The sequence below is a fragment of the Heptranchias perlo genome, chromosome 14 (genome assembly GCF_035084215.1).
Source record: "Heptranchias perlo isolate sHepPer1 chromosome 14, sHepPer1.hap1, whole genome shotgun sequence".
NCBI lineage: Eukaryota > Metazoa > Chordata > Chondrichthyes > Hexanchiformes > Hexanchidae > Heptranchias > Heptranchias perlo.
The window spans coordinates 39,719,221-39,791,309 of record NC_090338.1 but is presented as its reverse complement, the minus strand read 5'-3'; the positions used below and the strand labels follow the sequence as shown (position 1 = coordinate 39,791,309).

At 41.8% G+C, this 72,089-nt stretch overlaps 1 protein-coding gene across 7 annotated transcripts; it reads left to right on the top strand.

Annotated features, from left to right (window-relative positions):
* Window positions 1-43,655: 43,655 nt before the first annotated feature.
* On the top strand, window positions 43,656-65,024 carry LOC137332460 (CXXC-type zinc finger protein 5-like). Of its 7 annotated transcripts, none has more exons than XM_067996318.1 (5): window positions 43,656-43,720; window positions 43,829-43,890; window positions 44,284-44,346; window positions 53,399-54,374; window positions 62,191-65,024. In XM_067996318.1, exons 4-5 carry the CDS (start codon window positions 53,580-53,582, stop codon window positions 62,233-62,235), a joined length of 840 nt encoding a protein of 279 aa, XP_067852419.1. In that variant the 5' UTR covers window positions 43,656-43,720; window positions 43,829-43,890; window positions 44,284-44,346; window positions 53,399-53,579; the 3' UTR covers window positions 62,236-65,024. The 7 variants fall into 7 exon arrangements, with proteins under 7 accessions (XP_067852419.1, XP_067852418.1, XP_067852424.1 ...); XM_067996317.1 differs by having other exon boundaries at window positions 43,658-43,691; XM_067996323.1 differs by lacking the exon at window positions 44,284-44,346 and having other exon boundaries at window positions 43,658-43,691.
* The last annotated feature ends 7,065 nt before the right edge of the window (window positions 65,025-72,089 follow it).

The window sequence follows — 72,089 nt, the reverse complement described above, 5'->3', positions numbered from 1 at the left end:
TTTAGCACCCGCTACCGGGTGCGTTCTCGGCGGGGGGGCCCCCGAAAATCCCGAAATCCCGGAGCGGGACCGGATCGCGCCTCGATCCCGCCCACTTCCGGGTTACGCGCTGACGTGCGGGGGTGCGTGCGCAGCCCCCGCTGGTGGGAATCCCGCAGGCAATTAAAGCCAGCGGGATGCCACTTGAGTGTATTTACTTTGGTTGTTCAGGTCATTAACTGACCTGATTAAGGGACTGTGTGTGATTTTGGATAAACATGGGACTGTTTCACACACTGGGGGAAACAGTCCCAGTTGAAATGGACGTGTTGCAGCCGTCAGCCTGTGGCAGCTGCAAAGGTCCATTTGACAGGTGGGCGGGGGGGGGGGGGGGGAGGCCGCTCTGTCACTTGGGACAAAGTTTGGCCTCCACCACCCTCCTCCTGATGGTCGAAGTCACCATCCTGCACACTTACCCCGGGGTCCGGAGACATTGCGGACCCCCTCAGATGTACATCTTGCGGATGGGGCCGCCGTAGCTGCAGTCATGACCTCCTCGGAGGGCGAACAGCCTCACCAGCCTCGCCATCCACGCCGTCCACCTCTGACACGTGGAGCTCCACAACAGAGTGCTGTGACACATCCACCTGTACAGCAGGAGGGAGGGCTACCGCAGAGAGAGATGCGTCGCAGAGGGCACTACCCTCGCCACACGTTCCACAGACCGAGGCTCAGCCTCCTGGACCTCTCTGAGCAGCAGTGCACACGGAGGCTCAGAGTCACTCGACATGTAGCCGTGGACATCTGCAGCCTCTTTCATGCCGAGCTGCACCTGGCTGGCCCTTGCACCATCTTCCTACCTGTCGCTGTCAAAGTCACCACTGCCCTCCCGAACTTCTGCTCCACAGCCTTCCAGGCTGCAACCGGGGACATCCCCGATGTCTCTCAGTCGTCTGCGCAGAAGAGCCCTGCAAATACACCTACACCCACTCTGCAGTGACACACTGGGTGGCATCAGTGGTGGGTCCTCATAGGGATACCCAGGAGCGGGCATTATTGCACAAACCGGACAGGATTCGTGAAGACATGGCAGTAGTGGTGCCAATATAATGTGTGATGTGTGTTGTTCTTTAATTCAATAGAAGTAAGAACCATGACAATCCCTCAAACACCCTTGTGCATCCCCTTCATGCTCACGACACGTTTGCCTTACGCTGCCTACTGCACATATGTGATGCATGCCCTGTGGCTGCAGCACAGGTGGTGGCAGGTTGAGTGAGGCTGGCCGTGAGAGAGATGCACGAGAGGGTGAGTATGGGATAGAGCCATGAGATTGTATGAGGATTGGGTTGCGTGGTAGTGGCGGGGTGAGTACTCGCGAGGTGAGTAAGTGCAGGTAAGATGAGGATGAGGTTTGAGTGGGTATGAGGGGTCATGTGACAGAGTAGTGTTGGCAGAGCCGATGGAGATGTGGGGTGGGGGCAGTATTGTGGCAGGCGGAGTGTAGGGGAAAGACTACGTGTTCTCACTGTGGCTGACCTACTGAGGTCATTGGAGCGCCTCCTGCACTGTATGCAGGTGGGCAATATGTTGGTGGCGCAGGTGACCCCCTCTGCCACCTCGAGCCAGGCTTTCTTGGTGGCAGAGGTGGGCCGCTTCCTCCCGCCCGCCGGGGGGAAGATCTCTGTCCTCCCCCTCCTCCTCGCCCCATCTAATGATACCTGGGGTGAGGCATTATTAAACTGGGAGCAGCCTTCCCCCTGGGCTGCTCCATGCTGTAATTTTTGCTGTTTGTGGCAGCATCTGTCAGTGGAGGACTGCCCCTTTAAATAGAGCGCCTCCAGCTGACAGATCCTACTGCGCATGCGCAGCCTGCCCGAGTCGCAGATCAGCATCGGGGAACCCGGAGGAGCAGGTAAGTGGCTCCAATTAGTGTGTTGCCTGCTACGATCGCGCGGGCAACCCACGAATTTCAAAACGCGCCCGCTGGCCTACTCGCCAAGAACCCGCACCCCTGGTAAAATCGGGCCCATTGTATCATCACTTTTTGTTTATTTTCAGAGTTTCATGTACCTGAGAATTTTATTTTGCTTCTTCATTGGCACATTACATAGTGACAATGCTTTCAAAGACCCTTCAGTTATTACTGCCAAATCAAGTGTATTTAATACATGTTTCCTGGGAATGTTGATATTTCAATTATTAGTCACCCTTCCAGATCATAAACAAAGATTACTGTGCCCATCAAAATTTCATTTAGTTACAAAAAAACATTAACTTTTACAGCTTTTTCTCATTCTTTAATATTTATTGAATTGTAAGGAGCTAACTTGGCATTGGTAGAAATATAAACATTAACCCAGAAGTGCTTCGGGCCACCCTCTGTTCAGTTACTTAGCTCTTTTACGTTGCTGGGATAAGTAACTTCTTGAAGCACCTTTTATGCTGTTGTCGGCACCCACTATTTAAATAAAAATAATTTAAAAAACAACATTAATCCAGAAACAAACAAAAGGATGCGAATTCTTTGTAATAGTTTGATTTTTGAATATAGATACTGGTGGCGACAGTAGCTAATTACAGGGCCCTATCTTCATTAAAAAGAAAGTAAGGGGAGAATTTTAACTTCCCCACGACGGGCGGGAGAGGGTCGGGGGCAGGGAGGCGATGGGTAGGGAGTGTTAAATTGGCGAATATGTGAAACCCGACCCCAACCCGCCTTCGAACGTGCCTACTTCCGGTTTAACCACGGCAGGTTTGGGGGCGGCCGAGTAACCCGCTCAGGAGAGGTGGGTCCGTGATTATAATATGTTAATGAGGCTCTGTTCCTCAGATGTTGGCAGCCATTTGAATTTCACGTTGGCCGGCCAGGTTTCCCAGGGCTCGGGAAACCCGGCAGCCAGAGGTGAGGCAGAAGCAGTCAGATCAAGCAGGTAAGTTCTTTTTGGAGCACTGCTTGTGGGCCAGGAGGAGCAGGAGTGCTTCCCCCGGGCCCCTCAAGCAAATCTTCACATGTGATCTGCCAACCACCTCCCTACGATCTGCCCAACTCCCCACCTCTGCCCCCCCCCCATCCAAACCCATGATCCTGAACCTCCCTCCCCGCGATCTCACCCTCCCTCCCAATTACCGGTCTGAGCCCCCACTCACCCACTTTTGTCCCGCCACCCTCACCTTCCTCCCTGCGATCTGCCAACACCCCCCCCACTATGCCCCGATCTTTCCCTCCCTCCCTCCTTGCTGCTGCGCTCTGAACCCCCCCACTATACCCCAATCTTTTCTAATTGCCGGTGACAGTCCCCGGCTGCAGCCTTCTACAGTAAGCTTTCCCGCCTGGCAGCCGGCCAGCCTCTCAATGGCCAGCTGCTGGGCGGGAAACAGAGTAAAAAATGATAATGAGGTCTTGCCTGAATAGAGTCATTAAGTTAGCTAACTTATATCTGTGCTGACAGCTTCCAAACATTTTTTATGATTGACTGGCCATTCACAGAAAGCAAAGAAAGAACGAAAAACTAGTGTTTATATAGCGCCTTTCACAACCTCAGGACGCCCCAAAGCGCTTTATAGCCAATGAAGTACTTTTTGGAGTGTAGTCACTGTTCTAACAAAGTCCCACAAACAGCAATGAAATAAATGACCAGATCATCTGTTTTAGGTGTTGGTTGAGGGATAAATGTTGGCCAGGGCTCTGGGAGAACTCCTGCTCTTCTTTGAATAGTGTCATGGAATCTTTTACGTCCACCTGAGTTGGCAGACTCAGTTTGGTATCTCATCTGAAAGGCAGCACCTCCAATAGTGCAGCACTCCCTCAGTACTGCACTGAAGTGTCAGCCTGGATTATGTGCTCAGGTCTCTGGAGTGGGGCTTGAACCCACGATCTTCTGACTCAGAGGCGAGAACGCTACGACTAAGTCAAAGCTGACACTTAAAAAAAACACTGCATTTCTCTTTATAATACCAGTGCTCAAAGAATTTTTCCATGGCAAGAAAGATTGACAATGAATCCTGCATTGGTCTGCAGAAAAATGCCACACACAAACTGTTGAACTGCAAAACTAACAATGACTGTTTCTGTCAAGTAAGTAGTTATACCAGTGAATTGCTCATAAGTGCAATTCAGGAATAATGACTTGTACGCAGGCATATTAAAAGTGCTGAACTGTTACATACATGAGTTTATCAATTGACAATCTGTTAGCAATGAACCAATTCAGTTGTTAGAGGTAAACATGTATGCTTTCACTGTAGCTTGTAAATAATTCAAAACCAGATGGATGATTTATTTTTGTCAAAAGCCCTACAATAACTAATTATTCAGTTATCCCTGTATATCTTATTTTTATCAGTTGGCTTTGATTTTGATTTTGCTTCCTCTCCCCAGTCGTAACTTGCATTTACATATTGTCTTTAATGTAGCAAATGCCTCAAGGCGCTTCACAAATAGACACAATGAAAATAAACATTGAGCCAGCAAGGAAGAAATTAGGAGAAATGACTTAAAGTTTGGTCAAAGAGATGCACTTCGTGGAGGATAAAGGTGGAGAGAGAGGTTTAAGGAAGCAGTTCCATAGAGTCAAACCATGAGAGCTGAAGGCTCTGGAGTCAGAGGAACACAGCATTCAAGAGGGATATACTGCTGGAGGGGGTTGCAGAGATGTGAGTGTTCCATCTTCCTAGGCACTAACCCCTTACCTGGGTAGTTTGTTCTCTGATTCTTCTTTAAAAAGGACCTGAGAAAATAATTTCAGGACTTGACAGGTTTGACATCGTTCTTGTTCTGTCGGTTCACCAGGAACACCTTATATAGAATGGTTTGAAGCAGTACAAAGATGTACCAGGTTGAAGGTGGAAAGGATATTCAACGTGCTAAAATAAAGGAAATGATGCAAGAATCCTAACAAAGATATAAAATAGAACTGATCTAACAAATATATTGACTAATAGAATAACAAACTTACTGCAAAGGAGTAGAATTTTTTTTATTTCTCTTGATCACAGAGACTTAAGAAGGCACACGCTCTTTTTATTCCCTTGGGACAGCAAATCAGCTATTGCAATGTGAGCTTGGGCTCGAGTTCGCAGCTGCTGTGTTCCCTGATGCTTTTCTCACTGCTCATATCCGATGTCGTTGCTTTCAGAGTGGACTCTGTGCTGCAGGAGGGAATTTCTCACCTCACAACAGTTTTAACTGAATCAGGAATTCCTGCCTGCAGCATAGGGCACAGTATTTGCTGCAACAGAAAAACAACGGTTTTGGGTGCGAGCAGGAGCTGGGACCAACAGCGAGAAGTGCATCAGGGAGGGCGAGTGATCGTCTGTGAACTGGGGGCGATTTTAACACTACCAGCCTGGCGGAAACTGGGTGAGCAGTTAAAATGTCCCGGGCGACTTACCTGCTGATTTCCCGCCTGCTTCATGCTAATCATGATTATAACCAACGCTTTTGGTGCTGGCCGACTGCCTCCTGAACTTCTGCTCCTGCTCTGTGCTTTTGAGCAGGCGGCAAAGGCATTCGCCTGAAGCCGGCGGGGTCCGTCGTTAAATAGGCAGAGCAGGGTCTGATGATGTAATCCGGCCCCGACTGTAATTTTAACTCTGGCTTGAGTGGGGAAACCCCCACACCTTTCCGCCAGGTGAAGACAGTGGGAAGAGGATTCAGGACCAGAAAAGGCCATTTAAGATAAGTTTTTTTTACTTTCTTTGTGGAGGCAGGGGAAGTAGGAGTGCTCCTCTGGGCCCCACAAGGAATATTTAGGCCTCCCCGGCCCCAGGGTCACACCCACCTCCCTTCTGCGAGACCCTCCTGAAACCCCACTGCAGGACTTACCTTCTTGCTGGCAAGCTTTGCTTTGGTACTGGCCAACTGCCTCCTGAACTTCTACTCTTGCCCTCCAAGCAGCTGCTGCTTTCTGCCCGTTTTAGACGGATAACTGACCGATGGCATGCATAGAATTACATAGAATGTATAGCACAGAAACAGACCATTTGGTCCAACAGGTCCATGTTTATGCTCCACATGAGCTTCCTCCCTCTCTACTTCATCTAAACCTATCAGCATATCCTTCTACTCCTTTTTCCTTCATGTGTTTATCTAGCTTCCTCTTAAATGCATCTATGTTAGTCACCTCAACTATTCCTTGCGGTAGCGAGTTCCGCATTCTAATCACTCTCTGGGTAAAGAAGTTTCTCCTGAATTCCCTATTGGATTTATTAGTGACTATCTTATATTTGTGGCCCCAAGTTCTGGTCTCCCCTGCAAGTGGAAACATCTTCTCTATGTCTACCCTATCAATCAATTTCATAATTTTAAAGACCTCTATCAGGTCACTTCTTCAGAGAAAAGAGACCCAACCTGCTCAATCTTTTTTTAAAATTCATTCATGGGATGTGGACGTCACTGGAAAGGCCAGCATTTATTGCCCATCCCTAATTGCCCTTGAGTAGATGATGGTGAACTGCCTTCTTGAACCGCTGCAGTCCGTGTGGTGAAGGTACTTCCACAGTGCTGTTAGGTAGGGAGTTCCAGGATTTGACCCAGCAATGATAGAGGAACAGCGATATATTTCCAAGTAAGGATGTGTGTGACTTGGAGGGGAACGTGCAGGTGGTGTTGTTCCCATGTGTCTGCTGCCCTTGTCCTTCTAGGCGGTAGAGATCGCGGGTTTGGGAGGTGCTGTTGAAGAAGCCTTGGCGAGTTGCTGCAGTGCATCTTGTGGATGGTGCACACTGCAGCCACAGTGCGCTGGTGGTGGAGGGAGTGAATGTTTAAGGTGCTGGATGGGGTGCCGATCAAGCGGGCTGCTTTCTCCTGGATAGTGTCGATCTTCTTGAGTGTTGCACCTATCTTTAATCTCAGTTCTGGTGTCACCCTAGTAAATATTTTTTGCACCTTCTCCTGTGCCTCTATATCCTTTTTATAGTATGGAGACCAGAACTGTTCACAGTACTCCAAGTGTAGCCTAACCAAAGTTTATACAATGGGCAGATGAGGCCCAGCAGTTAGAATTGCCCATGTCTCACGCTACCAACATTGGAGGAGATGGTTCAGGTACAGTCCAGGCACATTCCCACGAGTCAGAAAGGTAGTGCAACTAAAGCCAGAGCTCCCTGGATGACAAGAGAGATAATGAGTAAAATGAAACGGAAAAAAGGGGCGTATGACAGGTGTTAGGTTGATAACGCAAGTGAGAATCAGGCAGAATATAGAAAGTTCAGAGGGGAAGTGAAAAAGGAAATAAGAGGGGCAAAGAGAGAGTATGAGAATAGACTGGCGGCCAACATAAAAAAGAATCCAAAAGTGTTCTACGGGCATGTAAACAGTAAAAGGGTAGTAGGAGGAGGGTTGGGGCCGATTAGGGACCATAAAGGAGATCTACTCATGGAGGCAGAGGGGATGGTGGAGGTACCAAATGAGTACTTTGCATCTGTCTTTACCAAGGAAGAAGATGATGCCACAGTCTCAGTAAAGGAAGATATAGTTGAGACACTGGATGGGCTAAAAATTGATAAAGAAGAGTTACTTGAAAGGCTAGCTGTACTTAAAGTAGATAAGTCACCCGGTCTGGATGGAATGCATCCTAAGTTGCTGAGGGAAGTAAGGCTGGAAATTGCGTAGGTACTGTCCAAAATCTTCCAAACATCTGTAGATACGGCGGTGGTGCCAGAGGACTGGAGAATTGCAAATGTTACACCCTTGTTCAAAAAAGGATGTAAGGATAAACCCAGCAATTATAGGTCAGTCAGTTTAACCTCAGTGGTAGGGAAACTTTTAGAAACGATAATCCAGGACAGAATTAACAGTCACTTGGATGAGGGTGGATTGATTAGGGAAAGCCAGCTCGGATTTGTTAAAGGCAAATCATGTTTAACTAACCTGATAGAGTTTTTTGATGAGGTAATAGAGAGGGTAGATGAGGGCAATTCGATTGATGTGGTGGATATGGACTTTCAAAAGGCGTTTGATAAAGTGCGGCATGGTATCAAGAGTGCGGCCCATGGAATAAGGGGGCAGTAGCAACATGGATACAGAATCGTCTAAGGGACAAGAAACAGAGAGTAATGGTGAATGGTTGTTTTTCAGACTGGTGGGAGGTGTACAGTGGTGTTCCCCAGGGGTCAGTGCTAGGACCACTGCTTTTCTTGGTATATATTAATGACTTGGACTTGGGTGTACAGGGCACAATTTTAAAATTTGCAGATGACATAAAACTTGGAAGGGTAGTAAACAGTGAGGAGGATAGTGATAGACTTCAAGAGGATATAGACAGGTTGGTGGCATGGGCAGACACGTGGCAGATGAAATTTAACGCGGAAAAATGCGAAGTGATACATTTCGGTAGGAAGAATGAGGAGAGACAATATAAACTAGAGAGCACAACTCTAAAAGTTGTACAGGAACAGAGAGATCTGGGCACAAATCATTGAAGGTGGCAGGACAGGTTGAGAAAGCGGTTAAAAAAGCATACAGGATCCTGGGCTTTATAAATAGAGGCATAGAGTACAAAAGTATGGAAGTCATGATGAACCTTTATAAAACACTGGTTTGGCCACAACTGGCCAGTTCTGGGCACCGCACTTCAGGAAAGATGTGAAGGCCTTATAAAGGGTGCAGAAGAGATTTACTAAAATGATTCCAGGGATGAGGGACTTCAGTTACATGGATAGACTGAAGAAGCTGGGGTTGTTCTCCTTGGGACAGAGAAGTTTGCTAGGAGATTTGATAGAGGTATTCAAAATCATGAAGGGTCTAGACAGAGTAGATAGAGAGAAACTGTTCCCATTGGTGGAAGGGTCAAGAACCAGAGGACATAGATTTAAGATGATTGGCAAAAGAACCAAAGGTGACATGAGGATAAACTTTTTTACACAGCGAGTGGTTAGGATCTGGAATGCACTGCCCAAGGGGGTGGTGGAGGCAGATTCAATCATGGCCTTCAAAAGGGAACTGGATAAGTACTTGAAAGGAAAAAATTTGCAGTGCTACGGGGAAAGGGCAGGGGAGTGGGACTAGCTGGGTTGCTCTTGTATAGAGCCGGCGCGGACTCGATGGGCCAAATGGCCTGCCTTCCGTGCTGTAACGTTTTTATGATTCTATGATCGGGTGGATTTGGCGCCCGATTTATGCCAAGAGTGTGCTGTTTGAGGTACAGATTTTTGGCCCTTAAAGCATTTTATGAGTAAGCATTCCCCCAGTACACCCTAGAAATGCATTCACCAATGGTCAACAGCATTTAGAGGGAGTATGTAAAGTTCAAAATTTGCTGCCTACACCACTGCAGAGTGTATATTTATCTAGATGGTATTGGAAACTAGAATGTTTTATTTGTATTGCCACTTATTACATTTGAAACACTCCCATGTCAGGTATGATACTGGTCATCAGCAATACTGAACATGGTGCCACAGCATCAATCTTAACATTAGAAGAACACAGTACCACATCAGTGTGATTTGGGAGTCCTGCACATTCACAGAGTAACACAATTGAATGAATTGCTGCTTTGGGTACTATAGTGCTGAAATTCATATCTGTTGGGAGCAAGATTAGTAACGCTGCCAGAACCTAATCTCTTGTGATGCATAACAGCTGCCAGAGATAGAAGAACCTTATCTATCTGCCTAGGTTGGATGTGAATTGTAACAAACTCTGACACAAACTCTCACACTGGAGTCTTAGAATGAAACTTGGCAGGTATTATTAAGTCACTGTTGTTCAAAAATAAAAGCTAATGATAAAGCACTAGCAACTGTTTTAAATGAATAATATCAGTGTCACTGATCAAAGCTGAATTTCGTGCAACAAATAATAAAGGCATGTCTAAGTACAAAGAATCAAGCTTAGTGCACATGGGTAGGAATTCAATTTGATCTTTCTTTCTACTTGTGAGGCTTACAACTATTTAATGCCACACTAAAATGCAGCTTCCATAAGCAGGCCTGTGTCTTTTATGAACCAAAATTTAACCTTATGCGTGTAGAGTCATCAGGGCTACTTGTATTGCTGGATTATACCAGAAATATACAGGATACCTACTCTAATTCTGATCACTGCAATAGGTGCTCCAGCACCATGCTAACAGACCAAATATTCCAAGCTAAACTACAAATTGTTTACTCCAAGGAAGAAATATACTCAACAGCCAGTTAAAGCAGGAAATGAATACTTACCCCCATGAAATGGCTTTCTAAGTCTAGCATAACAAACATTCTGGAGTACCTAGAGCAGAGGTGTCCAAGCTTTTGGGGCAAGAGGCCAAATCTACCTGTCAACCTGAGTTGGCCGTAAATGGTTAAAATGCTTTGAGGTCAGACAGAATCATCATTAAATATCATGTCCAACACAATCACTTTATTTTCTAATTACACACTTGCCCATTTATTGCACACACGTTTGCACACATGTTCACATTATAAGTTTTACAAGCATAATCTGGGCTTTATATCTGCAACAGGACATAATTACATTTATTGGGCAATCATTTCTTGCACAACAATATTAATCACTTTTTTAATACAAGATTTGGGTTTACTTCTGCTTAACCAGGTTATTCATTTGTGGTGCTAGTTTTGTTGTGAGGAGCATCCAGCAGATCAGTGAGCCTTGAGTGAAGTGGGACTTCTGCAAATGCATTTATGAAAATATTTCAACACATACATGCTGTTGCATAATGACAGCACGCACTGGGTGTGACACCCCAGGCCTTCAAATTCCTCTGACGGGTGTTTGTAAAATACAGACGCACCCACCAAATCTAACCTGCTCTTCAGCTGACCACTGCATTGCAGCTTGATTAATTCTGATTGAATCTCTGGTGGACACTCAACATTGAAAGTGAAACGGTTTCCAAACATCTCCAGTTCTGACAATATGTCCCAGAAGTCTTGGAAACACATATTTTCATCGATCATCCTTGACTCTATGCAGTATATTTTTGGTTTCAGTGTTAATCAAGTAAGCGGTGGGTGGCCTGTATTCTGTGCCTGCCATTTTAATGGTCAGGCCTCATTTGAATTAAATCAGCAAGATGTTGCTGTGAAACCACCTCCCTTCAGGAAACTCGTGGATTGAAAGGTTATTAAGCAGGTTATTGGTGAATAGTTGCTTGATGACATTATTGCTGACTCACTCCATCATTTTGCTGATGATTGGGAGGAGGCTGATAGAGTAGTAATTGGTTGAGTTAGATTTATCCTGCTTTTTATGGACAGGACATAGCTGGGCAATTTTCCACATTATCAGGTAAGTGCTAGTGTTGTAGCTGTACTGTGATAGCTTGGCTATGGAGGCAGCCAGTGCTGGTGCGTAGGTCTGCAGCACCACCACTGGGATGTTGTCAGGGCTTTTAGCCTTCGCTGTGTTCTAACACTTGATAGGCATTACAGATGCTTTGGCACTATGTGATCAGTATGCATCTACTGCCATAGTAGCAACCTTACATATATTAGCATTCACATGCCAGAAATATCTGTCTGAAATATAAAAAGTAACATGCCATCAAAAGAGCCATAATTTGAGTAACTTTTGCTAAAAACAAACATTATTGAACCCTTCAAAGTTTTTACCACCCGGAGAGAATTCCAATTCTTGGTCCAACTAAAATTTTATGGAAAAATTTTGAATGTTTAATTTTTTTGTAATTGAAGTATAATGGATCTCCATTTTATCACAAAAGTACCAAACCAAGGATCACGCTTTTGTTGAAAGGATACCTAATGATTATCAACAAGAAGCAGCCCAGGACATCAGTTAGACGTAATGGGATCACTATAGTTAAGACAAAAAGAGAATTTGAGTGGTGGATAGAGAAAAAACATTGCATTTATATAGCATCTTATAGCACATCGCTCAGAAATATTCTTCACATACAATGAATTACTCTGTTATGGGGGCAACGTGGTAGCCATTTTGCACACAGCAAATAGCAGTGAAATGAATGGCTAATATCACATTAATCTTCAATGAAATAATGGTCTCAGCAACTGTTATCTTCTCTAAAATTAACACTTTGGAAGTTATATTTATATTTTACATAACAATACTCTTTACACATTCACTACTGTCATTGCTTTACAAGTTGACTGAATTACTCTTTTTACATGTGGTGACTGATTCCATTATTTTGGTATATACTGTGCCACTTTTTTTTGAACCATACCATTATTTTCAGATGTGCAGAGTAACCATGAAACCATAATACTAAAATTAATCAAATTGAAAATCAAAATTTAATATATTATATTCAATTGAGGTGAAATGAAACACCACCTTTTGAGAATATCTTGATGTTTCAGTTGTAATTTTTGGGTCATTGATGGAGGATTTATCTTTCTCCACTCAGAAATACAGATTGATTAAATCTGCATTTTATATTCATGTTTCTTGCCCTTTTGTTACAGAAAATTGAAATCAGATTGCTTACAACACTATCATGTGGATCACAATTAATGTTTTAAATTGCAGTATTTCTAAATCACCATTAGGTGGTACTACTGTTCTAAAGTGCTATTATAGACGGTTAACTCTTTTCCATAGTATGGAGAATATCCAATGGTAGCGATTATGGGCTAGTTTGTTTAGCAGCTTCAGTGCAATTTCTACAAGCCATTCAACAAGCCATCAAAATAAATAGGAACATTTTTGAAGTTTTAATTTTCTGCCTTTTGTTGCAATGTGAAAAAGTTACCTCCAAAAGACTTGTAGAAATATTATGGCCAATTTTAACTCCCACCTTGGCAAAACACACTCACAGGCCTAACTTTGAGGCCCAGTATATTTTAACTCCCGGGTCTCATCTGTATGCCAGCACTGAGCTGCCTGCCCGAAATGGGCAGAAAGTGGCAGCTGGCCGGCGAGCGGGAGCGGAAGGTCATGGGGCAGGAGGCTCGCCACCAAGCAGGTAAGTCACCTGGGAGTTCTCGGCTAGGCCTTGTGGGAGATAAGAGGGGGAGTTGGTCAGGGGAGGGCCCGACTTTCCTTGTGGGGCCCAGAGGAGCATCCCTGTTCTTCTGGGTCAACGTCGTCAACAACAACAACAACAACAACTCGCATTTATATAGCACCTTTAACATAGTAAAATGTCCCAAGGTGCCTTTCACTTTTTTCACTTACCTTGGAGTGCCTCATCATCCTCCCAACAGCTGCCAACCTGCCTTCACCTGGCAAGAAAGTCGCAAAGTCTTCACCACTCAGGCCTGGGTTAAAATGCAATTGTGGTCCCTTTACTGTAATATGACCATGGTTTGCATAAAATTATGTCTCAGCCATCTATATGCAGTAAGCAGTTAAAATGCTGGTCAGCGGGATTCCAACAGTAACAGCATGAGAAAGCTGAACGCTACATTTTAAAGGCCTTCCTGCCTTGTTCCCACTGGGCGAGGTGGGTCAAAATCCCTCTCCATTAACAAATTTGCATTGTGGCAATGAACTAATCAGATGGCATATTGCAAACGCATGGACATGACACAAGAAAAGGATTGGGGCAGCTCTGGAGTCTAACAAATGGCTGGGGAAACTCCACGTAAATTCTTCTGGCTAATTTTATTGAGAAAAACAAATATTTTCATGTCAAAAAGCAGAACAAAAATTAGGAAAATACTTGAGTTACCTTCTGATACAAAAATCAAAATTTGAAGAGAAAGAATCATAAAGGCAAATTCAGTACTCTTCACCTGTCTTGGGAATTTGCAACATCCCAAAGAGAAGCTTCCCTTTTGTGCCATGTGAGGTGGTTTCTCCATTCAGGAATACCTGTTCAGGTAGAAGGAGAAAGTGACGCAGAGTCCATGCCTGATGGTGAAAATGGGATAATGCCCCGCCGAAGGCTCAGATGTGGACTCCTCAGTCCGATCAAGCAACCTCCATGTAGACACTAAAGCAGGCTCTAGGAATCTCTCTCCAAAACCTCACTATGGCCAGTTAATAACTGTGCAGGGATAATCATCCCCTGATCAGCAGAGTCTGTCAAATTGGCGAATCTTAAACATTAGCAAATGCTGTGAAGTTATCTCCCCAGAGGAAGTTTTTCTGAGCTAAGCTTCTGTTGCTTTTATTTCTGCATTCATCTTTCTCTTTTTGACTGCATTTTGTATGTACTTTTTTATTAGAAGAAATATTATTTTTTATATTCTTCTAGTTTTTCTCTTGGTGATTTGTCCAAGCAAACAATTGCAGTGAGCAAGCGGCCACCTGAGACTCTTTGCATCTAGTCATAACTATGTTTAAAAAGAGTGGAGTTTTCAGTATGCAGACAACTGGTGTATAAAATTGGAATAAGTTAAGGGTATATCTTACCTTTGGTGATAATGATACCAACAATGTAGATATGACCAAACTGGTGAGAAGAAGTTGAAATGCATTTTTCTTCTGATAGTACTGATATTCTCAGGTTTCCTCACAGCCTGAAATGTATGAGGAATAGTGAAAAATACCCCAAAAAACCTGACTTGTTGTGGGCTTGTGTCAGGTCTGTCTCCTTGTCAACAAGCCTCACATGATGACCTACATAAAATTGAAAAAGAATAAGCCTGTTAAGCATTGGACTTGGACATCGTGAACACCAAGGCAGCAGGCATGTTGCAAGTTGTTTGGCATAGCTCCTTACACCATGCTGAAGGCAGATACTTGTTGTATAGCTGATGAAGGAACTTTGAGACCTGGAAGAACAGTTTCAGCTGGTATGATGTGTGTCCAAGCTGTGGTCAGGGAGATGCAAGCGATATACTTACACATTTTATGATGAGATGTGTTTTTCCTTATGCCACTCATGAGTGCTTCTTGTACCTGCTGTTTGCCTGGCAATGGCTCAAACCTACATCTGTCAGAAGAGGAATAATGCATGTGGTTAAGGAATGTTACAAACAGTCATTCAGTGCTGCAATCCTAAAAGTATTATTTAACCATTCATGCATCTATGATGAGTGTATTTTTAAAAAACTTTTCACCCCAGAAGTTTCAAGAATTTCCATTATTTTCAATTGGAATTCATGACCAGAAATTCGGCCACACATATTTAAGGGTCTTAATGCCTGTTTTAGGCATCTGTAGTGGGACCAACGCCTGTGCAGATTAGCAACAGGTTGTCCCATGGCTAAATTGGTATGCTTTGCGTCCATTTTATGCCCGAGAAATGGGTGCACACATACCAATTTCAACCCATTTATTTACTGACCTACAATCGCTGACCTTCTTGCTGGAGGCAGTGACCATCACAAAAATTGTTGACATCTGAGGCATTTGAGAAGTTTTACAGCTTATGATGTTCTTTATTTATTGAATTTATTGAACACTCCTTTTTCAAGCCTGATTTCTGGACATTCAAATAAAAATGAATGCACCAAATTTTAGCAGCTCATACCAAAGAAATTGCAAAGTAGATAGTCAAAGTTCAGCCCTCAGGTGGTTCAAAGACATTGTCTAACTCCAACCCACTCAACTTTGTGGAGAAAGCAGTGGCAAACCAATAAAGAGCTGCAGCAAAGTGAGAGAGAGCTGTGGTGAGATGGAAAGCAGTGTTGGCAAGAAGGCATGCCTCAGCACTAGCAGTAACAAAATCAAAGATAAGCTTATCTGCAGTTCTGCAATAGTAATAGGCTTGTCTGGGGCCCATGACAGGACGGCTGCAGAACAAGGTGCAAAAAATCTTCATAATCGCATGTGAGCCAACAGCCAATAAAAAAGGCAAATTTGAAATTCTTGTGAGGCAATGAACAACTATTACTATATCTACCCAACAAGACAGGATCTGGGGCAGCATTCTGGCCCACTTTGACTCCTGGTTCTGCCTTGAGCAAATAATGATATCACTCAGGTTATGTGGCAGCCACAATAAATTGAAGATAGGTTGGATTTAAAATGGGAAAACCCTCTGAAAAGTAAATGGAAATTTAAAACTAATGGTCATACTAACAGATGAATTTTGTAAAGGCATTCAGCCCCAGGAGCCAAATTCCTTTTGGGTTTTTGTAGTTTTCAGTCTCCTTTTTCCTCTGTTCTGTAGAAATAAACCGATAATCCCTGAAAATTAAATGGGTGTGAAATGTATATTAAAAAAATCCATTACTGAAAATGTGGAGGTTACGTTAAATGAAAGTGAAATGATCTGGAAATTTCTTTCTTTGGTTTTCTGGAAGTCAGTCATAATTACAAAGGCTACCTGGAACTACAAATGGGAAATCTACAATGGAAGTACTTTCAAATGAAATTTCCCAAGATTGTTTGCATTATGGGGAGTAGGGAATTGTTTAGTTAATGGGAAGGTTACCGTGGGGGAGGAACAAAAATTCAGAAAGTTTTTGGAGAACCTTAAAAGGTATCTTAATCCATCAGCAGCCTTTGCTAAGGCTGAAGAGGCAGCAGATTAAGAAGTGACAGGTCAAAATGAAGGGAAAGGGATCCTCAAGTACAGGCATGAGTCTGCAGACAAGTGACAGAGCAGCTCAGCACCAGACCCCATGTTTGAGGACTACTGAAATCGAGGTGGTGCCGCATTAGCTGCTAGCTGCTTTCTATGTCACTCCACAGCACTATTCCATAGGTCAGCACAGCAACATGCCCAAAAGAAAGTGCAGCCAAGTTTTAGGCCACAGCTGACCGTCACTGTCCTGATTATGCCACCTCTATACACAAAAACTCCACAAAATAAAGAAAACGGAAATAAAAACACAAAAAGCTAGAAACATGCAGCAGGTCGAAAAACATCTGAAGAGAATATACAGTCTATCTTTTGGGTGCGCAGCCTTCTTCAGAAGTGAAAAAGAAGAGATGGACAGACATACGATCAGAAAAAAGGAGGAAATATACAACGAAAACAAGCAAACAGACAAACAACATCAATGGAATGGTCCGATGGGTCATCCCAGTCAAGTAATAGATGGAAAGATTGAAGAAATAAAAGATATTGAAGAAACAAACGTGAACTTTGTTGATGTAGCTAAGGAAGTGAGAGTTCTGAGGAAAATGCAAGGCAGTGAGAGAGATGGTAGAGCTTTGTATCTACCTCTCTGCTGACCCTGACATTGAGAAGACTGGTAACCACATCAAGTCCATGCAGAGTCAGCCATTGCCTGCAGAAATTGTTGGTGGCATCTTGGCAGGTACAGCCAAAAAAATAACATTGGCCCTTAATTACACTGGCATACCTTCTTCCATGCAGTACCATGTAAAGCATGACATGGTGTGATTGAGGTATTTCTGAAGAGCTTTCCAGCATAACAGTTAATCAGGCTTTTACATCTCATAATGATAGTAAGAGAAAGGAACTTCACAACATCTGCAAAAGCAAGGTAATGTCACCTCTCTCTCCCCATATGGGGTTACAGAAGCAAGCAGGTGGCCATGGAATACCTCTCAGGATTCCTAATCTGCCTGGCATTCTTCTGTATGTCAGCTCAAAAGATTTTCATTGTCAAACCTATCAGTGCCAGTAAAGGGAGCTAGAAGAGCAAAACAATTAATAACAACTGGCACAAGATCCATGAAAGCTTAAGTGCCAACAGAAAATAGAAGAAAAAAATTATAAGAAGTGCTTCCAAAAGGCCTAAAAATACTTACCGTCAACATCTGTGGACCTTTAAAGGGCCTTCCACCTGAAAATTCACCGTGAGGCCTCTTTCCCACCAGCTTCCCACCTGGCTATGCTGGAGACTTGACATTCAGCAGGCTTGTGGGTTAGGGAATGGAGCGGCCCTTCCCCCACCCCCTTTTGCATAGGGTAATGAAGCTCTCACCTGCTTTGGACAGGATCTTCAAATGCCACAAAAATCAACTTCCCCCGCCCCCCCAGAAAATTGGGAAGGCTGAAAAATGAATGCTACTTGGGTGGAGCTAATTTCTGTTGAATTTCCTTTTTGCCACCACTCCACCAAGGCTGAAATCAGGTCAGTAACGAGGTGAAAATCAGCCCTAATAAATCCTATTTTTTTTCTCTTGATGCTGGGCAATCTCATGTGGGTTTATTGTGCTGCTACTATGAAGATCATACAATTGCCATGGTGATAGGACTGTGGAAAGAAGTCTTGCGAAATTTGACTAGCCAGCTGGATAGACAAGCAGCCTCTGTTCTCAGGCAAACACTAATGATAGAAACCTGGGTATAATCAATGATATACTTTCAAACTGCCTCTTTTCTTTCTTCTTCAGAGTGGGATAGAGTAGGCCCAAAATTCAGAGGTTGGGGAGGGTGCAAAAGTGGTACAGGCAAGAGGGCACTTTTGGGATCCACTGGGTTTCTGTCCCATGTAACTTACCTTTGAAATCTGAATCGGCAAGGGGAAGGGTGAGTCTTCTGTCCAAACAACCTATGTTTGCAGAGAGTTTGGGGGAGGGATTCCCAGGTTACCCAAGGAATTATGCCCATTATGCCCTCCTTAAGCTCAGTGGAAGCCACACCAGCTGAGATCCGTTATGAGTTTCGTACTGGGGGTTCCAAAAGCTTCAAAATGCTTCCCAGCGAAGGTAATCGGTCCCTGATGAGGTCGATTATTTTTAGAAGGCAGGCCTTGATTTCTTTTCAAGGTGAAGAAGGAACAATTTGCACTGACCTCTTTGGCCCAATAAGTGCCTTTAGCTTCCCCCCTTGGACCGGTAGGGTGGAACTTGAACTTTCCACAGGGTAGTCAGGGTGTTTATTTCCGTTGCACCTGTTCAAGAGTGGGTTGCCCACTCTGATTATTTAAATGACCCAGACCCCAGAATTTAGAATGGGGTCCACATCCTCTTCCACAGGTGGCCCAGGAGATCCATTGGTGGAACAGGAACTCCCAAGATTTCAGGCCCAAGCTTTTATTGTACTAGATTTCAGCAACACTTCAAATTACCTGGACCAATGGTTTTGATGTCCAAATTATTTAGTTTTTGTTGAGAGGAAGGTAGCCCCAGTACTTATGCAATGAAACACGGGCCATCCCCTTTATAATGCCTCTGAAATGCCAGCTTGTCAATTTACTTGTGTGTTTGAAGGGCATTTAAATGACTTCATTGTCATTCATTCAACAATTATTTTGTGCTACTAGATAGAAAACCTTAATTTTAAGGTACATGCCAGTGCATTATTAAGAAATAGAAGGGGAGATGGCCCTGCTCATTAAAGTTTGCTGCTCTTTGTAGGGGGTAGTCAAAAATACTTCAGCTGGAGAAAAAGTGTGCTCTAAGGCTTTGGCATTTCAAAAATGTGTCCATGGGCCTGGAATGTCAGAAATGTGTTCCTTGGGTTTGGTTTGCATGCCTGGGAGATTGTATACACTGGCTTCGTCAGAATTGCAACTTGTTTCAGTACAGAAATGATGGTACCATTAAGATCATTATTTTTTAAAATGAGTACAGGATCATATTTATATGGTTGACTTTAGTTTGGACCTCCAGATAAATTGTAATTAATTTAGATTTTTTGTGTCTGTGTAAAAAAGAGCCTAAGAAACAGCCTGTGGTAGGGTGGGGGGGTAGTTTTGACTTTGTGCTATATGACTTCAATGGAAATAAAATTAGGAGAGATGTAAAATGGGCTACCGATTCGCTATCACTCGTTTTACACTATCGCACAAAGTCAAAATTACCCCCAACCTGTTAAAACTTGAATCCTTGATCCAACCTGACCCAAAGGATTCTCAGCAGTATATTTTATTGCGAGTGGATTTTGTATGGACCAGCATAAAGCACAACCTGATCACGCCTCACTTGATCCGATCTAATTGGAAAATCCCTGACCTGTTTCAATCGGTATATAGTGTTTCTTTGAAGTACATATAAGACCCATCCCAAGGTTGCAGCTCTGTATGCCAGCCATCACTTTTTAAAACTGACAGTCAGCTTTTCAACCCATGTATTAGCTTGTCGTTTCTCAAGAAAAATCATCTTTTTTCACTGGGATTGGAGGTTGTTAATATGAACCAATTTGATCATTTGAAGGCACAGATAGAATTCTTATTCCAGTTGTGCATTTCAACTGATCTGATTGGTTCAAATTGATAACTTCCAATTTCAGAAGTGCTGTCATTACCATACCACTTATATTTAAAATATGAAAAGCGACATTAATAATCAATGATAACTTGATTTCTTATGGTGCCTTTAATGTGAAAGAGTCGAAAGGGGTTCCATAGATCAATGAATGGAAAACAGATGACAAGCCTGGAAAGGAGAGATGGGTCTTGAGAAAGCTTTTAAAGAAGGAAAGATAGGTGGAGAGGCAGGGAAGATTAAGGAGGGAATTCTGCACAGTCAGATCTAGGTGGCTGAAGGCTCTGCCACCAAACGTTGGGCAAAGGGAGGTAAGGAAGCCTAAGAGGTTGAAGTCAGAGGACCAAAGTATTCAGAGAGGAAGGTAGGGCTGAAGGAGATTGTGGAGATAGGGTGGATTGAGGTCATGGAAGGATTTGAAGACAAGGATGAAAATTTAAAGTTTGAGGCATTGGAGGACAGAGAACAAGGACCAGGTTGGTGGGTGAATGGGACTTGGTGTGGGACAGGATATGCGCTGCAGAATTTTGGACAAGTTGAAGTTTATGGAAGTTTGGGGATGGGAGGCCAGTAAGGAGAGTTTTTGGAGTAATTGAGTCTGGAGGTGCCAAAAGGTACATATGAGGTTTTAGTATTGGATGGACTGAGGTATGGATGGAGATGGATGATGTTACAAAGGTGAAAGTTGACAGTCTTTGAGATGGAGAGGATATGGGGTAGGACACTCAGTGTGGGGCTGATCAGGATGCTGGGTCCCTTAGATAATGGCTAGGGAGGGGAATGGAGAGTTTGTGATGGGGGCCAAAGATGAAAGCTTCAGTCTTCCCAATGCTTGGGTGGAGGAAGTTATGACTCATCGAAAACTGGATATGGGAAAAGCAATCCAACAGAACAGAGACAATAGAGCAGTCAGGAGAGGTGATGGAGAGGTAGAATTGGGTGTCACCAGTGTACATGTGGAAGCTGACCCCATGTCTACGAATGTTATTACCAATGGACAGTATATTGATGAGAAAGAGGAGTGGGACAAGAATCTTTGGTGATTCTGGAGGTGACAGGTGATTCTGGGCTGTTTTGAGCTGTCAGCTTTTCTGAGGCTGTGTCTTCTTCTATGAAACTGTTGGCCAAATTTTTACTAGTTTTCTAAGTTAGCAGGTTTGAAGATGCTTACCAACTCAATTCCCTTCACACTAGTTCCCAGATAATCACAAATGCAGATTAGAGGACTGGAAATTGGAGTTCAACTGTAAACAGAAACTGTGGCTGCACATTTCATCTTGAAGTTAAATTGGTAACTGTCTGACTGCAGAGAAGATGGTGATTTTTAGGTACAATTGCAGTTAACATAAATCCATGTAATCAATCCATGTCTATATTTGTTTTTGATGCTTCTTTAACATTAACCTTGTGCTGTTCCAAGATTTGCAATGCACTTTTTTCCTTTATATGCTTCTAATACTACTATTTTTCTGTGCCAAGCCATGATTATGCATCATTTGCATATAACTTGTAGTTTGTGCCATGTCTGCTATTTAAGAAGCCAGTTTATAGGTATTATTCAGCAACTGTCTGTGGCAACAATAACACCATATTTTTCATGGTGTTATGCAGAGAAACAGTATGTAAAATGTAGTTACAACTGTACTGAGCAATCATATTCCAAAATGGCCAATGGCTTCCTATTTTCAAGACACAGAAACCCAGGAGAACACATTCCCTAAGGATTTCCAGACAGCAAATATGTACAGACTTGTCAGGCACTCGCTGCTCCTGTAGATTTAGATTTAATAAGCAGATGCAATACAATCTGTGCAAGAAGTTAGAAGAGGATTTAATCATTTCCTTATGAATTTTGCCTTGTTACTATCAGCGAAGATGATTACAACACTCATCTTCCCTACTACCAGTACTTTAAGACCCCTGCAGGTTGCACCACAGGCATCAGTTAGTCGTCAATGTCAAGCTGCATTTCCCAGCTCACTTCTCTATTGTTCTGGAAAGTTGACTTCTTTGTCTGCTTCTCTTCAATGATGCAACAGCAATTAAGAATGAAATAGGAATTCATTGCCACTGCAAGATTCCTGGCCTGTATTGACCTTAGCATGTGCTCCTCCAAATATTTTGTTCGGTGATGCTGTTTTCAGAAATTGCAAAGTGTTTAATTTAATAGTATAATGCTATAACAGCTATATTTGCAGTTTCTTGGCTTCACCTTCAAATCTTTCTTCAATATTCAGATTATTTAAGCTTGGAGAAGTAGTTAATGTCTGACTCTTTGATAAGTAATAACTTATCCTTCTGTTTTCTTGTGTTTACTTACTTATTTTTATAGGTGGCTGAAGTTACAGTCTGAAGCTCCGGCTCATAAATTCACGAACATGTCCAGGTGCAATATAATCAAACTCATCAAGCTATATGCTTCTGCATTATCCAAATTAGAGTCATAGATGTCTCAACTTTCTTGCAACTCAACATCAGAAAAACTGAAGCCATCCTGTTTGGCTGTCACAAGTGCCTGTAACCCCAACTCCATCAACCTCCCTAGCTGTCAGTTCAACTAAACTGGTCTTCAAACTCAGCATTCTGTTGATGAGCTGAGCTTTCAACCTGACATCCATCCCAATGCCAAGACTTCCTTTGACTTCCATAATATTGCCTGTTAAATGCTATCTCACCTCATCTGCTGCTATAACCCTCAACTACATCTTCATTTCCTTGAAGAGGTATTTCTCAAATGCTGTCTTCACATGCCTTCCTTCCTCCCCACCACCACGCTGTCATAAACTTCAACTAATCCAGAACTTCAACTAAGCAATAGTCCTCTCCTCTCACCTCTAGTCCCCTGCCACCCTTGTTTTCATGTGGTTCCTATGGTGACTGCCCCAGTGAATTGATCATCATTCTTGTTTTCAAATCCCGGCACAGACTCACCAACCCTCTGAAATTCTTTTCTAAGATCACTTCAATGTTTTGTCTCTCCTTGCCTTTAAAATTTACCTAAAAATGTTCTGTTTGTGCCTTCTTTCTTTAATTGTGGGGAAGTTACTGGAATCTATCAACAGAGACAAAGTGACTGAGCACTTGGACAAATATGATCAAAGAGAGTCACCAAGGATTTATGAAGGGTAGGTCATGTCTGACTAAACTAGTTGAATTTTTTGAAGAGGTCACTAGCATGGTGGATAGAGGAATGTCTGTGGATATTGTCTATATGGCCTTCCAGACAGCATTTGATAAGATTCCGTGGAAGAGATTATTAGCAAAAAAGAAACTGGAATTGGAGGTAACCTTGTGACATTCGTTGGTAATTGGCTGGGAGATAGGAGGCAAGGAATAAGGATAAAGGGGACATTCTCAGATTGGTGGCATGTAACAAATGGTGTTCCTCAGGGATCTGTACTGGGACCTCAGCTTTTCATCACATATATTAATGTCTTGGATGAAGGAATAGAGTTGTATATCCAAGTTTGCAGACAATACAAAGTTAGGAGGCACAGTAAGTTGTGTTGATGGGAGTAGGAAGATACAATGTGACATAAACTAAGTGAGTGGGCAAATGGAGTTTAATGTGCTTCACACAGGGACTCAAAACCAACTTAAGTCTTCAGGTGATGCAGGTATACTGGGTGGGAATAATTAGACCAGGGCATTGGAATTGGACCAGGGCATAGAAAGTCATACATTTTGTCCATATTTTTATATTTCTCTTATATATTCCACATTTCTAATGGAAATTGCCTATGCAACTGCCACTGTAATTGCCACCAGTCATGGTTCTGCAGCACACAATCCTCAGCTCAGTAATACCAATATCTGTGTTTACATCATAAACATGATTACAAGCAGGAGTAAATCAAATTTTCTGGATTGAAAGGTAGATACACTATATGGAAATAATGGATCTTTAAGTGATCGCTAGCCAAAGCATTTGTTAATATAAACTTTATCGTGTTCCTGTTTGTTCAACATATCGTAAGTATACATTCTTAATCTTTGGACTGGGTCTTGCAAAATTTTGCTTTAGACTGACATATTTTTAATTTTTAGCATCCACAATGTGATACTGAAAATATTACACTAATATTCTACCTTTATCTTTTAAAAATGTCAAAAATTTTCTTTATCTTTATTCAGGGGGTTTACCAGATCCCATGTCTCACTTGGCGATGGAGTCCTTTAATTAGGTGCAAACTAGTTCCAAAGACTATTTTTTCAACAAATTGAGGGCCTAATGCTTTGAGGATTGGCATGATTGTATCATATACATGGCTAGGTCCATGCTTGATGTGTACTTTCTCTCCCTAAGGTGTTGCTGGCCGAATTGTTTCATCTGTGATGCTAACAACCCACTCACAGCTGAATGAGCACCTCATTTATGGCACAGTAAAGACTCTTTGTTTGAAGGAAAACTCTAGGTTCTAGGCATGTTAAAATTAATATGCACTTCTCTAGAACCTAGCTCTTAGCAATAATGTATCATTTCACTGACACAGCAAAAACAAGTTTTAAAGTGATTGATTTTAATTTGCTGAGAGCAGCCACTGATTGAGACTGCGAGCAACCCCTCCTCACCAATGCATGTCGTCATACATCTTGCTTTGGCTAAAAATACTTGGAAACAAGACAGTTCTGGATATTTGAGTATTTTTCCATTAAACTGAAGGATAGTGATTAAGGTCCTTTCTCTTTAAAGATTTTCTTTCATGGAAACTTAAATAAAAGAGTCCTCTTTTTAATGTTTATAGTTTCTTTGTGCTTTAGTTAACAGTAGCAAGAAACGTGTCACACCATCTGGTGACATAAGGCTTTTAAACAACTTTTCTAAATGCTGTAATATATTTTCTTGTTAAGTGGCAAACAAGCATTTTGATTTTTTTTCCTTTGTAGATGATATGATAAATTAAGCTGGCACTTGGAACTAGATATTGAAAATGTATTTTATTAAAAATAAGTTGTTTGGAACCTTGTTTCCCTTAAAATAATAAAGATACTGTAAACTGGATGGTAGCAGTCAATTACTGCAAGCTAGTGAGAACTTAAAGAATCTGTGTGCACTCATTTGTTATTGCTATGCCACAACAATTACTAAATAAGATTGTGTAATTAAAATATATATATTTGTTTCTGTTAATGGGAAGCGAAATAGCACGCCTGCCTATCATGTCTCTTACTGTACCACGCAGTGTCTGGGAAAGAGGTCAGGCTGCAGGTGGGTGGAAAGGCACAGCTGCAGTCTGCTCAGTCTGTCCATCTGCAAAAATAGCTGCAGGAATGTATCGCCACTTCTATGAAGATATTTTTATTTGTAATTTTTTATGTAGTTGATTCTTAGTAGTATAATTGCCATATTATTATATACACAGCTTCTTAAAATTTACATTTAATAAATATCAATTTTTTGAAAGTTCATTTATTTCCTTCCCGCTTTTTGAGACTCTCTCAGCTAAGACTACTCCCAAAATTTTGTAATCAGATGCCGGGAGGTGCACAACAGTGCTGGGTGATACATCTCCAAATTTTCACTTCCTCTCTGTGAGCAAGAACCTGATCTGCACTTCTCCAGATGAAATTAGGAAGTTATCGTGTTTGCAATTTGAGCCCAAAGCTCTGTCCTAACAGATCATGGCAGGATTATTGGTATTCCACGCCCTTTAAATAATAGTGGTCCTTTAAATAATATTGTTCGTGCACAGGTAGATCCACAGGGAGGTTTGTTATAATGTTTCATCAGACAGTCTAGAACAGCTAAAATGCTTGACCCGTACTATACCGCTGCAGGTTCAACAGTGGAGGCCAGGATTGCAACCTGGCTATAAATATACTCAGAGATTCATTATTTCAGCGCCGGAGGTTGTGGTAGTTAGTGGCAGTGAAAGAGGACAGATAAAGCTGAGGGAAATGAGACAAAGACTCAATACAATTAGCAGCAGGTCTGCATGTGATAAAAGAAAATAGAATTGATCTGCATGATAAGGAAGAATGTAGTAAGAAAACAGGATGCAGGAAGTACAGTATTTATTCCAAGCCTATGGAAGAGAGTACAAGGAATCGTTACTTTAAAAATCTTTGTGACAAAAATCGAGTAAAATGCACCAGAACTTTAAAATTAAAAAAGTTCTATGTTTTGAATGTATGTTGTACAACATTCACAATAACATTATCAGATGTGGAGGGGGAGGAGAGGTTATCTCTAAACTCAGACATACTGATTGGAATCCATCTTCTACATGGTGTGTGGACTTCACTGTGCAGTCTCAGCTCTCATACTCAGGTTTGAATCATATGTAGATAGGATGCTGAAAGCCTATTGATTTTGACATGCAAAGACCAATTTTGCCAGTGTAGCTGCCAAAACGCTGATAAGGTCTGTGTAGCAGCTTGTGTGCAGAAAGGAAAAGGTACTTTCTACCATATAAGGAATGGTTTCAGCAGTGTTCTATTTTCTACAAAGAAGTTATTGCTGCAACTATTAATTATCACTTGCACTAAAAGGTGCGGCATAATAAATATCATTGATTCTGGTAGTTTGCTGATCCATGATCCATAACATGATCCATGTTAGTGTGCTGACAAGCTGTTTCATAGAGTGGCAAAATTTCAGTTTGAACCCTGCTTTCCCTCACAGTGGGTTCCTGGTCTCAATTAGTCTGTTGGAAAGAGTTGCTGAGGTGACATCAGGTACTTTCCCTGAAAATGAAAAATATTGAGGGAGCAAGTTAACTTGCATTGCTCTTGTACAGACCCTGCTCAGTAGTACCGAGCAGCATTCATGCAGAACTAAAACTGCTTCATGCAGAACTAAAACATCTTCTCAGCAGAGGAACAATATGCATGTTCTCATGACTATAAGAATTGCTATATACTGCAGGAAAATGTTCTAGTACAACAATATACACAGAAAGATTAGTCACTCTAATCTAGAAAGATAGATATATATGAGAAGGTCAAAGTGTGTTGTGGCGCCTCATTAATAAGTCATTAACAGTTTGTAGTTGTTTAAAAAAGAGACATGGAGATGTGATAAACAAAATATCCTCCAACGTACAGAAAATAAATAACCCTAATCAAACAAAAAATTAAATTAAAAGAACGCTTCACCCATTCAGACTCGTGGCTTGAATTTTGATCTGAAGAGGCGGTAGCAGGAATTGTCAATGGTTTTTGTTGTATTTCTCCTCTGATGATAAACACAAGCACCAGGAGTTTCCTCCGGGGTTCTCCTGATCGACTGCCATAACTTTTGGCAGAAAATCGGCGGAAACCCTGTTTACACATCTATCTGAGGTTTCCGCCAAAGTTATGTTGGCCAATCAGGAGAATGCCCGAGGAAATTCCCAGTGCATACATGAATATTTCAATATCTGCCTGGTGGTGCACTGGTTATTTTTCAATGCATTGTAGAGAGTTGGAAAAGTAGAAGTGGTAAGTACAAGTCAGTTTTCATCTCATAAAATATTTTTATTAAGTCCCAGTGTCACTTGAAATACGATTTGAACACATAGAGGGCAATTTTCGTCTCACTACCAGCCCATTTTTTAGCATGAACTGGATGGTAGTGAGATGAAAATTTAGCACTGATCTCTTGCCCAAGGCCCACCTGATGCGATTTTCGAGTGGGCCTTGATTTAAGCCATCAGTACTCCTGTCCAAAAAAATCGAGACCAGTGGATCTGAACGTAGAACAGCTAAACAAGTGGTCCTAAAAGGAAGTCGCTTGAAAAATATTCACAATAAGTTTATAACTGACCTTAATAAATGCTCCTCCTAGTTCCACAAAATTGACTCTCTTTGTGTCGGCCACTCTATGGCCCTGACCCATTATCGCCTGCCCCCCTCCAACGTGTCCCTGTTGGCTCAGCTCTGCAGAGCAGCTGCCGGATTTTCTACCCACACCCCTCCCCGCCAATCAGTGAGTTGTCTGTCAGTGCTTATTTAGCACTGGCAGCTCACCTATTTTACTATAGAGACCCGATCACCAAAATCAACCTGGCTTCCCGCTGGCAACATCGGGTGGCTGGAGCGATCACTCAACCCGCCGCTCACCTGATGTCCACCTAAATCAAAAATCACCCCCTTTGATTTCTTCCCTACTGATTACTTAACTCTAATTGGGGGCTAAATTGGGCCGTGTAGCGCCCGTTTTGTAGGTGCTACACGGACACCTAAGCCCCGAAAATGGCATCCAAGATGTGCGCGCACACTTCCGGCGTGTCGTGCGCAGGACGACATCTTGGTAAAGGTGTTTGCACACATCCACCTAACGAACGCTGGAAGTATGTAGAGTAGGGAGATTATGACGTAAGTCAGGGTGAAACGCCGATTTGAAGCAGCCGGCGGCATTTTCAAACTCCCCGCTCCAGACAACACACTGTCTTAACCTCGCACAGCTGAACAGGAGTTAAAGGGCATGAAGGACCCCCCCACCCCCCTCCCCGCACCAGCGATATTTAAAGGGATCATGCAGGAGTTACAGATTAGTTGCTGGATTATTTATTCTGGCTGCTGGTACAATTCTGGGTATGTGGAAGTTTCCTACACTTGGAGAAAGTTGCAGTATTCTATAGACAGTGGTCTGGCTGGTCTTGCAGTACTGTTAGTGGCATTTAAAATAGTGTGCTGAACAAAATTGCTTCCAGACATGGGTGGCCTGCTAGGGCTTTCTCTGGGAATTAAGCATGACTGGGAGCATGCAGGGAGGCCATGCTGAGCAGGACAAGCTGCCAGGAGAGGGAGGAAGAGGAGGAGGAGCAGGAAGTGGAGGAGGAGGAAGAGGAAGTGGAGGAAGAGGCAGGGAGACAACAAGGTAGACAGGCTCTGTCTGCCAGGGCTCTGTGTGATCAGATGATACATGAATGTTACCAGTAACCTCAATGACACCTCCCCATTTACCGACAGTCCTACACTCCTTACCTATCCTCTCTCACGTAACCATCAAATCGTCCTCCTTATGATTACACATTGTTTCCTCCCTCATCTCAACGCAGAAATGAAAACCAACACCAAATACAAATTCATAACCACATTTATAGATTTACACATCAAATGATTCTGACAAACTGATACTATTCACACTTGTGCATTCCCTTAGTGCCTGTCGTTCGTGTGCCTTTACCTTTCCTAGTGCTCCTACGAGGTCCATCCCCAGAGGCTGGAGAATGGGTGGTGGAAGGCTGCTGACCTTCAACTGAGGAGCATGCAGATGGCCATGGAAGACGACCTCGAGCAGCCCTGGGCCGGGAAGGCTCGGCTTCAGACTGCACCATTTTGGCCTGGGTTGCAGCAGCCTGGCCTGGCTGGCTGAATCCTGGTGATCTGCTGGAGAACAGATTGCTGGTTTGCTGTGATGCCCTGGAAGTCCCTTTCAACAGTGGAACTCAGAGCTATGATAGCAGCAGTCTGAACTTCCAAAGCAGCAGTCAGACCTTGGATGGCAGATGTCTGTGCTGCAAAGGAAGCTGTGACATCAGTCATCAGCCGTTGTATCATGGTGGGTTCCACAGGTGTGTTGATGGAGGTGACCACCCATTCCATGTGGGAAAGGATGGGCTCCAAGCTCTTCGCAAAGTTCTGTGCCAAGTTGGAGCTCGACTCCTCCACGCTCCGTGACATTCTGCGCAGGCTTTCTGGCAGGCTTTCCTGTGCACCAAGCATTTGGTTGTGTGTGCCCTTCAGCCTTCTTCTGTAGCCTGGCCCATCAAAGTCTGACCCCTCTGCAGCAGAACTAGTGAGTGACCTCGCCCTCCGGCGAGTTGGCACCTGCGGTATCTGTTCCTCCCGCCCCGGCTCCTCCGCACTTGTGCCCGGTGTTTCACCATGTCCAGATGCCTCCTTTATTCTAGCTTCTAAAGTACACGCAGTGTCAGTGTCTGTCAGCTGGTGGCTGCGAGTCTAAGATCTAGTGACGATGTGTCTTCATCATCACTGTTGTCTGCCTCCACTGACTGTGCAGGTTTCAGTTCTTGGGTATCTGAAATGACAAAGAGACAAGGATTGAGTTGTGGTGGGGGGAGAGGAGAAAGTAAGACATGTGTGCTTACACCATCTGCAGCATGTGAGTCAGAAAAGATTGTGGGATGAGGGAGATGTGGGTGGCGAGACGGAGGATTAGGTATGCAGAGACCCTCATCATCGATACCTCCAGCACTGCCAGTGGCCACGGCCTCAGCCACGGCTCGTCCAATGATGGACAGCACTCTCTCCTCCATGGGGGTGAGAACGTGTAGGCGTGCCTGTCCTCCGTCTGTTCTTTCCTGCTGACTGTTGTTATGCACCACCTCCTGCAAGAAAGGGGGAAATGTGCCAGTGAGTGTTGTGCAAGATGTTTGGGTGATGTGGCTGTCATGGTTGAATAGCTGCCAGTGTGTGTGGTCTGTGAGTTGTGGGTGTGCAGCTTGCCAGGGTGGTAATGGGTGAGGGTGCGATGCTGCATCTGATTCGAAGAGTTGAGTAGTGATTGAAAAAAAGAAAAAAAAGTATAAACAGCAGAAATAAAATCCAACTAGATGAGCTATTTGGTGATAGGTTAAAATTTTTCCTAAGCTGCACTTACTATATAACCCCTTCAACAGTACTTCCCCAACTATGGTATTAGGCATGGAGGAAATCTGAAATGTGGCTACAGCTACTATTGCTAGGTTAAAAAAAAACAGCTTGAAAATCTAGTTCTCATTCTCCTGGCTACCAATTGCAGCAAAATCCAGACCACTATGACTTAATTAGGGAAGAGTCAGTACTGTATATGATGCATTGATGAGCCTCATTTCATTTTAAAACATACACAAAGCAGTAAATTCAGCTCTTTTATCTCCTTCAGATCTGACGAATATATCCTCACTTGAGCATACATGTACAAACTTTCAACGTCAACCTCGAGTATAAAGTATTGTTCATGATTCTTGTGGATTTCAACATTAACAGATTACAACTCATTAATATCCGACACGGACAGGATGGGCCGAATGGCCCTCTTCTGTGCTGTATCTTTTCTATGGTTCTATCAAATCTGCTATTGACAAATCAATTGCTACAATTGGCCTCAATGCCTCTGAGTTAGGGAGGGGAAAATCAGCTAGCATTCCCATTCCTGATTGCTATCCAATCAGCCCTGTTTAAAGTATTTATGTGTGAATGTCAAATAAGGACAGGATTGGACTCTGCAGTCAAACAACTTGCTGAAACTCACTGCACTGTTAAGTCTCACACATGAATTATAGCCTCCTGGACAAGATACTGGAGTACAAATACACCTATGGAACTATACCAAAGCAAGGAGTCAATCCTTAGGAGAGAAAGGTGGGGGGAGATATTGGGCCTGATATTAGGAGGGAGGCGGGTTGGTAGCAGGGGATCGACTGGGCGCGTGGGTAACCTGCGCAGTGGGCACAATTGTGCACCCGCATCAAAGGCTGTCAGCAGGAGGAGCCCTATTTAAAGAAGCAGTCCTCCAATGCTCCTCCTGCAGCAAAGAACCATTTTTGGAACATGGAGCAGGCCAGAGGCAAGGTTGCTCCAAGGTTCTCTGACTCCTCACTCCAGGTGCTGCTCAATGGGGTGAGGAGGAGGAGGGAAATTTTGTTCCCATCTGATAGGAAGAGGTGGCCTCCCTCTGCCACCAAGAAAGGCCTGGCTCGAGGTGGCAGAGGAGGTCACCAGCAGCAGCAAAGTCTGCCGAACATGGGTCCAGTGCAGGAAGTGCTTTAATGACCTAACCAGGTCAGCCAAAGTGAGTATACTTACACATTCTCCCACACTCCGTCTTCCACATCACCTCCACCACCACACAACTCCTTCTGCACTGCCACCACAACGCTCTCGCATCACTCCTCACTTCCACTCAACCATCATCCTCATCTTGCCTGCACTTATTCACCGCCCAGTTCCCATTCGAACACTACCACGCAACCCAATCCTCATACAATATCATGGCTATGTCTCACACGCAGCCTCCCATGCATCTCCCTCACGGTCAACCCCACCCACACCAATGCATGCAGTGGGTCACCATGCAACCATCACTCAATCACGCCTCTCTGTATTTTGCCTTGTTAGGAGAAGAGATGCCAGAATGCCCAGGAGAGGGCAAGGACCGGAGGGGGCCCGCCACACCAGGTGGTCTTAACGGATGCGGAGCAGCAGGCTTTGGAAGTAAGCCGGATGCTGGAGTGCCTGTCCGTGGCAGACGCTGAGACTGGGAGTGCACAAGCGGCAGGTGACAGAAATCTAACAATCAGCACTCATGATAGCGAATGATCTTAGCATCACTTGGCATCTGCAGCACCTCAACATCTGCCCACATGTTTAATATTGCTTTCTGTTCTCTTGCAGGGCCATCTGCGAGCGCCGTGACCATGGAGGGCGATTCCTAAGAGGTCCTGCCGGTCTCTGAGGGTGCATCATCACATCTGAGCCAGCCATCCAACAGCGCAGATACACACACCTCGGTGGGTCCCCGTCCTCACTTAGTTAGGCTTGCACATGGTGAGTCACCACGCACATGTGAGCACGAGCAGACCCTGGTGGCAGGGGCAGCCGTGGAGAGTCCATGTTGGTGGGAGCACTCTTCTCCAGGCTCTGCTCAGCTGGACCCAGATACTGACCCCTGGGGGCCAGCCGTGAAAAGGAGTGTCATCGAGGGCCAGCAGAACATTGCCGAGGTACTGGAACAGTTGCTACGCGCAATCTCCACAATTGCCAGAGGATGGAGGAGTCCAACTCCTGCATGAGTGGAATGGTACAGGAGGGTATCTCCGAGATAGTGTCACACGGACGTGAAGGCGTCGCTGAGATAGTGTCGCGGGTAGGTGCGGGAAGGTCTGCGATGGAGGATAGGCTAGCCTCCATCGAGCTTCAAGCACGGCTCAACAATGAGTCCATTCAGGCCCTGACAACGGCCGTTCGGATTCAGGGTGAGCAACATTCTGCCGCCTTAAACAGGCTGACAGGTACATTACAACTGGCCTTCCAAGGTTTCACACAAGTCCTCCAAACTGTCGTCCAGCAGGGTGGTAGGATTGATGTGGGCCTGGGCCAGGAGAGGGATGATGGTGAAAGGGGACATGGAAGTGGGGACGCCACTCAAAGCGCTCCCACATCTCACCCGTTGCCCCCCTCTCAACCTGTATCCATAATGCCGCCTCCTCTCCAGGTGGCCGAGTCTGCCCTGCACAGGTGGAACAGTCTTTGGAGGGGCCCTCATGGGCACCGAATCCCAGAGGGCATCCGCGCAAAGCATCTAATCGGTCAGGACAGGGACAAGAGCAACCTGCCACTACTCTGCTGAAGCCACAGGGGTAGCACCACGTAGGGGTTCCCGTAAACGTAAGGCAAAGGTTTTGTGAGCACAAAGGGGATGCACAAGGGTGTAAGACAATATGTCATGTTTTTGATTTACTTTCGTTTGTTTTGCAAAGCACATAAAAATTTGTTATCGCCACTACTGCCACCTCTTTGCAAATCTTGTCTGGTTTGTGCAATAATTCCCTTTCCTGAGGATCACCATGAAGACCCACACCTGATGCCACCCATTGTGTCACAGCAGAGAGGGTGCAGGTGTATTTGCAGGGCTCTTTTGTGCAGACGACTGAAAGACGCCGGCAATGTCCCCGGTGGCACCCTGGAAGGATGCGGAGGAGAAGTTGTTGAGGGCAGTGGTGACTTTGACAGCGACAGGTAAGAAGATGGTGCTCGGGCCAGCCGGAAGCAGCTCGGCATCAAGGAGGCTGCAGATGTCCACGACTACATGTTAAGTGACTCTGAGCCTCCGTGTGCACTGCTGTTCAGAGAGGTCCAGGAAGCTGACCCTCGGTCTGTAGACCCTGTGGCGAGGGTAGTGCCTTCTGTGACGCATCTCTCTCTGCGGTTGCCCTCCCTCCTGCTATGCAGGTGAATGTGTCACAGCACTGTGTTGTGGAGCTCCATGTGTCAGAGGCGTACGGTGTGGCCGGCGAGGCTGGTGATACTGTTCGTCCTCCAAGGAGGTCATGACTGCAGCTATGGCGGCCCCCATTCGGAAGATGTACGTTTGAGGGGGTCCGCAAGGTAGGTAAATGTGTCTGCACACCGGGGTTGAGGTTCCAAGTTTGTGAATTTTAGTGTTAGAAGGAGGGTGGTGGAGGCCAAACTTTGTCCAAAGTGACAGAGTTGTCTCCTGCAATGAGTGAGGGTCTCCTCCCACCCCCCCACCCACCACCACCACCTGTCAAATGGACCTTTGCAGCTCCCACGGGCTGGTGGCTGTAACATGTCTATTTCAGCTGGGAGTACTTCCCCCAGTATGGGAAACACGCTCAGTTTGGATGAAAATCCCACCCCTCCTAAAATATCCTCCAAATCAGGTCTGCTAATGACCTGAAGTATCAAAATAATTGGTTTAAGTGGGATCCTGCTGGCTTTAATTGCTAGTGGGAGTCTCACATGCGGGGGCTGCGTCTGCATCTAAGCGCGTCACTGGGGAACCCGAAAGTGGACAGGTTGGAGCCGGGCTCCGGACCCGCCCCGGAAATCCCGAATTTTCGGAGCCCCCCCCCCCCGCCACGAACGCACCCGCTCGGCCATCCTAAAATCGATCCCATTTTCACTGGGAATTGTGCACTCCACAGCTAGACTCTCAGACTTTTCAAGATTATGGGGGTCAAGTGGCTCATTAGCTACGTCAGATGCAAGAAAAGATAATTATTACAGGTGTGCCACAATTGATTGCTACTTTCTCGTCACTAAGGAAATCACATTTCTGATAGTCAGCATTTAGGAATGTCACACACTCCCATAATTTAGGTTAATGTTTCATTAAAATGCTCAAAGCACATGCTTTTCAACTAATTTCAATGAATAGAAGAATGTTGGTCACCATGGCACCAAAAGGAAAAAAAGTTTTATCTCATTTTCTATCCATGTTCATTTTATTGATTTTTAGGCTTTCTCAGTTTTATGCTGGCCCAATTGGGTTTTTCAAATTCCTGATGATTGCTAATTTATCATTTTAACCATTTAAAAGAAAATATTGGGTGCAAATATGAATACTGGGTGAAAATATGCTCACTGTGGCACTGCTCTCTCATGGTTCTATTCCTATCATCATAGATTGGTGACATTGCCACCAGCAGCTTCTTGATGTTCCCCAGTATTCCACCCTTGGCCCCGTCTCTTTGTCCTAATCATTGGTCATGATGTGGAGATGCCGGTGATGGACTGGGGTTGACAATTGTAAACAATTTTACAACACCAAGTTATAGTCCAACAATTTTATTTTTAATTCCACAAGCTTTCGGAGGCTTCCTCCTTCCTCAGGTGGTGACATCATCTGGAAGCATAGGATCAGTTTTCATGTAACTTAATGACATTTAGCTCTCCCTTTCCAGCTTGTCCATTAATCTCAGAGCTTTTATAATTTCTCCAATTACTTATCCAATGTTAATTCCAGATGGGCCAGTGTAGTGAAAACCAAAGTGATCCTCTTCAGCTCTCCAAAACATTTACATGCCTCCAGCCTCAAACTCATCAGCTTCTCCAGCTGTCACTTCAGGCAAAGCCAAAAGGTACTGAACACTAGTGTACTGCTGGACCTGAAGGGAACACTGCACCATCTCTCCTTCTCATTTCAATCACACACTCACCTGTTGCTGCTGCCCTCACACCAGCCACAACTGAAATTCTGTTTCTACCTGGTAGCAATTGCAAAGCATGTCACTCCTTTGCCGATTGCTTTCGCATTTCATGGTGGAGCTACTTTTGTGCACGTTACCACCTCCCCATCCTACTCCAACTTGCTGCTTCTTCCTCTCAGCATGCACACTATATGAAGCCACCTTACATATCTGCATAACCCTTTAAAAGAAACATACACTAACTCACTTACAGTCTTTCTGCAGGACAAGATGGTACACGACAGCTGGGAAAGGGCCAGAACTGGGTACGGCTAGCCTCCATTAAAGCCCTCACCCAGATGGAACAGGAAGCCCTGCTGATCCTTGCCATTGGGGATGGTGCAGCTGGAGGCCACCTACAGCAAGGTGTCTGCCTATTACTCTCACCTTTCTCTTTCCTCAAGCAATCACACATACAGGTAGCGTGGCAACCTGGTGGAGTACTACCATCCCATTCTTGCCTGGTGGAAGTAATGAATAAATAAACTGTTCAGCACCAAAACCCCACTGCCTACACAGCCCAATACTCAACCCGCCGCCCATAGTCACCTTAATCCTCACCACTGTAGTCCCACCCTCTCCCTGGCTGTGCTCACACACACCTGCCCCTGCGTGACACACCACCCAAAGAGCTTCTGAACCCATAAACAACTCAATAAAAGATCTGCTGGTTGTTTGAAAAGAAAGATCATGTCTTGCAAAAAGGTTTGTGTCTCTTATAAATTATAGGTCAACTATTCCAATGAGAACCAAACTCAGGAGGAATGTTTTATTTTTTCCTGTTTTCTTCCTGAACGCATTTACGCTGAAGTACAGTTCAATGGAGACTGGAAGCTGTCCAGAACCCTACCTAATTGGTCATTCATTACATACAAACCTAGACAATGAATATCAGCAGCCGATTCGATCATGGGACCCTTCGCATCGAAGCATGATTCTATTCTCACCTGATGTTCACACACATGCACTTTCTATCACTTTCTATGATGGCCTGATTTTTCCCTTCTTAATCTAGGTTCACTGAGATCAATTGTAATGTTCCAGCCACTGCCCTGACTGAGATCAGCTCAAGCAGCACAGACCAGGGATGAAATATGAGACTCCCTTGTCTGTACTACCACACCTGGCAGTATCATTAGCCACTAAGCCATCAGGGAAACTCAGTTCTGATTCAACCCATTGTAAGCGGGAAGGAACACTTGGAACCAATCATTCTGGTGACATGCCAGTTGTTCCATAAGTTATCTTTCATTGCCAATAGAGCAGTACTTATGTATGTCCTTGAAAATCCATGCAAATGACACCAGTACCAGTTTTGTAGCAGTGTGAGCAGACTGGACCAAGTTACATTGCCAGTGTGCACCACTCACTAATCAGTACACGTACTTAAATACACATGTAGAATTCTATTCATCAGCCTCTGACTCCATCTGAAAAAAACAATGGGTGGCCCATGAAATGTGCCAAGCAATAAACAATAAGCATGCTGTCCACAGAAGGTACCTGACTGCTGTATATTCACACTTATATAGAATCATAGATCATAAAATCATAGAATCTTACCACACAGAAGGAAGCCAATCAGTCTGCTGTGCCTGTGTCGGCTCTTTGAAAGAGCTGTCCAATTTAATCCCACACCCCAGCTTTTCCCCCATAACCCTGCAAATTAGTCCTCTTCAAGTACATGTCCAATTGCCTTTTGAAAGTTCCTATGGAATTTGCTTCCACCACTCTTTCAGGTAGTGCGTTCCAAATCTTAACAACCCTCTGTGTAAAAGAAATTCTCCTAATTTCCCCTCTAGTTCTTTTGCCAATTATTTTAAATCTATGACCTCTGGTTACTGACCCACTTGCCGGAGGAAACAATTTCTCCTCATTTGCTCTATCAAAACCGCTCATAATTTTGAATACCTATATTATGTCTCCCCTTAACCTTCTCTGCTCTAAGGAGAACAATCCCAGCTTCTCCAATCTCTCCACATAACAGAAGTCTCTCATCCCTGGCATTATCCTGGTAAACTTCCTCTGTACCCTCTCCATGGCCTTGACATCCTTCCTAAAGCGTGATGCCCAGAATTGTACACAATACTTCAGATGACATCTAACCAGTGATTTGTAAAGGTTTCGCATGACTTCCTTGTTTTTGTTATCAATGCCCCTATTTACAAAGCCAAGTATCCCATATGCTTTCTTAACTGCCCTATCAATTTGCCCTGCCACCCTCAAAGATTTATGAATATGCACCCCAGGTCCCTCTGCTCTTGCACCCTCCTCAAAATAGTACCATTTAAATTATACTGACTCTCCATTTTATTCCTGCCAAAATGCAGCACTTCACACTTATCTGCATTAAATTGCATCTGCCATGTGTCTACCCATTTCACCAGTGTGTCTATGTCCTCCTGAAGTCTGTTACTATCCTCCTCACTATTTACTACATTGTCAAGTTTTGTATCATCTGCAAACTTTGAAATTGTACTCCCTATACCCAAGTCCAGGTTATTTATTTATAATAAGAAAAGCAATGGTCTTAATACCGAACCCTGGGGGACCCCACTGATTACTTCTCTCCAGTCAGAAAAACATCCGTTCACCATCATTCTCTGCTCCTATCTCTTAGCCAATTATGTACCCAAGTTATCACTGTCCCTTTAATCCCATGTGATTCCATTTTCCGAATAAGTCTGTTATGTGGTATCTTATCAAATGGTTTTTGAAAGTCCATATATACATCTACTGCACTACCTTCATCAACCTTCTGTAATACTTTATCAAAGAACTCAATCAGGCTAGTCAGACGCGATTTGCCTTTAACAAATCCATGCTGGCTGTCTCTTATTAACCCATACTTCTCCAAGTGAGAATTAATTTTGTCCTTGACAATGGTCTCTAGTCGTTTTCCCACCACTGATGGTAGACTGATTGGCCTGTAGTTATCAGGTTTATCCCTCTCCCCATAAGGTGGATACTGATCTAGGCACTTGGGTTACACACATTTTCTCATTCCAACATATGTATCATTTCATCTACTTGCAGAAGGCCTTATTCAGCACCAGCGAATGCACAAAGGAGGAATTGTATCTAAGCCACAGCCCCATGCTCCTTGAGAGGAAGGCCCCTGGCAATTCTGGGTGTGGAGGCAATAGGAGTGGGGATGAGGAGACTGGACCCTCCCTCAGAATTATGTCTACTACCATCCTTCGGTTTTCATTCTTTGTTCCCTTATTCACTTACTCATTCACTCCCTCACATACAAACATAAACTGCAGTACTGCAGCCTAACAAATACAATGTCCAGCTATGTCAAATTCTATTTGAAGGGATGGCTTACTACTAACATTCTAAAATATATTATTTGTTCCTTCAAGTACCAAAGAGGAGGTGATGAGCCAAATGAGCAGCATCAACAAAGTACCTCATCAGACCCCTTGATCATGCACACCTCTAGTGGCAAGCAAAAGCACTCAGAGGGGTGAAGCAATTAGCGTGTTGCAGGAGGGAGCACTTGGTGAAGCACAACTGTAAGCAGCAAGTACAAGTGGAATTGAAAAGTGAAACTTTCTGGTCAGAGGGTTAGCTTAAGGGCTTCAGCAGCTGTTGACCTCAGAGTGCCTGAGGTCACAGGAGTTGGTAGGTCAACATCAGCAATTGTTGCAGCCACTTCAGAGTTTCCAAGCAGCCTATATGTTTGGGGATGTCTATGGAGGAATCCACAACACAAGTCATGCAGTGCCATTTGACCAAGCTACAGGGCATTGTGGAGAGTATGGTCCCTCATGTGCCATTTGCAGTATACCCCCCCACCCCCCCCCTCACAGCTAAGATTCTAAACTCGGCACAGCATCCATTACAAATGGTTTGACTAGGGCTCTGAAGGTCTTGGGCTCCAGTCTACAGCAAGCTGTCTTGTTTGGATTCAACATGTTGGGGAATCTGACTGAGACAAGTATAATGTAACTATAATGATACTTCAACAAGCTCATTACTGCCCAGTGATCTCTTCCCACACTGACTATGCTAAGGGAATGTCCAGCAACAGGGTAATGGCAGGAGCTGGCATGGGCAATGTTCTGCCAGGGTTATATCACACTCATAATATTCAACCACCATGCTCCAATGACTAGATGTCACACAGCACAAATGCCCAGGCAGCAACCAATCAATACCTGTAGCACCTACAGTTGATGGGCCACCTACTGACTTAACACAAACAAGTATTGGGCCACTTCCATCCGTAAAGAGGCAAACACTGAAATACAGCAGCCAACTATTTCACTTCCTCCTTCCACTGGGGAACCAATGAGAAGAAGTACACACAAAGGAAATAGAAACCACACTTTCACTAAATGGAAGCAACTGGGCAAAATCCACTGAACACACCTGCACCATACACCGTTTGAGTGAATAAAAATTTAGTTAATTGATTTAATATATGAACAGTACATTTGGGATGGGGCAGAATAAGGTAATTGTGAAGAAATGCAGCGGTATTCATAAGTCTTATGGATGGGGCCAATGGAAGTGATGCTTTAATTGCCGTGGATATTGGGCACATGTGCAGATGATTGTCGTGCATTGGATGCTTCAAGTGCTTTACTAATTGTGCCCCCTATGAGAATCTCCTGTAAAATTCTTTTCAAGTGTCTGGTTCATTGGGGTAGACAAGTCTGTCTCATGGTACGGGTTGTCACTAGCCTCTGGTTGCTTCTGCCTGTCTTCTCCTAATGGCTCCCTGGCAAGGCCCTCTTACAGTAAGACATGACAATAAATTTGGACACTTTGCCAGCCTGTACTGCAGCACAATATCCTGATCATTCGAGGAATCTGAACCTTTGTTTCAGGCTGCCAATGGTTTGTTCTATCAAGACTCTGGTAGCAGCTTGCCTCATTAATTGCTCTTCAAGTCTTGTCCTTAGGTGCCTTAATAGGTTAAGCAGCTTTGGCTGCACTGGATAGCCTTGATCCTTCATCAACCATCCATCCAGCCTTTGAAAAAATGGTGAAATTATGAATTGACATAAAATTAATGAATCATGACAACTACCAGAGTACCAGGCATCCATGTGCATGATTCAGTATCTATGGTCGCAGATCTGCTGCACATTCAAGGAGTGGAACTCCTTCCTGGTCACAAAGGGAATGATGTTGAGGATATGGGCTATGTGGCTACATGCATGCCATCACTGTACTTTGAGAGATCCAACCAGATAGTAAAAGTGCAGGGCTCTCTCAATCTGATGTGTTTTTTTCACTAGGAAATAGATGAATTGACTGGCCTGTGGAAACAAGGTATCTGTGCCTGAATGATGAAGCTGTGCACTGCAGGTTAGAAGATTTTGCCAAGATCTCCTGATGTTGCTTTAAAGGTTCCATTGGCATTAAAGTTAAGTACAGCTGTTATCATTGCAGCTGCTGATGGTCATCCCTGGTGTGGAAGTGGTTTCCAGGTTGAACTGCAGGATTGTTCACAGTTCAGTGACAGCCTCCTTGGTCAATCGTTGTCTCTCCATTGCAAATGTCATTGAACATATGCAGGTACAATTCTTTGGTGTAAAGGTTGGCCTCAAGTGAATGCCTAAAGTGCAAACACACCTGTCTGGCATGTCGCATCTATTCTGCTTCTCCTCCAACATCTACAAAGACGGAAAGATGCCCAGGGGGATACAGCACAATAATATACCCCTTGGGAAATGGGCAGAGCTAACAGATGGAGTTCAACTATAAGAAATTGTAAGTTTGTTTGTGTGGCAAAATAGCTGAACAGCAAAGATGCACTAAAATAAGTGGAAAAATACATATCAAGTACAAAACAAATCTACTTTTAGAGCAAAGATCCAACATAATGGAATGGCTCTTTCTTGCAGTGCCCATTTTTATGGTTGCTAAGCATCTGGAGTGCTTTCGGGTGCTGTCAACTTATTATGGAGCCTAGCACAATATACATATTTTTCAGGGCCTTAACAAAGCTAAATGCTCAATATGTGTGCAGGTTCTCTGTGCTGGAAACACGTCCAGGGTGCATTGTGACACATACTGTACATGGAGCACATAGTAAACCTCAGTGCCCCATAATTCAGAGTGCTCAGTACATAGCAGTGCTACTGGCGCTGAAGGTCCCATTATCAGCCCCATATTTATTTTAACTGAAAAGTTAGTAAGCAGCTGCTTTATAAACTCTTGATTTATGGTATATCAGCTTAATACTTAAATATTTGTCTATCCATGTGAAGAGTAAATAAAACTGCAAGGGAAGTCACGATATAGGCATCAACCCTGAATTCTCATAATTATACCCCGACAGTTCAGCACAATGGATTAACTCCAGGATTTGGGGGTTGGGGGAAAATGTTTATGGTAGGCCCCAAATATTTACTAGGACATCATTCACATGGAAAGACATTTTGTTAACCTACGCCTCAATGTAAGTCCTTCGGATTCCCATGTGAGAACAACTAGCCTCCTCACCAAGTATTCAATCGGCAAAATGATTATGAAGGGAAAACAAAAGAACCGCCATAATTTTTTCTTCTGACTGAAGGACTGGGAGTAAAACCCATTGATAAGAATAGAAATCAAAGGACACTGGTGTAATATCTTAACTCAGTGACAAAAGACCTGGTGCAGATTAAATCATCCAATAGTAGTATTCAAGAAGCCTCATTAGAATCTGGAATTTGCTATCACATGGAGTAGTTGAGGCGAATAGCATACATGCCTTTAAGGGGAAGCTGGATATGTGCATGAGGGAGAAAGGAATAGAAGGGTATGCAGATAGAGTTGGATGAAGTAGAGTGGGAGGAGTCTCGTGTGGAGCATAAACACTGACATGGACCAATTGGGCCGAATAGTCTGTTTCTGTGTTGTACATTCGATGTAATTCTGCCTGGTCATATATTGTATTTTACTGACAGCTTTGCTTCAAGAAAATAATTATCCATATAACAGAGTCATTATCAAGAATGTCATGGGAAAAGCAACGTATCATACTAAGGTCTGAACCTAGTAAAAAAAACTCAGCAAAATATTATCATTTTTTTGAAAGTAATGCAACCAGATGTTGGAGAAAGAAATAATTTTTATTCAAGTAAAATGGAAGTCAGTAAAACTTTAGTTAATGGTTTCCTGCCATCAGTTTTAATATTAACAATAATGCTCAGGTTTTGCTGAATCAATTTCCCCACATTTGTACCAGAGTAAGACTGAAATGTGTGCTTAATTCCCCTCTTTACACGTGATTGGAAATCCAAATTTGATGTTCATTCACATTTGATCACCTAGGTCAACAAACCCCAGTACAACAGGGCTTGAGTTTTTTTAAATAAATGGTATGCACATTGTGTGTAACTGGAATTTGTCTGGGAAAAATATGGAGACTGTCTGAAGTGAGAATGCAGAGCGTGTCTGTGTGAAAAAGGTTTCGACAGTCCGACTGTGAAGCGAAAGATTAAGGCAGTGTGTGGTGGCTGTGTGTTGATGTGTTGTTTGCTAGTTGCAGAGGCTCAGCCCGATCGATGCTCATTGATTGTCCCTGACGAGCTGCTCCACTTTCCAACCAATGTCAGCGTGTCTCCGGCTAGCCAGGATGGGGGAAAAATGAAATTAAGGAAAATCTCTGCCGCCCTGGCGGTGTCGTTTCCACACACTTCACTTGGCAGTCTGCCATAACCAAGGAGAAGCACATCGAAAAGATGGACTGGTAATTTGTATTAAGGATCAGATACGTTTTAACCGCTCTCCAGAGCAGAAACCCAAACATTTCAACGCATTCCAAATATGACAAACATTTCTGTAAAATACAGAATGATCAATCAAAGAGATTTTAAGATTGGTCGTACGTTTTTTTAAAAAATCATCTGCATATTTGTGGCAAAACTTCTCACGGCAATTTCTATACATTTATATATTTCTGTAAACTGCATTTCATGTTTAAAGGCGCGGTTAGAACTAAGTAAAAATTATCAGTCGTTGCGTTGGATTATATTTTAGTTCAAAAGGTTGAGTCGTCGGTTCATGAAGATCCACTTCGGTTTTTGTGGCGCGCTCCAAAAATCTATGAAATGTATTTGCATGTACTTCCAGAGCGATCTGGGATGTAGAGGAAGGCTTGCAGGAATCGGAAGGTTGTAGCCCCCTCACTTTGTGTTATTTAGTGAGTTTTTGCAACACAGTTACCTTACAGCACAGTTTTGCACGAGATTGTTATTGCTGCTTTGAAGTGTGATTGTGATCTGTGTCTCTGGGTTTGTTTGATCCTCAGTGCTGCAGCTGTTAGACACTGGCTGGACTGGCACATCCCTCCCTCCGTTGGATCTGCCTTTGGTAGGTGCGGGAAAAAGGGCCTGTGTTTGCAAATATGCAGATGTTATCATGCTGAAATCTTAGCGTGCTGTGGTGGATCAGAGGCAAAAATGCAATTTTTTGGATGGCCGGTGGGAAAGGAAAGTAGTTGGTTTTGTGCCGATAGTGAATGTATCGTGGTGTTGGACGCTGTTAAACGTACGGGTTTCAGCTCATTGGTGCAAATTAGCAAAAAAAGAGAGAAAATGAAACAAAAGTATTTGATGTGAAATTGTACACGCAATAGTCCATGCTGCCAAGCGTGTAACTCGTGTAGTTTGTAAATTGGTGAGGGAGTGTTTACAGATTTTTAAAAACATGTATGCATTTGCTTCTTTTTCACTTCGCCTCTTTTTTTCATTTTTTCCCTTACAGTTTATCGAGGGCAATGTTTGCCAGCTCCACCTTCTGTTAAACGAGGCTTTCCTTTCAAAAGATGTACGTCTGTTAATCGAGAAGTTATGGTTATTATCAATGAAAAACATACGTGTCTGTGTTTGTTGTGTTTTATTTTCTCAACCATAATCACTAGTACTATATTTGTCTGAAACTAGTATTTGTTAGCTGTTGGACTGCTGTTGTGGTTCAGTTCAACAGAATAAATACATTAACTGGTACTTTAAATATGTTTGGGCAGCTAAATGTGAATAGCGCGTTGGATCAAAGCAGCGTTTTGTCTAGTGGCTGTTCAAAACGTTAATGCAACCTTTTAATGGACAACCTTTGTGTGGATGAAGAAGTACTCCAGAGATTGCAGTAGCAGCGATTATGGGAAGTTAAATCGTATGAAAGACCAAAAAAAAATCTTGAAATAAGTAAAGGGGATGTAATGGATATGCATGCTATAGCACAGAGTTTTTGATAATGCCTCATTCCTAGGGTAGGAGGGGGCAGAATTTCTGACTGTGGCTCTAGTGGCTTTTTGGGTCCCTGAATGACATCACAATGTATTGGAACAGTTGTTAGGTGGGAACAGTTGGTAAAATCCTGATATTTGCCAGATAATGAGGTGAAAACATGCAGGTGTGCAATAAAACATCAGCACCCTTTCTTTTTCCTAGTTTATGGTAGCAAAAGATGCAGAAAAATTTGCAAAATATACAAAAGTCCACAATTGAGATCCTGTATGATTAGTGTAATAATACATATTTTGGTATGTTATATGGTTAAATAGGTTACCTGAGAGCTAATTAGGGCATCAGATGTAACTGAGTGTTTTAAGCAGCTCCAGGTATCCTATTTGAGATGAAAATGTGCTGAAAAATTATTACCATTAGTTAATACATGGTACAACATCAAATAAATGAACATTTTAAAAAGTACTGAATTTTGAGCACCTTTAGTGGGTTAGAAGGTGGTTTTATCATCTAGTGCACTTAGCAAACAGACTAGGAAGGTTATAGTTGAAGTGCTGGTCTGTGCTTACTTAGTTGTTATCAACTGGGGTAGTAGTAGGAGTGTTATTGTTGGCCTCTACTTTTTGGCTGGATAGGAGAAAAATCAGCAAGGGCTCACACTTCTGATCACTGTACAGTGATGCCTTTTATAAAGGACATGTGTGTGGACGTCAGGTGAGGGAGGACAGGACCAGGCTTGGCTGTGTTATCCTTCCCCCTCCTCAGTGGTTGGGTGGCCTGTCAACACTCAGGTTACAAATGAAGAATGGAATGTCTATTTGAGCGAGGTGTTGGAGGGCAGCTGGTGCCCATGTGATTCTATCCCAATGTGAGTCACTGCCTTTAGGAGGGAAGAACATTTAATGAATTTATATTCTATTAAAAGAGATTGCAGTTCAGATTCTTACTTATTTGAAAATGCACTCATTTTGCCTCACATTGGCAATCTGTATTGAAAGGAACATAAATTGGAGATGTAACATGGGGGGAGTTTTTACTTTGGGCATGGGCGGAAAACTGGTGATAGTGGATGGGCTGTCTGTTAAACCCCCCATCCAATTTCCCTTCCATTGATTTCAGCGGAAAGGAAAATTAGGCAGGGTGTATAATGGGAGTCTGATGCACAACTGCCAGTTTCCCCCCACCATCCAAAAATGAAAATGATTCCCATTGTCTTTAGACAGCCATGCTTTCAATAGTGGCAAAAAAGTGAAACCTGCTTTTTTGACATTGGGTTTGAATATATCCTGTTCATTTTAAAAGCAGTAAAAGAGTCTTTAAAACTTTTTTGAAAAAAAGATTCTATGCATCAACATTTGATCTTTGTTGAAGAAACTGTGGAGAACCACATGGTGACGTAGATGTTGTAGACCAGTGCTTGTTGAATGACTGCATGATAGTGTGATCTGTGGAATCTGCTTTAGAAATGTAGGGTTTTAATACACAGTAATGTTCAAGTAATGGCTTGTTGGAATGAGTAATCTATCTATTCGGTTTCTGGGTGCCAAATTTAATTTTGTTAGATAACGAGTTAGGTTTAGTCAATTGGAAAAATATTGTAATGTAATCTTAACTTTATATCAGCAGATGAATGGTTAATGTATATAATTAATTCACATCTATTAAAATGACATTCTGTATATAAGTTACATTAATTAAACAAACTAAAGATTTGTACTTTGCTGTAGTCTCTTAATTTTACACTGATTTTACATCCTGTCTGTCCTTATATACTCTTAGGGTTGCTGTGACTGTGCACAGACATCTCTCCCAGTGGCTGTGATTCATCTTGCACTGACCTCCACTACTGATTAGTTCTGTGTGCAGCAGAGGGAATGAAAGGAGGGCTCTTACCTCTCATGTTTATTGCAGGACTCAGGGCTTACGATTCTGGTGGTTCAGTGCTAATACTGGATGAGGTTTCTTCACATTTCTAAAGATCTGCAGGCCTTATGTGACAGGAAATGCTTTATTACCAGTTAACATCTGTCTCTCCACTTTTGTGGGTTTGTTCATATCAGTATTTTTGGGGAAATAAGGAATCAGAAAAGCTGTTCAGGCAGAGATATAATGTAGATTATATTACTGTAGGCAAACATCTGCATTGTGAAGCATTTTTGAGAAGTATATGATCAAGTACATGAATGAAAGGGAAGAACACCTTTACTGGAAGAGATATGAAGTTAATAGATCATATAGTATACTTATCTGACAGCTCTTCTGCACTGCTGGATGTAATAGCTCCTCCTTGGCTGTGGCAGCCCTTTCAGTAAGAAACCTAGTATAGTGCCAAAGGAAGCAGTGGAAGTTGGCTTTTTTGTTTGTTTTTTTTACCTTGACCTTATTTGAACTGGTATCCAGTCATCAATTGCTGCAGAACTCCACTTTTAAACCTGAAGTGCAGACTTAACTTGGAATTAATTTTGATTTAATATTATGTTTGTTAAAAATGCCCCATTTATTTTTATTCCATGTTGTTGAGAAAAGTATTAATTTATTATAATGTCTAATTTAGTGCTTTTTGTATACGTAGAGAAAATTCTTATTGATATCAAATATTCTAAAAGCATTAACTCTCGATTCCCTTAAAACACATCTATATGACCACTTAGAAAGGGTTTGAAGTCAGGAGAGAGAAGACAGTTTCAGATTTAATTAAATGAAAAACTATCAACTGTTTACCAATAGTTCAATATTTCCTCATTTATATGTCAAATAAATGTTGCCCGCTTTTTTTCTAATTTTCCCATTGACAATGCTTTACTTGTTACTTTTCAACACTTTATTTTAATCAGTATGTTCCAACAATGAAATCTGTAGGTTGAGAAATGTATCAATATTCCAAGCACCACAGAAAAACATTCTCTTAAAATTGACAACTCTGTTAGATTCATTCATAAGCTTCTCTTTTTCAGATCCAACTTCTGTGGATCATTGACTATTGTATCTTCACTTTTTGTCTCATAATATCACTTGTTTTGTGTGTATTATTTAAAGTTTTGTCTGAAGACAGAAAAAAAATAAAATGTGTGTACATTGTGTATATAGTAGCTACGAGGTCGTTTGCAAAATATGCTTAGTTTTGTAGCTGTTTGTCCTAACTGAAGTAATTAAATATTATACATTAATCCAATTTATAATGTTTATAGAAACCTAATTAAATGCCATGGTAACTAATTATGGTATATGTTCACGTAACAATCCAATATTAAATTATTGTTGGCATTTAAAATCGCAGCAGACAATTTGATGTTCTCTTTTTCTTCTCCTGAAGACATTGACTCCTGCTGGGAGTGGTTCCACAGGTGTTGTCCAATACCTCACCTAAGTGTCTGTTTTTTTATCTATGAGCCTAGATAGTAGGTGTTGACAGGGTACATTTAGGGTCATGGGGGCATCACACCAAGCCTGAACCTGCCCTCAACCAACATCTGCATTCACACTTCCAACAAGGGCCACTAGATAGCAATCAGGCACACGAATCTGGCTGACTTTCTTCTCCCTAACTCAAGCGGCCTGAACCCAATTGTAGTGCCCCCTGTAACTATCCAGGCTGAGATTAGCTAACTTAACCAGTCCTAGTTTTTATGTCAGTTGTTTACTCCCTTAACCAAATGAGACATTGGAGCCATTTTTATATAGAGCTTATGAAGAAAATAGTTTCTTTAAAGGTGCAATCAACCATGTCTACTTCACAATAGAAGAAGTATAGAATTGTTTGTTAGAGCAGCAAGCATTAGAAACAGTGTTAGATGTGTTCTTAATATGTATAGGTAAAGTCATCATGGGTCTAGTATTTTCAAGTTGGTGCTTAAATGTGGAGAACTATTAAAGAGAGCTTTGAGTACTTGTCCAGATTAACAAAGAAGAAATTGATAAAGCAATCATGCTATGAAATGGCAAATTTAGGAACACAGCAGAAAAAAAATGCAGATTAGTTAGAAAATGATTGTTTTTATGGCACAACTTAATAGGCAAGTGGAATAATTCAAGTATATGGTGGACATTATTTCTTAAAAGGTGGGCAGGCTAAAAATTTTCCAAAATCAATCTAAACTCTAGACTTCTGGCATGGGCTTGATGGGCCAAATGTTCTCCCTCTGTGCTGTAACCATTCTATGATTCTAGCCGAGTCAAGGGTTTGGCTTGGCTGGCACAACTGAAATTCCAGGAAGTTGGAGTGAAAATAAGAACGGTGTTTTATACATATAAAAGAAGAACTGTAAAACACATGTTTGTTAATGACTTCATATTGGGTCTTCAACACTTTTTATCTGATCAGAATAGAACACATAAACTATCGTTTTGCTGCTGTTTAGGTGACTAAATATGTTAAGAACTGCGTAACCATCAAGATCTTTATAGTAATTTGATTAAAATAATTATGCAGTACTTTTTTAACACACTACTGAATGTCTGAATTCATTTTTAAGAGTTACTATACTGCAACTCTTATATCCATAGCCTTAACTATTTTCATTATTCTTGAAATGAACTGGACCTAGACTTAGCAATTTAAATTAAAAATCTAGGGTAGCCATCAGAAACCTCTACGACTACCAAGACAATAATCAAATCCTCACCAAGAAGTTTTCATTTGGTGAAGATAGTACAACAGTGTTTTTATTCAAGCCATGCACAGATTGTGAGAAAATGTTAGTCAGAATACCACAAATCTCTAAATTTTCAAAGGAAAGATTTGCAGGATGAAGAGTTTAAGTAGCTTGAAGGAAGACTTTCTACAGGAAAGATTACATGCTAAAAAGAGACCTCACTGATGGCTTTTCAAAAGTTGAGAGATTGTTCTACTGCGTGGAAGAGAGTAAGGTTACCATCGACACCCGTGATTATTTTGGCTAACATTTGCTCACAATTCGCTCATTGAATAAAACAATTTACATCTCAAGTAAAAGAGAATGATTTTTCTCATTGAGACTTTGAAATAATAAAATCTACTTTATCGTCCTAAAATTGTTAAGATTGAAATACTCAGTCAACAACATTTTCAGGATTCCTAGACCTCGTTACTCTAAGGAGTTGTGATCAGCAGGGAACCTCTCAATATCAGTGCTTGATAGCTCTACTTAAGAAACACTCTGGTCTACTGATATAATATCTGTAATTTTTCAATAGAGTAATGCAGAATTGTCTGCCCAGCTAGAAAAATGCATTAATCATTTTGTTTACCTGTCATGGATATCGTCATTCCTACTGGACAAAATATTCAAAATGGTTATCATGGACTCTATATCACAACATATCTATATATTGTGAAATTATGACATCTTGTCCAAATTCATTAACTTCCATATAGCTCTTGCATTAAAGCAGGACTTCGTGTTATGCAGTGGAGATCAAAGGATGCTTAGTCAGATCCTTTTGTGTATGTTTGTCCATGCTCATGTCTATAACAGCAACATTTATATAGTACCTTTAACAGAAACAACATCCCAAGGCGCTTCACAGAAGCGTAATCAGAAAAAAGTGGATGTTGAACTAAAGAAGGAGATACTAGGAGAAGTGACTGAAAGCTTGGTCACAGAAGTGGGTTTTAAAGAGGGTCATAAAGGAGGAGAGAGAGGTGAAGGGGATTAAGGAGGGAATTCCAGAGTGTAGGGCCTAGACAGATTAAGGCACGGCTGCCAATGGTGGGGTGAAGGGAAGGAAGGATGCACGAGTATAAGGGATGACAACATCAAGCACTTTTTATAAAGTTTTTTTATTGCCAATTTTCTCCCTTCCACCTCTTGAAGACATTAACTTCTGTTGAGGTATGGCTCCATGGCTGCTGGTCACTCTTTGGTACTTTGCTTAAGTGACCATTCTACAGGTGTGAGCTTAATCTTTGATTGTAGGCTATGAGATCATGGGGGACATAACAGTTGACCCTAATCCTGTTTTCACCCAACATCAACACACATGCACAGTTGCCAGTCTTAGGATATCAATCATGCATGGGAAACCTGGGTGATTTTCCCCTCCCCAGCTCAGGAGTACTGAAACCAATTGTAACCTCTGTTACATCCACTGTTATAATTTGTTTCAGTACTCCTGGGCTAGATAGAGGAAAATCACCCTTAAATAATAGTAAATACTTCTAAGTTAGTAATTGTATAGGGCAAATATAATAGATATCCACCCCTACATTATCTGACTATACTTTTATACATCATTGTAACTTTTCCATTTCTCTTTTCATGCAACTATGTTGAGTGAAAGGGTGAATTTGTGCAAATAATGCTTAATGTGAGGGCAGTCTTGTAATGTGGAATTGTTCATTTTGGGAGCTGGATTGTACCTGGCTATACTCATTTTAGTTATAACAATGTGCAGCTATTGGAGAGCAAAGCCTTTCATCCCATTTTTCTGGGCTAGATCTAGGTACTGGAGATGAAAGAACTATGTCCTAACTAAGGCATATAGTCCCACTGTTTTGACTCCAAAGTCATCTGTTCATAGAGTTCAGAATATTTGAGTAGGTTGAAGTGGGGCTGTGAAGGAAGTTATTTTCAAAGGGAAAAATCTGGGGAAAATTTTCTTAATATGGCTTTGGCATCAAAGGTATACATACGTTTCAGTCATACATCAGTGGTAACTTCGCTGAACTTGAAAAGAACATTTTCTAGTTTATGAGCATGGCTGGATTTGAAAACCTTTTCTTCAGAAAGATGACAGATAATTGTTCACGTTTGAGTTAGTTTTTCATTCATAATTTAAACTGAGAAAAATCAAATGAATGTTGATGATATTTACTTGACTATGATGAGAATGTCCAAACCTTAGGCACAGGTTTTGTTCCTATTTATAAGCTAACTTATTTTACATTATGGCGTAGTTTAGTGGGCTGAATGGTTCTGAACGTGAACTTCATAGGAGCATAGTTTTGATGATAGCTACAGGTGCTTACAAAAAATTCTGTTTATCAGTAGAAAAAAATGAGAATCGAAACTAAAATTAATGATAAACTGGAAGGTATATATGGTGATTCTGAAGTTGTTGGGTTATGCATTCTTTAGCTGTCAGAATGCTGACACGTAAAATTGAAAAAAAGTTACTGGTAGTTTACAGTTGAGCTGGCATTGTTTTAAACCCTTTGGTGGATTGTTTGGATGAGTCATGTAAATTTTCTGCTTAACTACTTCTTGATTAATTCATCCTGAAGCCTTAGGAAGGCTCTCAGCTGTTGAGTCAGTTATTTAATTCAGACCGTTCTGGTTTCAATACCTTGTTCCTGGTATAACCACAGCAAAAGATTCTTCCAGAGAAACTTTATAAAGACTGTCCTAACTCAAAGATATCAAGTGATCCGAATTCAAGGAATGTGACCTTCATTTTACTACTCAAACGATGTGACATTAAAGCTAAAATAAACCTTATGTGAGACAATCCTTTGCTGATCTAGAGAAAGCAGTCCTGTGGATATTTTGAAAGCCAACAGTTGAAAAAACAAAGGGGATGAAATTCAACTTCAGTGGGACTGCAAAATGGGCAGCAATGGATCGGCTGCCCATTATACACTGTACCCGATTTTGTTTTCCATTAAAGTCAAATTGGATGGGTGTATAACAGGCGGCTGATCCAATACCACCTGTTTTGTGCCCCCTGCCAAAGTTGAATTTCATCCCCAAAGTTTATCATCTTTTTCTGATGTAAGGTTTGGGGACTTCTTAACCCACAAAATCCAATGAGATTTTTGTTTTAGGTGGGAATGGGGTGATGGGAGGGTGGTATCACACAGTCAGAAATTAAACATGCTTATCAACTATCTTTTGTCAAGGGTATGATTTCCTCCAGGTTCTACTGTAGTCACTGGGCCATACAAAGGCTGGATCCAGGAAGGCAGATGACCTGCTCCTAGGCCTCCACCAATCCATTTGTGAACCATCTGCTGGGTGTTGGAAAAGAACTTCCCAAGGATAATTTTCATTCTCCTCCAATGCCACATGTGGGAAAAAACAGGCCACTAGCCAGTAACTCCCTATAGCAACATGGCTGAAATTGAGATCTCAGGAGTGGGGAATCAAAATGCATCCCACCATCTCTGTGACATAAGATACTGTATCATTATACCATCTACATTTAAGCAAAACAAGTAGCTAGTGACAACAGTTCATTAGTTCCTCAGCATGAAATAGTGTATATGTTCTTTTGAAATGTCACAATAGCTGCTATTAAGTAACTTAATCTATGATAAGCAGTTGAGTATCTTCACAGAAATTAATTTATATATTTTTATTTTTGAGTTGAGAATTCAGTTTATACATTTGCAGTTACTTGTGTTTTACTTTTCTAAACTAATTTTGTGTTGAGTTTGTGGCCAAGTTAGGGAAATTTAAATGCGTAAATATGTATCAGGATATCAGAAATACATTATGATTTCTAAGATGTTAAAAAGGCCATGAATATCAATTATGTTATGAATGTTCTCTTTACAATTCATTGTTACAAAAATTGTGAAATATTTGGAAAGTTACTTTTGTGATGTATTGGTTTATCACACCAATAGCACAATACACTAGTTAGTTGGTTAATTCTTAAGATTTCCTATGAAAGTAAGACCAAGAATAACCATTTCTTATTTCCTTTATTTAAAGAACCTGCTGGTCCGTGGGCTAATTGCAGAAGGTGCCAAACAGAAGGTACGCAGAGATTTTCAGATCAACTGTTGAGTTAGTCAAGATTTACAACAGTTTTCCAGTTCAAGTTGGTAACAGAAAGGTATTTCACATAGACTCGTCATAATTTTGATTTGCAAAATACACTTCAGAATCTTTAATGATGTCTAATGCCAGCAAACTTACTGAGCAACAAATCACTCAGAGCACAGATCCATCGGAAAAGGATAACCATAAGGATGATGAACTTACTGCTGATTTAGAAAAAAGGAGCAGAAGTGGTATAATAAATGAGCCAATAAGCAAAGTTCTAAAGAAACCTCGTTCATCAACACGCTTTTCTACATTTGGCAGTACTAGCTCAGTGAATGGGCAATTGCAGAATGGAAGTATCTTAGTATATGGAAAAGAATCAACAGTTCTTCAAAACAGTACTACCTCAAAGCATAAAAGAGTCTCTCACATGCTAGACAAATCTGACAGATCACTGGAAAGCTCATCAGTAGCACAGAATGAAGTACACATCAGTCCTTCTTCAGATCTTCAAAAGCAGGTGGAACCTGAGCATATTTTCCTCTCGAGTGAGCGAGAAGCTGGCATTTCTGACATGGAGGTGGTATCTGCTGCTGAAGCAATAAGCAGTCCTGTTGATTTACCCTTCATGAGTGGCATTCCATTGAATCCAGGTGTTTTTATTATGACTCCTGCTGGGATATTCATGGCAGATAGTGCACTTCAAATGGCCGGTCTGGTAGAATATCCATTGCAGAATGACATTGCTTCAGCCATTCATTCTGGAAAAAAGAAGAGAAAGAGATGTGGCATGTGTGAGCCCTGCAGAAGAAGATTAAATTGTGAGGAATGCAGTAGCTGTAGAAATCGCAAAACTGGCCACCAAATTTGCAAACTGAGAAAATGTGAGGAACTTAAAAAAAAACCAACAGCAGCATTGGAGGTAAGGGTAACTCTAAAGGCTTTCATTAAAATTATGTTTTTTTCGAATGTGAGAAAAAGCAGGGTAAAACAATTCAAAATGCGTCCATTTATGAGGAGAAATAATTTGAATAATATGAGGTGCTTCTTTTTAGTGGTTATGTTTGAATGATTTATGCAATCCTCAGTACATGGGGATTGTGTTAGCATCTTATACACATATCTGGCAATTATATAATTATAATACAGTGTACCTCCTTTAGGAGCAGAAGTTCTGCTTCAGAGAAAACTTCATCCCTTCATGTATTTGTGCAAAAAGCAAGCTGTTCTGTTTTTAGAATTGTTTTTCAGCTGCAGTGCATCCTTGGTGTTGTAAAACCACCTTGCATCCTTAAGACCCACAGTCTGGACCATTAATTAACAATTATTGACCCACAGTCACATAAGATATATAAAAAAACACTCCTGAATGTTGTAAATGGCTATTCTTCAAAAAATGAGCATAAATAATGTGCCATTTTACTTCAACACCACCTATCGGTTTGTTACTGTAACACAACGATCTTTATTTTGTTTCGTTAGAATCATGGAAAGGTTATAGCATGGAAAGAGACCATTCGGCCCATCGTGTACGTGCCAGCTCTATGCAAGAGCAATCCAGCAAATCCCACTTCCCGCCCTATCCCCTTAGCCCTGCAAATTTTTTCTTTTCACGTACTTATCCAGTTCCCTTTTGAAAGCCATGATTGAATCTGTCTCCACCACCCCCTCGGGCAGTGCATTCCAGATCCTAACCACTTGCTGTGTGAAAAAGTTTTTCCTCATGTCACCTTTGGTTCTTTTGCCAATCACCTTAAATCTATGTCCTCTGGTTCTTGATCCTTCCGCCAACGGGAACAGTTTCTCTCTATCTACTCTGTCTGGACCCTTCATGAGTTTAAATATCTCTATCGAATCTCCTCTCAACCTTCTCTGTTCCAAGGAGAACAACCCCAGCTTCTCCAGTCTATCCACGTAACTAAAGTCCCTCATCCCTGGAATCATTCTAGTAAATCTTTTCTGCACCCTCTCTAAGGCCTTCACATCTTTCCTAAAGTGCGGTGCCCAGAACCGGACACAATACTCCAGTTGTGGCCAATCCAGTGCTTTATGAAGGTTCATCATGACTTCCTTACTTTTGTACTCCATGCCTCTATTTATAAAGCCCAGGATCCCGTATGCTTTTTTAACCACTTTCTCAAGCTGCCCTGCCACCTTCAACAATTTGTGTACATATACCCTCAGATCTCCCTATTCCTGTACCTCTTTTAGAATTGTGCCCTTTAGTTGAAATTGCCTCTCCTCATTCTTCCTACCGAAATGTATCACTTTGCATTTATCTGCATTAAATTTAATCTGCCACGTGTCCTCCCATGCCACTAGTTGGCAATGTTGTTTTTCTAATTAGTGTACTGTGTTTTACAGATTTATTTATTTGAAAGCGTGTAACTAAAGACCAATTTGGCATGTGACAAGTGTTACTTCTGTTGGTAACAATGAAAAAATGAAATTCCAAGAATAGAAAGGGAATGTATTATGTTGGAGAATTGCCCTTGCTATTAAGAAAATGTATTATATACACACGAGAGTGATTTTAAAAATGTTAAGAGTTAGCTGGCTTATCAATCCCTGTCTTCCAGGCTTGCAGCCAAGTCTTGTTGCACAGGTTTCTATACCCTTCCCTTTTTGTCATTCAGGTTTCTGTTTTGCACTCCTGCTGCACAGTTTGCTGTTTGGTTTGTATCTTCTGCTGTCATGTTCTCATTTGGATTCAAATCATGAGAGGAACATAGGGGGTAATTTTTGACTCCGGGCGATAGTGTATAACGGGTGATATCAGATCAGCCCCCTTTATACATCTCTTCCGATCAAGTCAATGGAAATGAAAGTCGTGAGAGATGTATAACGGGCTGCTGCTCCAATAACGCCCGTTTTACACTATCGCTCAAAGTCAGAATTACTCCCAAGGAGTGATAATGTGCTGTGACAAAAGTCTTCTCCTGGATAATGGCCCTGGAATAGGAATAGGAACAAAGACATTTGCATAGTGCATTACAAATTATATTTACTATCTTGTAGATATTATAGCACAATTTTAGTAGCACAGCTTCTGGAGTTAGGTAATTTTACTAAGAACAGGATTATGCTAGTGCTGGGTGGTCCTGGTGGCACAACACATTGATGTAGTGACATGCAACGCTGTGCAATGTTAAGACAAGGGTTCCTTGTGATTCTCCCACTTAGTGAGTTCCTGATCTCAGTAGGCCCACCTGAAGAGATATCAAATGTACCAGAATCTTAAGAAAGAAAAAAATCAAGAGGGAGAATCAAGCTGCAGTACAGGTAAAGGTCCGGATGTAGATTGTGTGCCCATGCATTCAATTGATATACAAGTAGTGTGATGTCACAAATAAGAGTGTAAAAAAATCTGAAAATGTTTTTATATTTACTCATAGCAACAGAAATGTCGGTTCATAATACTGCTTTGAATTGTGAGTAAGATTCTACAACATTGTCTTATTTTAGGGGAAGTAAAGGAATTGCACTAATATTTCTATTGACTGCAGTTAAAGATTTATATCTGATGTTAATCCAGATCACATTTGGTGGGAATTTAGTGGGAGCCATGGAATGACATAATTATGCCATGTTCATCCAGATTTTTAACACATAAATGAAAGCTGAGCTGTTTAAAAGATTATTGTGCAATGGTACATTGAACTTTATGGTAAATTTAAGTAAAGGCAATTTGAAAATGTATACTTATTCATTTCCCTAACACTACTTGATTTAAGAAAATGTGCTGATTAGTTTATGTAGATTAGTTCTACGGTACATCCTATAATATGTACCTGGTGCAGTGCATCCTAAATTATTACATTTCCCTCTTTCACACTCATGTATTGTGGTACTTGTAGTATGATGGTGAAAGGGGTTAATAATTGTTACCAAACCTTGTACCATTGAACCCAAACTGGTAGGCGTGTTAAGGAACTATGGAAACCACCTTGGTTGCTATAAAGTATGTAATTGAAACTGAAGCAAATGACAGAGTGAAGCGGCTGAATTTTATCAATGACTTATTTTCAAATCTTTCACAATACTGGTCTGTACTGATATAATTATGTAATATTCTTTGTGTCTAATTGACTAAAATCAAAATTGCTTTGTGCATTCTTAGCTCACTTTCACAAAACAGACCTCTCTTCAATTTTCCCTCCCCGTTAACTATAAATGGAGCAAAATTCTGGCCTTGATAATTTTAAGAACATAAGAAATATAAGAAATAGGAGTAGGAGTAGGCCATACGGCCCCTTGAGCCTGCTCCACCATTCAATAAGATCATGGCTGATCTTCTACCTCAACTCCACTTTCCCGCCCTATCCCCATATACCTTTATTCCCCAAGTGTCCAAAAAACTATCGATCTCAGTCTTGAATATACTCAACAACTGAGCCCTACCAGAGCCCTATATAATTGCAGATTGACCCCTTATTTTAATACTCCAACCCCCTTGCAACAAAGGCTAACATACCGTTTGCTTTCCTAATTGCTTGTTGTACCTGCACATTAACTTTCTGTGATTTGTGCACAGGGACACCCAAATCCCTCTGAGCTCCAACATATCTTAGTCTCTCACCTTTTAAAAAATATTCTGCTTTTCTAGTCTTCCTACCAAAGTGGATAATTTCACATTTCCCCACATTATACTCCATCTGCCACCTTCTCGCCCACTCACTTAACCCCTTAATCCCTTTACAGCTTCTTTGTGCCCTCCTCACAGTTTACTTTCCCATCTAGCTTTGTATCGTCAGCAAACTTGGATACATTACACTCGGTCCCCTCATCTAAGTCATTGCTATGTATTGTAAATAGCTGAAACCCAAGCGCCAATCCTTACGGCACCCCACAAGTTATAGCCTGCCAACCTAAAAATCACCAGTTTGTTCCTACTCTCCACTTTCTCTCTGTTAACCAATCCTCAATCCATGCTAATATATTACCCCCAATCCCATGAGCCCTAATCTTGTGTAACAACCTCTTGTATGGCACCTTATCGAATGCCTTTTGAAAATCCAAATATACTACATCCACTGGTTCCCCCTTATCTACCCTGTTAGTTACACCCTCAAAAAACTCTAATAGATTTGTCAAACACAATTTCCGTTTCATAAAATCATGTTGACTCTGCCTAATCATATTATGATTTTCGAAGTGCCCTGTTACTATGTCCTTAATAATAGATTCTACCATTTTCCCTACTATTGATGACAGGCTAACTGGCCTATAGTTCCTTGTTTTCTCTCTCCCTCCTTTCTTGAATAGGAAGGTTACTTTTGCTACCTCCCAATCCATGGGGACTGTTCTGTAATCTAGGGAATTCTGGAAGATCAAAACCAGTGCATCCATTATCTCTGCAGCCACCTCTTTTAAAACCCTAGGATGTAGGCCATCGGGTCCAGGGGATTTGTCGGATTATAGTCCCATTAATTTTTCCAGTACTTTTTCTTTACTAATATTAATTACTTTAAGTTCCTCACTCTCATTAGCCTCTTGGTTTCCCACTATTTCCTTTTTAAAATTAATTTTAAGAACATAAGAAATAGGAGCAGGAGTAGGCCATATGACCCGTCAAGCCTGTTCTGCCATTCAATAAGATCATGGCTGATTTTCTACCTTAACTCCATTTTCCCGCCCTATCCCCATATCCTTTAATTCCCTTAAAGTCCAAAAATCTATCAATCTCAGTCTTGAATATACTCAATGACTGAGCATCCACAGCCCTTGGGGTAGAGAATTCTAGAATTTTTGTATTACTATTTCCATTTTTTGTATCTTCTACTGTGAAGACAGATACAAAATATTTGTTTAATGTCTCTGCCATTTCCTTATTCCCCATTATAATTTCTAATTGTCTTCATTTCGGTAATTTTGTTGGAATATTTTCTTGAGGACCATCACCGTTAATGTTAAAACGTCATTTTCAAACTCCGCCAGTGGCTCTGTGAGAAGCTGAGGCAAAGAGACAGGAAAAGTCCCTGGTTTAATCCTCAGTCTGTGCTGAGTCAGCTGATCTTAGTGAGGGTGCTACAGATGATCCCAACACCCTTGGGTGAGAGAGGGGAGAACAACTCTCTGTTGGGATCGCATGTGGGTGGATATTAGGTGAGGTCAGGATCAGGACTTGGCTTTAGTACTTCACATGATTGAATAGCTTGCCAGCACTCACTGTTAAGGCTCATACACAAAATAATGGCCACTTGAACAAGGTGCCAAGGACAAAGAGCAATCTGCACCTGTGGAACCCAAGGTGGGGAGGGGGGAATTGGCAAGAAAAAGATAAAAATAAATAAACTTGAGCAGTTCTTGCCTGCAGGCATCTTTAGCACCCTGGAATCTATGTTATTAAAATAAACTTTTACTACTGATATTAAACTAATGCAAAACTGAAATTCCAATATATTAAAGAAGTGGTGTTGCATGGCAAAGCACCCTTTCAATGCTGTGATACAATCAGTGCCGCAACAACATCGTTGCATTGTTAATTGCATCTTTACTATTTTTAAACCGCAATTTGAAGGAAAACGTCAGAAGTTTATGGTGCATTAAATAAGAGCTTTCCCTTGTGGCTAACTTTGCAGTGTTTGAAAGTATTTTTACAGTAGGCTGTTCCAGGAACTAAAGCTGTCTGAAAATGATGATGCTGCCCCTTTAATAAAGAGAGAATGTTTCCCATTCAGGCTCTAGCATGGTCAGCTGCTTCCATTTCCAGTAAGGATGCTATAGCATGAATGAATTAATTATAGAATATTTTTATAACACATTGGATATAGTTCACTGAGTAACTATTCAGCTTTTAAATGGACACTTATTCAGTAGTTTGAGGACACAGCATTTCTGCAAATGAGTATAATGTTCTAGACAGAACTCAAATACAGTCTGATTTTAGAGAGTCCATTTCATTCTTCTGTTTATCGATAATCTGGACTCAGATCTCTGGACCAATTCATCTTTGACAAAGAGGGAGAAATAGGCCAATCTATTTCAACACAGAGTTTACAGATGACTATTGATATCCATTACTCTCTGCTGTTGTCTAAAGAGCAAACTCGTCAATTGAAGGCCAGACCGCCAAAGTTCTGGCTGTGTCCTTGACCAAAGTGATATTAGAATCACCCATAGTGATCTGTAACATGGGGCTTTCACATTTTTTTAATAGTATATTTAGACAAACGTTACTGATTGGGAACAATTTAGTGCTGGAATTTAGTGCCCTTATCAGAAGACAAATACTATCACCTATGTAGCATTTGTCTTCTACAGAGGGATCATCTAGACAGGTTATCTCTTGGGTAAGTACAATTTTGTTGTTACGTAACAACCACTGAAGTGTCGGAACACATCATTAGAAGAAAAGAAGTGGATTACTCATTATCTTTCTGCATTATATTTAAATAAAGGTTTGTTAAACAGTTGTTCTATATCCCTTAGAGAACTTAAGATTGGGCAACATCATTATGGGTGGACGTATGTTTGATAGTTGGACAATCTATATCAATTCTTCAGGACTGCAATAGGTGGCTAAATCGCTTGTTGAAAACAAAGACTACAATAACAAGGCTTTCTATTGGTGAAATTAACTACAGTTGAAACTACGTGTATACAATTTTGTTAAAAGCCAATTTGCTGTAGCTGCTGTGACTGTGTGGTACCCTGCTGGAGTAGCCAATCTACTATGGTAAGGTTGGCATCACTAGGCTAGGAACAGGAAAATTAGCCTGGATTCTTGCTTGCTTTCCAGTGTCCTCAGGTCCAAATATGTATGTGTAGTTATTAGTTGAGGCTAGGACAAGCTCAGCTGTGATACCTCCACACACTGCCGACACCCACTGACTAAGATCTCACATGAAGAATGACCACTTTGAGAAGGTACTGCAGGGCTCCCACCTTCGATGGAACTATACTCCTCCCCCTGATATGAAACACAGCCTCCTGAGAGGAAAGAGAAGGGGAGAAGATTGTAAGGAAAATTGGAAGGTTCAGAATAATATAGATTGCTGCCAAGGGCAGCATTTTCTTGTTGGTGATAACCAGGAATGATGTTACCAAATGGTGTTGTACAGCTCCATTTTTGCCACTAACCATAGATTATTCCTCCCATTCCAGACCCTGGAATTTGGAACTGATAGTACTGACCCATTATCTGGTTTTCCACTCTGGGGACATTAGTAGCAGCCAAATAAAAGCTGGCCTTCTCTATAGAAGCTGTACGAAGTCATTGTAGCTATGATGATATGACAGGAGACCAGCTGGGCATCGCATAACGTTATGTATAAACACATATATTTAATACATATAAAAAAATTATTAACAACCAAAAATACACTTGACCAATGGGCAGAATTAGCACCTGGTTTTCTCCTGGTGGAGGCCAAAGAAGGTGATCAGTTCAGTTTGTTTGTTAGACATTGAAACATAAGTAGAAAAAGCGATGCAAAGGGAAAATCCAAATTTTGGGTGATAGCAGATCCCTGGAAAAATACATGATTATTCTTTGCTGCATATTTTGGAGTAAGTGCATCCTATGTACTAATTTGGTCTTCTGGTCTTTTATAAAATTAGGGTGGTTACACGGAGGAATAGTGTATTCAAGTCCAGTTTTGTTAAAACTTCTCGTCCTTAAGCAATTGCACATGACAGGATTTCACTTTGCAGTTCTAAGAATATTGCATGTACTTTGTTAACAGATTATTTCTTATATTAGGTAATTATTTCCCTTTTCTTCTTTCTGGTTTCAGAAGGTGATTCTTCCTTCAGGAGCAGCATTTCGATGGTTCCAATAGATGTGAGCACGCAATTCCCAGAGTTGTGTCATTAAGTGCAATGTGTCTGCTTGCTTGTATTGTCTCAGGCAAACATTGTCGGCTGAAGTAAATGGACGCACCCTGTGTTTTCTTAGAACCAAAACTCTCTTTCTGCAACTTTCATTCCAATTTTTATGGAGGTGAATTTTATGTTGTAAGAATGAATATCTTTAGTTATTGTACAATGTGTCAGTGCTATTACAACAAATCTGTAAAATGCAGTACCAAGACAAAATGGGCAGAGTATGGACAATCAGATTTTATTTGTGTTTGATGTTGATGTCTGTTGTGTATGTTGGAAGGTGCTAGGAGTGTTTAGAAAGTTAATTTTACAGATATCTTTTAAGACTAGTTGACTGAACACACTGTTCTAGACATAGCACAATGGTTAAATTACATGCCTTTTCCAATCTACCTTTCTTCTATATTTTAATGCATATTTCCCCAGCTGTCATTGGGTTGATCGTTGTATAATGGCACCTCTTGACATTGTAGTCTTGGACACTTAAGTAGACACTAGGATATAATTTTCATAATTTTGTTTGTAAACATCATTTTTGTAAATTGCTGAAATAACATCACTTCTGTGGTGGTCGTTAAACCACTGGTTTTCATGTAAAATCACCAGCTTCACACCAATTGCATGGTGCATTTTGTAATGATTTGGCTGTTTTTGGCTGTTTTGTGTAGAAAATTAGTGTTTGTTTTTTTGTGTGTCAAATTTCAATTTTGCAGCTCATAACCTTGCATGTGGCACTTGACATCCCTTGTGATGAGCAGACTGATTTCTGGAAATGCTGTTTAGAGAGGTTTGATTTTCATGATCCAGCAAACTTTATGTTGCTTCTGTTGCAAAGATACACTTAACACAATTGCTTTAATTGCCTACAAAAGGAAATCACTGCCCGAGCAATGCCTAGGCATGGTGGATCACAGGAATCCTTTTGTGTAATCTTTCAAACCTTTGAATCACAAAAGCATGACATTTTAGGGACACAGCATATTACAGAAATGGTTTAAAGGTGACCAAGGAATTATGGTGCTATACTTGAAAAAAAATAGGACTCTTTTCAGAGAGCAAATACTTTTTAGGCCAGGTAAATTGAACTTTGCTAATTAAAACAGCAGAGTTCATACCACTTATGTGGAAAGGAGAACAGTGCTTTATTTTTGAGGCAGAACTACAGTACTTTGAAACAAATGATGCACACATTGAATGTAATCAGTAGTAGCAACTTCATTGCATCTCACCAAATTGAGCACTGAACCCCTAATGTATTATCATTCCAGTCCACATAAATGTGCATTTAAAAAAAAAACACATAAAAAGAATTTTAAATAAAATATATGGTTTAAGGTTCATTCATGCTGCAAGTGTAGCATCCGTGCAACCTGATTTCAGCTTCATGCCGATGCTAAACTTACGGTGTAAATCCAGAGTCAGGGTCCAAACTGACTCGAGAACAAAGTGGAACGCGACTCCTTGGATTGGCTAGTCTCACACTGCTTTCATTTGACACCACGTGGAGTGTAAATTCAATGCAGAGGATCCCCGGGTGCTTTGTAAACCTACTTTACCTCAATTTAAATGTTTAGAGAGAGGGGATCTCCTCTCCCTGCTTTCTTGACATTTAGATTACTGTTGTGGGAGAGCTCTGGACATGTATATATCCAGGCATGCACAGAGCTCTCTCTTAAACAGGATAGTTGAAGTTCCAGCCAGGCAGAAGCCAAGCAGTGTAAAACAGGAAGTGTAAACAAGCAGTGTGCGTGGTGTAAACACACCCTTTAATACATGCACTTGTGCTATTTAAGAATTACAGAGCCAAAATTCCTTTTTGGGAAAGCACTGATCTCAGTAAGCTTCCTCTGTCTGAAACACAGAGGATGAAATTCCCCTTGGGAGATCGCGCAAAACGGGCGATAGCAAATCCATCGGAAAAGAAAATCGGGCAGAATGTAAAACAGGCTGCTGATCAGGCTGCTGATTTGCCACCGTCCGTTTTACAATACCTCCCAAGAAGCATTTCACCCCCAGGGAGTCCAAATGGAGGACATCAGTCACCTTTGTTTGGCTGATAGGCATTACAAATGGCTGCTAAGCAGAACTGGTGAAATTTAGTTCCGACAAGAGCCAAGATCTAGAAACAATTAACCTGTGATGATTCCAATACTGTTGCTATGTTATATCCAAAATTAATAAGTTTCTTTTGATATATTTTTTTGAATAATATAACATTGGACACAAAAATATGATGAAAGATGTTTGTTTCCCAGAGACAAAAAAAGTTTTATAGTCCTCATAAGATAAGCAAAAGAAAAAAGAAATGCTGTTGCAATGCAAAAATTCTAAGAATGTACATGTTTTTGAATGATTCATATGAGTCAATATTGTTTTGGGGTGAATCATATGAAAATGTGTAAGAATCTGTTATATAGACAGGATACGTGCTACTTTGAAATAATCACTGATTTAGGACCCTTGGCTATTTTGTCTCAGCCTGAGCAGAGATTTTTTTTCTCTCTGTTAATTCTAAAAATGCCTTCCAGATATTGTGACAGATAGCAATGCACATGATTTGCAAAAAAACACACAAAATATATGGATATAGTTTTTTTCTAGTTATGTAATTCATTTCAGTGTTGTAAACTGGTCTTAAGATTTGTTTGGTATGTTTAAAACAAAAACAGCAAAAGAAAATGGAACAAATTATATGCATCAGCAATATGGTGTCTCGTCTGTAGCGATTCTGTATACAAATAAAATAAGTACTGTAAAATTTAGTAAGTTTCTCATTTTTGATCATTTTAGCTTTAATACTGGTTTAAATTCAGCGCTTAAAGTATCTGAATGGAACATTAAGAGTTGTAAAGAGCCAAATACTGACAATAACCAGTGAGTTCAGTATGAACTGCTGTGTCTGTGAAAATGGCTGCTATTTTCTGTCTGGCAGTGATCTTGTTAGGGTTGTTACAGCTCTGGAGAGCAACATTACCAGGGTGATGGTGACTGAGGTGTTTGTTCCTATAGTTATGCTCTCATGAGGCATGAAATATTGTTTGCAGTTCTGTGAATGTCTTACATTAAAACCTTTAAGTACTGAATGTTTCCAAATAAACATAGGACCTGCAGAAATTATTTTTGTAAATTTGTAATAAGGGTATCTAATATAGAAGGGTTGACCCAATAATTAAATTTTGTCATTATCTTACTCAACAAAAATAACTTTATTCTGTGGTGCTCAAAGGGTTAAAGGAGAATAACAGAACATAATTGCCACACTCCTGATCAGAGGTTATACAATTAAGCGATCTTGTTTTTATTATATTTAATTGTTTCAATATACACACTACTCTTCTGACTTCTCTCAAACTGTAATTTCATTGTGTTTAAAAGATACAATAAGCTACTTCATGTTACACACACTAAATAATTTAATGACTTTCAATGACCACAGAGTAATATATGTAATTAGTAGTACTGGGCATGTAATATTTGTACAGTAAATAAATGAGATTGTGGATTATTTTCTTTGTCTAACACATAATTCAGGTATAATACGGACGAATAATAGATATATTCCCTAACAGCAGCAATTCTACTTTTGTCATTGGTGGCATACAAAACTGCATTTCACAACAGTGACCCCCCACTAGAATAGAAAGATATACCCTCAACTGAATTCTTTAGTTTTTAAAAAATCCTTTTACTGACAAGACTTGAAACAGAAAGTGATTTATGTATCAGTCTTGGTCAGTGGTAGCACTCTTGCCTCTAAGTCAGATGGTCATGGGTTCAAGCCCCACTTCAGAGACTTGAGCACATAATCTAGGCTTACCACTGAGGGAGTGCTATACTGTTAGTGGTGCTGTCTTTTGGATGAGACATTAAATTGAGACCCTATCTGCCCTATCAGTTTGATGCAAAAGATCCCATGGCACTACTCTAAGAATAGGGGCGCTCTCCTGGTGCCTTGGCCAGTATTTTCCTCTCAACCAACATCACTAAAACAATTTAATTGGTCACTTATCACATTGCTGTTTGTGGAACATTGCTGTGTGCAAATTGGTTGCCATGTTTGTCTAAACATGGTGATTAAAAACCTCTACCTACCTATAGTGCAAATTAAAAAGTGCAAAGAACATCTTAAAACTATGTACAGCTCGAATGTCATTATTTCAGTCTAGTTTCTAAACCATAAATCCACTCCAACAGTGACTACACTTCAGAAGTAGTTCATTAACTGTGAAGCGCTTTGGGATGTCCTGTGGTCACGAAAGGCACGATACAAATGTATGTTCTTTCTCAAGACATTAACCTTTTATATGTTTTCACTCTGGTTAGTGTTCTCAACTGTGTAGCATTTGTGAATGAAATGGATAGAATTTAAAGCATCTAGTGAACTAAGTCGATACACAAAGATAACTTAATTCCCAATCTATCTATGTGATCAAAGGCAGTCAGTGAACATCTTAAAGAAAAGTTATCTCCCAATTTGTTTTTCAAATTGAAGAATTTCATTAATTGAACATACCGTATGAAAATCACACTGAAAATATGATCTGTTTTGAAGATATTTTTTTCTCTAGTACAAAGTACTGATATGTATACATGCTGCTGCAGTTTTTGTTCTGTGCTGTAGCTTTTTGCTGTGGATTTGACGGTAATAAGGGTAAATAGTGCAGGTTGGTATCATTTGTGTGTATACCATATACTTCCTTATGTTGATCCCTGCTACCCTAGTAAGTCTATTCTCATCATGTTTGGAATGTAATTTTTCACATTTTAGTGAAGCCATGCATTCCCAGAAAATCAGTTGAGTACTGAAGGTTAAAACTTACCCATTTATTTTGGAAAAACTGGTTTATTGCCTGTTGTATGAAATAATTATTTTTTGAAATCCTTTGTGAATATCTAGTATTCTAGGAAAACACTCACCTTTTGTTCATTATCTGGCTTGACTATGTAAACTATTGCATGCCTCTTTACTGACTGCTTACTGGGCAATACCATGTTAAATTAAGTAAAACTGATTTTATGGTGATAAAACTGATCTTACCGTGATAATATCACAAAACTATATAGGTTTTGCTGGACTGCAATGTCCATTTAGAATTTTGGTTCAAAAAATCTAAGAGTGTCGGGCAGATTAACGGATGGGCCTGCAGATCCCATGCCCAAGAACTCCAGACAAATACGGGGCCCCCACCAGGAGTCCCTTACTAGAAACATAAAGGTGGAGGTGAGAATTTTTTTCCTGCAAAAGGTTTTTAGTATATGACATAAAATGGCTATTGAAGCCAAGTCAATCATCACATTTAAAAGGAAATTATCAATCACTTGAAGAAATATTTAGAGGGTACAGGGAAATAAGATTACAGTAGATAGCTCTAGTGGGAAAACTGACACACACAATGGGCCAAATAGCCTCCTTTTGCACTGAAACTTATGGGTTCTATAAAGTGCTACAGTCAAGTGATCAATCAAAAGGCATAATATTTTGTTTAAAGACAGAAACAGGAAATGTGCCTGTTGAATTGAATTCACACCTATTGTGATCTTTGTCATATCATTTCCTATATAATGCTCTCATGAAACCAATTTTATTTTTTTCCCATTTTCAGTAACAGATTTATGTTGCTTTCATAGATGAGCAAGAAAATGTTCTGTGCCATATCATAACCCCTCTTGTCCTTTGGGTTATTAGGTTTAGTAAATTCTATAATTAATTTATTTGGAAAATATTGAAATGGTTCTGATTATGACATGTGGTGGCTAAAACTTTGGGTAAGTTGCAGGCAGGTTTTCCTTTTGCCAGGTATCACAATCAATGCCTTTCATTCTAAAAAAGATCCATGAATCATTTCTTAAGTAGCTTATTTAATTCAAATTGGCTACAACCACCAAATTGTTCCATGATAAAGTCTCTGGCCTAGAAATTGGGCCACGACCATTATAGGGCACGCGCGGGGGTGGTTGAGTGGGGAGCTCATTCCCACCGCGTCTGAATGATGAGGCCCGAGGCTCCCCAGATATTGGGCCTCGGGCTTCATTTCAATGTTGCCGGTGAAGCATCAAGAGCCCGCCAGTGAAGTGGACTCCAAGTTTTAGGTAAGTGTTGTCGGGGGTTGGGGCTTGGGTCGGGGATCATGGGGTCGGTATCAGGGATCGTGGGGGTCGGGGATTGTGGGGATTGGGTCGGGAGTAGAGGGGAGATCGGGGATTGAGTGTCGGACCAGGGGTGGCAGCAATAGTGGGGGTGGGGAGCGGCTATAATTGTGGGTCTCTGGAGTGGCTATCGGGTCCTTTAATGTGGCTCCATATTCAGGTAAGTTACTTACATTCTTGGTTGCAGGCGATCCGTAGGGGTAGTTTTCGTGAGACCAGCCAGCGCTGGTGCGGGCTGCCTCAGAGCAAATCAATCTTACAGAAAGGGGCCTCAAACAAGCATTAGGCCCCTTGTTTGCAAATGCAAAGGACCTAACGCTTGCTTCAGGCATGGGTAAAGGATGCCTCTTGTTTGCCCTTACCCAATATGGCGGGCCGCGCACTTCCAGCTGGAAATGTGCTCATGCGCCCTGCCCGCCATATTGGGGCCTAAGTAGTTTGAGCAGTGCCCGAAAAATGCGCTCTACACGGACCAATTTCTAGGACTCCATGTCTGAGCCACACACACACCAAAAAGATTCCAGGTTTCATCTCTTTTTTTACTGAGTTAACTGACCTCAGCCAGGCCAGCAGTAAGGGTGCTACAATTAGCAACAGGGCCCTGGGCTAGGGAAGGGAAAATCAATCAGAGTTCCTGCTCCTGATTGCTAAACAGCAACTCCTACTAAAATCGTGTTTGTGTGGATAGCCGGTGAAACTGGATCAGGCTCTGGTATGATATCCTCCACAAGCTTATGGGTATCCACTGTCAAGGCTCACAACTTGAATAGTGGTCATTTGGACAAATTCCAGAGGGCAACTGATGTCCATGTAAATGTACTTTAGTGAAGAAATTGAGTCAAAATGTTCAGGAGAGGCAGAGAAGAAAGAAAATTAGAGGAATCAAAGAAAATTAGTAAAAAATTAAGTTGGCTGAAGACCTCAAAGTCATTCCACCTATCATCTTTGTATTCTCAGTCCCATTCTTAATCCAGATGGAAATCCCTGCAGGGCACAGACAGACCAGTGTTGAGAAAAGGACAAACAGCACTGACACTTTTTCTTTAACCATTTGTGCAGTGAGAATCTGACCCCAAATCCCACCAATAGAAGTTATTCATGCCAACAACTTGCATTTCTGTAGAGCCTTTAAAGTAGAAAAATGTCTCAAGGTGCCTCACTAAAGCGCAATCAGACAGAAATTGACACCAAACTAAAGGAGATATTAGGAGCGATGATTAAAAGCTTTGTCAAAGAGGTAGGTTTTAAGGAAGGCCTTAAAGAAGGAAAGTTGGAGAGGGAGAGGTTTAGGAAAGCAAATCCAGAGCTTAGAGCCTGGACAGCTGAAGGCACGGCTACCAATGGTGGGGCTAAAGGGCCAGAGTTGGAGGTTGACAGAGTTTCCGGGAGGGCTGTAAGGCTGAAGAGGGTTACAGAGTTAAGGAGGGGCAAGGCTGTGAAGGGATTTGAACACTAGGATGAGAATTTTACATTGGAGGCATTGGGAGACAGGGAGCCAGTGGAGGTCAGCGAGCACAGGGGATGGATGAGCAGAACTCGGGGCGGTTAAGGATACGGGCAGCAGAGTTTTGTATGAACTGAAGTTTATGAAGAGTGGAGGATAGAAGGCCGTCCAGGAGAGCATTAGAATAGTTGAGTCTGGAGGCGAGAAAGGCATGAATAAAGGTTTCAGCAGCAGATGGGTTGAGACAGGGGCAGACACGAGCGATATTATGGAGGTGGAAGCAGGCGGTCCTTGTGATGGAGAGGGTATGGTGTCTGAAGCTCAGATCAGAGTCGAATAGGATGCCAAGGTTACGAACTGTTGGCTTCAACCTAAGACATTGGCTGGTGAGGGGGATGGAATCGGTAGAGAGGGTACAGAGTTTGTGGTAGGGGCTGCAGACAATGATCTAGCTCTGTTTGATTATGTGAGAGTGGAATCAAGCGAGGGCAGTTTCAATCTCCTGGACAATGCTTGGAGAGGCGTTGGAGGAGGATTGATTTGGTCGACCGCAGGCTGCAGAGAGATTGAGGAAGACAAGGATGGATTGTGCACCATGGTCACTAGAGGATGTCGTTGTGACTTTGATTCGGGCCGTTGCAGTGTTGTGACAGAAGCGGACACCTGATTGGAGAGATTCAAACATGGAGTTGCAGGAAAAATGAGCACGGATTTGGGAGGCAGCAAAACGTTCAAGGATTTTGAGAGGAAAGGGAGGTAGGAGATGGGGCAGTAGTTTGCAAGAACAGAGGGGTCGAGCGAGGACCTACATTGTCTCCCGGTCCGGCAAAACCTCGATTTTAAAATTCTCATCCTTGTTTTCAAATCCCTCCATGGCCTCGCCCCTCCCTATCTCTGTAACCTCCTCAAGCCCTACAACCCTCCAAGATCTCTGCGCTCCTCCAATTCTGGCCTCTTGCGCATCCCCGATTTTAATCGGTCCACCATTGGCAGCCGTGCCTTCAGCTGCCTAGGCCCTAAGCTCTGGAATTCCCTCTCTGCCTCTCTCCTCCTTTAAGACACTCCTTAAAACCTACCTCCTTAACCAAGCTTTTGGTCACCTGTCCTAATATCACCTTATGTGGCTCGGTGTCAAATTTTGTTTGATAACACTTCTGTGAAGTGCTTTGGGATGTTTTACTACGTTAAGGGCGCTATATAAATGCAAGTTTTTGTTGTTGATGGTGGATGTTTGAAGGGGAGAGGGACTATACATAAGAGACAACATTACAATGCCAAGATCAACATAGCAGGTGTTAAAAGATCAATATGTGTATCAAATGAACAGTTGACACTTAAGTTCAAAAGCATCATTAGAACTGCTGTATGATTCAATAGGGCCTGCCAATCACCAATGACAGGTCTCAATATCTCAATTTTAGTTAGTTTCCCCAAAAGGAATTGGAAAGGAAGCAAAGTCCTCTTCAGACCTGGTATATGCAAAAGATATCCTAGACACATCTACAATGGGACCAGGGGCAATTTTAACCTTACCTGTCCTAGAGCAGCTGGGAGCTGACCTGCCGCAATTTTAACCTGCTTAACTAAGCAGGCGGCAAGGACACCCACCAAAACCCGAGAATGTCAACGGGACCCCCACTGCAATTTTTGCTAGGTGGCCTCAGTGGGAACCAGCAGGGAGTTTCCCACCAGGGCAACCCAGCAAGAAAGCGGAACGGAGCCGCAAGAAGCCCAAAAAATTTAATTTTTTTTAGTTGTGGGGTCAAAGGAGCAGGAGTGCTCCACCCATTCCCACAAACTTTAGGCCTCCCTGGCCACGATCTTGCCTCCTCCTCCCATCCGATTGCGGGGACTCCCATGGGACGGTCCGGCAGCTGATCTTGCCTCTTACCTGCTGTTGACCTGTGGCTTCCAGGCTGTGCAATTTTCTGCCGTTTTCTGCCTTGGAATGGGTGGGATGTCAGCCAGTGGGATTTAAATGGGGCCCGGAGTTTATATAACCCCGGGTATCATTTCCATCCCAATGACCTCTGTACATAGTCACTTGGTGTCAATGTTCAGAATTATCACCTCCTTTGACTTTGAGGGTATTGTGAATATTCCAGATTTGGATCCGTTAGCTTGCTTCCTCATTTTTATCCTTAATTTCAAAAAGTAGATTTTCTTTATTCTACGTCATTTTACACACCAGTAAATGTATTCTTGTGAGAACAGCCTCCC

Coding starts and splice junctions, on each gene's coding strand:
- LOC137332460 (XM_067996318.1), top strand. CDS start 53,580: ATGATGTCTAATGCCAGCAAACTTACTGAGCAACAAATCACTCAGAGC. Junction 54,375..62,190: donor AACCAACAGCAGCATTGGAG/GTAAGGGTAACT, acceptor TTCTGGTTTCAG/AAGGTGATTCTTCCTTCAGG.